Source organism: Caretta caretta, chromosome 5, assembly GCF_965140235.1.
Source record: "Caretta caretta isolate rCarCar2 chromosome 5, rCarCar1.hap1, whole genome shotgun sequence".
Classification (NCBI taxonomy): domain Eukaryota; kingdom Metazoa; phylum Chordata; order Testudines; family Cheloniidae; genus Caretta; species Caretta caretta.
In genome coordinates, this window is record NC_134210.1 from 124,497,484 (window position 1) to 124,558,431 (window position 60,948).

Below are 60,948 nucleotides of genomic sequence, written 5' to 3' on the forward strand. Positions count from 1 at the left end.
AATAACACTGCGTAGGGCCCTATAAATCCTAAGGACAGCCCTGAGCCTATTTTCTGATTAATACTTTTATTATTTAAGGCTAAGACTTTTTAAAAGAGCCAAAGGGTGTTAGGTAGCCAAATGCCAGTGAAGTTCAATGGGAGTTGCAGTATTGTCAATCCCAGCATCCAAAACCTGGGAGTCGGGGCACCAAAAATCATGAGACTTGTAAAATACGCTTTGGGTTCTTTTTCCACCCCTCATTTGTCTTCTGGCTTTTGAGCTTGAGGGTTCATGTTGTCAAGTTTTTTCCTGCAACCATAAGGGGTAGAAACTTAATTCTCCTGTTAAATGATAACTGAGATGCTTCTATAATCAAACCCAAAAGCCACAAACACTGGAGCATGTTGCGTAACTTTACTCATGAGAATAGTCCCACTGAAGTCAATATTACTTCACACCTGCATGAAGCTAAGCCTGTCAGTCAGTCTTTGCAGGATCTGGGACTTTATGTTCCATTTTATCACTGGACAGTATACGGTTTTTTTTTTTTAAACTGGAATTCTGCTGTAAATGCAACTTCCACAAAAAGATTCAGGGGTGGGGGACTTAAAAGCCTTTCCTGTGGTGTTTGAAGGTGTGTTCCAATCAATTATTTATTTATGTCCGTAAAGCAGTGGTCCCCAGACTTGTTCCGCTGCTTGCGCAGGGAAAGCCCCGGCGGGCCGGGCCGGTTTGTTTACCTGCCGCGTCCACACGTTCGGCCAATCGCGGCTCCCACTGGCTGCGGTTCGCTGCTCCAGGCGAATGGGAGCTGCTGGAAGCGGCGTGGGCCGAGGGACGTACTGGCCGCCGCTTCCAGCAGCTCCCATTGGCCTGGAGCAGCGAACCGTGGCCACTAGGAGCCACGATCGGCCAAACCTGCAGACGCGGCAGGTAAACAAACCAGCCTGGCGCACCAGAGGCTTTCCCTGCACAAGAGGTGGAACATGTTTGGGAACCACTACTGTAAAGGATGCTGAGATAGGAAAATGCAGCTTGAAACAGGCAGCCTCTGAAATCTTCCCAGGACACTCTTAGGTCATGAGTGACCCACCCACCTGCCATATCCCAGTTTAATTAGTCTATCTGCAAATAAGTTAGAGTCAGAGCCAGGATATTGCTGATGAAGTTGGAGACTCATAAAATGAGAGAAACCTTATTGAAAAGTAGCACTTCATAAGAGAATTAAAAACAGATTATCAACAAAGCACTTAATCCTGGTATAAATGCATGAGATTTAATCAGATTAAGATTTTTAATTCTGTTTTTAAAACCTAATTTAATTAAATACAAGAAATTACCATCATGCAGTAAATCTGCAAATATATAGTGGTAAATCTCACAGGGTTACTAAAACCCTTTTAAATTGCTGGGGAGGCAGATGCAGAAAATTCACAATTAAATACTGTTTATGGATTCTACTCAGATCAAAGTTAAATGTCTACAGATTTATATTTTATCATTAAGGTTGGTTGAAAATGTCCTCAAACTATTTTCCAACAAAACAATTTTTTTATGAAAAATATTGACTTCTTCTGTGGAAAATATTGACTTTTTAGTCAAAAAACCCGAACATCTTAAAGTATAATGTTTTGATTTAGCTATGTCACGGTGCTTTATAGGAGTTATAGCTCAGATTTCTCATATCCCCATTCTCTTCCCCAGCCAGACTACCTTTCCTATGATGCACTGCAGTCAGAGACTCCCATGAACCACTGTAGTAGCTCCATAAATGGGGAGAGTGTGATGCATCATGTAATCCAGCCAAAGAGCCCAGTCTGTAGGCGAGAATGTGGGCATGAGGTAGTCAAACTGCAGCTCCCATGAAGCACCTCAACAGTGATTTCGAACAGAATTATTATTTTTAAATTTAGCTGAAAGCTTTTGGACAAAATTTTCAGTTAAGGACCAAAATTTTTTGCCACAAATTTGACCTTTCCACGTAAAGTGTTCATGAAAAACAATTTTCTTCATTTTCCTCAAAACTTTCTGCAGAAACCCTCATCTTCCAATGAGCAATAGTTAACTGTCTACACAAGGCTATTCTATGTAAACATAAAAAACTGGCAATAACCTCGAGAACCACTCAAGAAAGTGATATACAATAGGGAAATGAAAAAAGGAACCAATGTCTCCCAGAGGTATTTATTGTTATTTCAGTTTGAGCCCACTGCAGTGTGCCATCTCCCTCCCTACCCCTGCCACATGCACATCTATCATCATCAACACTTCACAAACATCTACACACTTTCTTTTAAGCAAAAGGTACCTACGTGATGGAAGTGGAGCTGCTTTGTAACAATCTAAGAATACTGAAATGTGCCAGTTTTGTGAACACTATATGTAACCTGGTCAGTGAGGAGACATTGCATACTGAGTTATAAGACTTTCCTGTACAAATTCTTTGTCTAGCTTGTCATAAATATAAAGAGAAGGGTAACCACCTTTCTGTATACAGTGCTATAAAATCCCTCCTGACCAGAGGCAAGACCCTTTCACCTGTAAAGGGTTAAGAAGCTAAGATAACCTTGCTGGCACCTGACCCAAAATGACCAATGAGGGGACAAGATACTTTCAAATCTGGGTGGGAGCGGGGGGGAACAAAGGGTTCGGTCTGTCTGTGTGATGCTTTTGCCGGGAACAGATCAGAAATGGAAGCCTTCCAACTCCTGTTAAGTTAGTAAGTAATCTAGCTAGAAAATGCATTAGATTTTCTTTTCTTTAGTGGCTGGTAAAATAAACTGTGCTGGAGGTAATGTATATTCCTGTTATTGTGTCTTTTTGTAACTTAAGATTTTGCCTAGAGGAAGTCTCTATGTTTTGAATCTGATTACCCTGTAAGGTATTTACCATCCTGATTTTACAGAGGTGATTCTTTTACTTTTTCTTTAATTAAAATTCTTCTTTTAAGAACCTGATTGCTTTTTCATTGTTCTTAAGATCCAAGGGTTTGGGTCTGTGTTCACCTGTGCCAATTGGTGAGGATTCTTATCAAGCCTTCCCCAGGAAAGGGAGGGTAGGGCTTGGGGGGATATTTTGGGGGAAGACATCTCCAAGGGTTTTCTTTCCCTGTTCTTTGTTTAAGACACTTGGTGGTGGCAGCATACTATTCAAGGACAAGGCAAAGTTTGTAACCTTGGGGAAGCTTTTAACCCAAGCTGGTAAGAATAAGCTTAGGGGGTCTTTCATGCAGGTCCCCACATCTGTACACTAGAGTTCAGAGTGGGAAATGAACCTTGACAGCTTAGGTTAGGAACCTTGATAGCTTAAGAGGGGATTGTGGGGGAAACAAATGGGAAGAAGACAATGGCTCCAGATAAGGACACCTAAGCGTGTGTGTGCAGATGCGCGCACACACACACATGACAATGAGCAAGGCTATCAGCTTTGAGGAACTTACATCCTGTCTTTAACAGAACCTAAGCCTTGTTCTGCCAGTGCTGGGAACTAAAAGATTACAGGGCTATGAAGAGTTACTAAGTGACCGGTCTCATGGATGATCATGAGGACTAAGCGTCTCAGAAATGGATTATCCCCCAGAGGCTGGGAGAGAGAAATAGCTTGTGAGTTAAGGGATTGGACTATGCCAGCTGTGACAAAGCTCTGTCCTTGCCTCCGTGGGTCCTACATTTCCTGGCAGTTTTCGCTAGCCTCAGAGGCTCACTGTGACGCTCCACGTGACCCTTCTCTCTCTAGAGAGAGAAGGGTCACAGTCTACTGAGCCATTTTCATCATAAGCCAGCGAGGGAGGTGAGAAGTTACCCTTCCTTGCACAGTCTCTGTTGTCTCTCAGTGATTAATCAGGGGACAGTGGTGTGGGGGGGGGGGGGAGCCCGGGCCCACCCTCTACTCTGGGCTCCACCCCAGGGACCCTAATAGTATCAGCTATGGTAGCTGACCTTTTAGAAACATGACATGTACAATTCCCTGGGCTACTTCCCCCACAGCAGCCCTCACTTCCTCAAGCTCCACTTCACCCTTACCTCAGGGCCTCCTTCCTTGTGCCTGATATGGTGTGTACTGTCATTCTTTCCAACAGCACAACTTCCTCCCACAGCTCCTGACATGCACACCCACCTTACTCACTTGGAGGCTTTTAACTAGTTTCAGCCAGCCCCTGATTGGCTTCAGGTGTCCCAATCAACCTAGCATTCTCCCTGCCTTCTGGAAAGTTCTTAATTGGCCCCAGGTGTCTTAATTGACCTGGAGCAGCTGCCATTTCACTTATCCTGGTACCAGGGATTTGTTTAGCCTGGAGCTGATATATCTATCTCCCACTACTTTTTTATCGCCATCTGGCCTTGCCCCGTCACACAGCCAAATCCGAGAAACCTCAGAGGAAAGAGAGCCAGAGTTGCACAGCAAGTTAGACCTACCAGGATCCCCTTGAGGAACACTGTTAGATATCTATCTGGCAAGCTAGATGTGTACACGGTCTGTTTTTCTCTGAAATACTTTGCTTTTAGGACTTCCTTTGGTCTCTGATTACCATGGTCATTCTCCCACACTTGCAGATGCTGGACATAAGTCAGACGTGCTGAGATAATCAGAGTTGATGCACAGGTGACTGTAGTCCAAGGCCTGGTCTGGGTGTGGGAGAATCACATGGCTGAAGCCTGAGACCTGGAAGATGCCCTGGAAAAGACCAGGGGAGTCAGGAGTGCAGTTACCCAGATAACTGTGACAGCTTCCTCTGCAGATTGGATGCTATCCAGGGAAGAAAGTAATTACTCTTTCATGGCAGATTCGTATCTTATGCAATGGCTATTAGTTCTTCCAGCAAACTACCACAGCTAGCATAAATTCACCCCTTGTTAGACATTCTCAAGAGGCCCATGATTGCACAGACATGGAGAATGGGCCTTCTGATTCCATGAAAGGTGTCTTCTCCCAGTTCACAGTGGAAGCTCATTGGTGGGGCAGCTTATACAACATTCAAAAAGTTACACCAGCAATAAATCTAGTCACTTCTCTTCAGTTTAGTGAAATTCACCCTGGTACAGAGGATCAGCTCAAGGTTTATGCACCACTTAAGCTCTCAAAAATAAGACTTAAATTAGATTTCATCTCCAGGGTGAATTTCACCCACGGTGAGTAAACGCCAGTAAATTAGTTCTTAAAAATAAACGCCATTTTAAATATTCTATAATAGCAAAGACAGCCATTTCTTTCTGTAGCAAAACGAAAAACAGAACATTAAATTAGTGACCTTATTGTAAAAATCCACCCTGTATTTCTTCTCATTACCACCAACTTTCATCTCCTTTCTTTATATTATACTTCCCCAATGTATTTTTCTTCCCAGCTCCAGTTTTTTCATCTTGTATTTCCTTTCTTTGTTCTAGTTTTCTTCTTCTCCCTGTAATACTTAACAAGGCAGCAGAAGCATAGCATGTCCCTTTGAAACATATCAGTGCCTTCTTGAAGAAGCCCAGCTCATAATCAGTCTGTGTTTCCTTAAGATAAGTCCAGGAAATTACATGCCACTAAGGTTATCTTCATTAAGTGAATTATTTTGGCCATTTACTGTTTCTTGTGGCTTTTTCTTCAACTAGTAGCCCAATCCTGCTTTCAGTATTTGAGGCCTGATCCAAAGTCCACTGAAGTCAAGGGAAATGTTTCCGTTTACTTCAAATGGCTTTGGATCAGTTCTCTAAATCAATCGGAGAAGTACTGGGCAGAGTAAGGTTAATGGCAGAATAATAACAGGAAATTTATATAGAAGTCAATTTGACTCACCAAAAGCATTACAGCAGTGGTCAGTTTTTACATCACTGTTCATTGTGAGCAGGGCAGGGGACTAGTAAACAAGTGTAGAGAGAGTCACCTAGAAGTTATAGCAGCGTTTATGCTAATATAGAATCATACAGTTCTAAGACTGTAGAGTTAAAAGGACCTCGAAAGGTCATCTAGTCCAGTCCTCTGCATTGAGGCAGGACTACGGCATCCCTGGCAGGTGTTTCTCTCATCTGTTCTTAAAATCCTCCAATAGAGAGATTCCACAACCTCCCTTGAAGTCTATTCCAGTACTTAACTATCCTTATAGTTAGAAAGCTTTTCCTAACATTTAACCTAAATTTCCTAAATTTCCCTTGCTGCAGATTACTTCTTGTCTGACTTTTAATGGACATGGTGAACAATTGATCACCATCCTCTTTATAACAGCCCTTGACATATTAAAAGATTTACCAGGTGTGATAAATGAAAGGGGTGGGGGGGAGGCATGGCTCCCTTTTATGGACACCCAGCCAGCCAGTTAGCTATCAAATCCCTCTTAGTAGTTGTTGTCTACTTGTTTTATCTGTAAAGGATGAAAAAGTCTCCCTGCATAGGTAAAAGGAAGGGAGTGGGCACCTGACCAAAAGAGCCAATGGGAAGGCTAGAACTTTTTGAAATTGGGAAAAAAACGTCCCCTTTCTCTGTCTGTGTTGTTCTCCCGGAGAGAAGAGATAGAGCCACTATGCTGTAAGAAGTCTGGGGCCAGGTATGAAAAATCATCTGAATTATACCTAGAAACCACTCACTTGAAACCCCCAAATATGTAAGTAGATCAGGAAATGTCTAGGAAGACAGGATTAGGTTTATTTCTTTTTATTTCTTTATGGCTTGTGGACTCCTCTGTGCTAACCCCAAATGCTTTTGTTTTGCTTGTAACCTTTAAGATGGACCTCAAGAAGGTCAATCTTGATACTTAATTCTTGAGTATGTTTTTTTAAATCTAGCAATAGCCTGAGTTTTCAAATGTATTTTCTTTCTTTTTGTTTTTAATAAAATTTACCTTTTTTAAGAAGAACAGGATTGGATTGTGTGTCTTAAGAGGTTTGTGCACATGTTGTTTAATTAGCTTGTGGCAACAGCTGATTTCTCAGCTCTTCCGTGTGTGTGTGTGTGTGTGTGTGTGTGTGTGTGTGTGTGTGTGTGTGTGAATGGGCTTGAGGGTACCCCACAGGAGGGAATTCCCACGTGCACCTTCCTGGGTTCTCAAAGGGGTTTTTGCACGTGGGTGGTGGCAGAATCTACCCATTCAAGGTCAGAGAAAAGCTGTAACCTTGGGAGTTTAATACAAGCTTGGAGTGGCCAGTATTAATTTTTAAAATCCTTGCAGGTCCACACCTTCTGCGTTCGAAGTGCCAGACTGGGGAATCAACCTTGACACCAGATCCCTCCTCAGTCTTCTTTTCTCAAGACAGTTTTTTTTCTTTTAACTTTTCCTATATAGGTCGGTTTCTAAACCTTTTATCATTTTTGTTGCTCTTCTCTGGACTCTCTCCAATTTGCCCACATCATTCTTAAAATGTGGCACCCAAAACTGGACACAATACTCCAGCTGAGGACTCACCAGGGCTAAGTAAAGCAGGAAAATTACCCTCTGTGTTTTACATACAACTGAAGATTAGACTTTTTTCACAACTGCTTCACATTGTGGGCTCATATTCAATTTGTGATCCCAGATCTTCTTCTGCAGTACTGTTGCCTAGCTGTTATTTCCCATTTTCTATTTGTGCATTTGATTTTTCCTTCCTAAATGTAGTATTTTGTGTTTGTCTTTATTGAATTTCATCTAGTTGATGTCAGATTCATTCTCTAATTTTTTCAGATCATTTTGAATTCTAATTCTCTTCTCCTAAGTGCTCGCAGCCCTGCCCAGTTCAGTGTTGCAGTCTGTATTCTTACGTTCACCCCTTTTACAAGACTATGATAAATTTTGTACAAAGTATGCCTTGTGAGGTATCATTTGAAAACTCAATTTGCTGATCTTTATTGTCCTGGTAACATGTGTGTGGCAACACTGTATATAAAGTTATAAGATTCCACTGTATGATATTATTGAGACATATTCCAAAGTCTGCAAAAAAGTCACAAACCAGTTCCTCAGAAACAAAAGGCAAACCGATACCTCAGCTAGTTGTCAACAAGAACAAATGGACTATCACTTGGTCAAGTCGCTATTCATTGGTAGGAAAAAGGGTGTGAGTGAGAAATTTATATCTTGGTAAAGAAATAGATGGAGATTCCTATTCCCACAGACTTTTTCCCCTGAACCTCAGCTGGAAATGATTTTCAAAGAAAAAGAAAACTATAAGAAAGGGGAACGGATGCCCCAAACTACTCCTCCCTTTCTCTATGCCTGCAGCATCAACACCACCAAAAGGACACAAAACTAACACTGAACTGGGGGAGGGGTTCTGGCCAAAAAGAATCCAGCCAGTAAAACTGCTGAAGCATGTGGTGAAAGAAACCTTTGCTTTGAATTCATTTAGCTTGTTCAGATGTTAGTTGTGTTTTACCTTTTATTTTCTTGTAACCAATTCTGACTTTTATGCCTCATTAACTGCAATCACTTCAAATCTATCTTTCTGTAGTTAGTGAACTTGCTTTATTGTTTTATGTAAACCAGTGTGCTTGGACTGAAGTGTTTGGGAAACTGCATTTGCGATAACAGGATTTTTGCATATAATTTATAGATCTGATCTATAGATCTGATCAAAATATTTCAAGTAATCAAAAATTTGACCACTCAAAATTTAATGTTTTACTTTCCAAAAATAGGGAACATCTTTAAAATAAAGTTGAGAAATATTCCCCCTCCCACACCATCTAGCTCTTGTCATTTTAAATATTCCCAGTCACAGTATTGCACACAGCTCCTACTATAAATAAATGAAAAAAGTTGTCTTCAAACGAAAGGAAAAATTGCTTTGTTTTATATGTTAGTATAGAATTTGTCTTTTAACCTATCACTGTCTACGCAGGAACTTTGGTAGACTTAACTACACCCCTCTTGTGTGTGACCAACATAGTTAAACAGACCTGGTTTTCCAGTGAGGACCAGAACTAAGTTTCACAACACTTTACATGATTTTTGCAAGCCTTTGTTTTTCCCTTAAAAATATCAGAAAGAAAAAGTGACAATAAAAATCCTCTTGCCTTAAAAAAAATGAATTCCTTAAAATGCAGCAGTCAATATTTCTCCTGAAAAAAGTCAATATTGGAGCTGTTCCGGTAGGCTGTACTTGTCAGAGTTAGATTTCTCTATTTGGAAGTATCTGAAAGGGATACATTTTTCTTGCAATAGCTGGATACAGGCTGCCCACTCATACATACATCCACAGGTGACTTCATGCTTATAGATGTCAATCCAGATTTCAGTTTGCCGTGCAGACATTTCCTTATTCCAAACATTCCACTTAAAAAGCTAAAACTTCTTTTTCTTTTTCTTTTTTTGGTTTTTAGTTTATTATTCTCATAATTATGGGTCGATCTCACGCCCCCCCCCTCCGCCGCACCCCTGAGTTAATAAAACATACCCATCAACAAAAGGGAAAAGCCTGAATCTGCACAGTGAGAGATGGCTGGACCACACCACCAGAACACTATGTCTAAGAACAGCCTTGAAGAGAAAATGGAGTTGTCAAAAAAACCCACAAAAAATGATGGAACAGTTTTCTGCCAGAAAACCCGGATCTGACCAAATTTAAACGTTTCACAGGAACTATAGATTGTTGAAATGTGTGTGGGAAATAATTTAAGTGTTTCATTTCAATAAGGTCAAAATGTTGCATTTCAAATTTATCATTTAGACTTTTACATCATAGATGATTTGAAACAATGAGCTTGAAGTTAACATTTCAACATTATTAAAACGGAATGTTTCAATAAAGTCAAAGTGAAATAGTTTTGGAATATTTTGTTTTGTAAAAAGTTTGAGATTGATTTTTCATCCCAGTTCAGGATGAAACCAAATTTCAGGAAATTTCATGATTTCATAGGACAGAAATCCCATTTTTCAAAACCAGTTCTACTTATATTTATAACACTGTAGTCTCAAATTTCAAAAGTTCATACTGAACTGACCCCAACTGTCACAAATTTTGCTAGATAGCTCAATGGCTACCAATCACCTCAGAGAGTGTCTACACTGGGAAAAAGAGGAGTGATTGAAAATGTGGTACTTGAACATGAGAGGCTTTTCTTAGCACCTAGTACGAACCAAAATAAAAAGTGATGTTTAGAACTTCTTAGCTGGTGGTTAACCATAGGGTTTGCCTTCATTGCAGACATTGTCCCCATCTATACAAGGTATAAGTGATGTTCACTTAACATGTCAGCCATCATGTTTTTAACACACCACTCATTTTCTGAGTCTAGACAAGCACATGGAGAAGAGTGATTATTCTCCTGTAAAAGTGGCAATACATATGAATTTTTATTTGATGAGGTCAAGGGGGACAAACTAGACAGAGCTGGATGCACTGAGGCAAATTCAGTCTTGAAAGCAAGTGCACCTCTGCTGACCTAAGTGGAGTTGTGCATTTACACTAGGGGTTCTCAAACTTCATAGCACCGTGACCCCCTTTGGACAACAAAATTACTACACAACACCAGGAGGGGGAGGGCAAAGCTGGAGCCTGCCTGAGCCCCACTGCCCTGGATGGGAGGGCCCAAGCCCAAGCCCCACTGCTTTGGGCAGGAGGTAAGGGGGCAAAGTTGAAGCTCAAGAGCTTCAGCCTCAGGTAGCGGGCCTGTAACCTGAGCCCTGCCACCCAGGGCTGAAGCCATCGGGCTTTGGCTTTGGCCCCAGGCCTCAGCAAGTCTAAGCCAGCCCTGGTGACCCCATTATAATGGGGTTGCAACCCACTTCATAGATACTTAGGTCAGAAGGGACCATTATGATCATCTAGTCTGACCTCCTGCACAACGCAGGCCACAGAATGTCACCCACCCACTCCTACAAAAAAAACCCTCACACCTATATCTGTGCTATTGAAGTCCTCAAATTGTAGTTTAAAGACTTCAAGGAGCAGAGAATCCTCCAGCAAGTGACCCATGCCCCATGCTACAGAGGAAGGCAAAAAACCTCCAGGGCCTCTTCCAATCTGCCCTGGAGGAAAATTCCTTCCCGACCCCAAATATGGCAATCAGGTAAACCCTGAGCATATGGGCAAGATTCATCAGCCAGATACTATAGAAAATTCTTTCCTGGGTAACTCACATCTCACCCCATCTAATAGCCCATCACAGGCCATTGGGCCTATTTACCATGAATATTTAAATACCAAAACCATGTTATCCCATAATACCATCTCCTCCATAAACTTATCGAGTTTAATCTTAAAGATCCCCATCTTATCCAATTTAACTAATAATTCCCCATGTGGCACCGTATCAAACGCCTTACTAAAATCTAGGTAAATTAGATCCACTGCATTTCCTTTGTCTAAAAAATCTTTTACTTTCTCAAAGAAGGAGATCAGGTTGGTTTGGCACGATCTACCTTTTGTAAAACCAGGTTGTATTTTGTTCCATTTACCATTGACTTCAATGTCCTTAACTACCTTCTCCTTCAAAATTTTTTCCAAGACCTTGCATACTACAGATGTCAAATTAACAGGCCTATAATTACCCAGATCACTTTTTTCCCTTTCTCACTTTGGGGTCCCGACCCACAGTTTGATAACCGCTGATTTACACCTTATCTGAATTTGGTTTATTAAGATTCATGGTATGATAAGAGAAAGATTTCACTTATTTGTTTTATCATAGTGCGTAAGAGCCCTAGTCAAAAACCAGGTCTCCACTGTGCTAGACTCTCTTCAAACAAACAACACAGTCCCTGTCTCAAAGAGCTTACAATTTAAGCACTTAATCTCCTTCCACGGAAACTGAATATTACTCCCCCCCAAAGCCTTATTTGCAATGTACGTATTCAATTTTTTATAAACCCATTTCCACTCAGGCCACTCTCTTAAATCACTGTTTACTCTAAACATCACATAATGCTGAATAACTATCAGTTATGTAGAGTGAAATTCACCCCTCTGTAGAAAAGGGCCAGAATACAGTCATTGCAAACCTCGTTTTTAGGGTTTACATTGTACATAGGTCTTGTGTGTGTCCTCTCCATAGGCATGACTTTCACCCCTAAAACACAGTCTCTGTAACATCACAGGAAACCCAAAGAAATCAGCAGCATACAAGTGTAAATTGTAATTTTTCACCTTTTACATTCCTTGTCTCATGTATCATAGAAATTGTGTTTGTGGGGTTGGAATATCTATGTAATAATCAGTATTTGTCAATCACATATTTTGTCTTGGCAACAGTCTTCAGCCACATTTACAAATCATGGATGGCCCAGGATAGTCCTCTGCCATCAACATTATGGGGGTATGCATTGTTTGTGTAAATAATAAATAGTGTTATTAAAACACACTAAAATAATAAAGTATTTAGAGCCACACTGGGAACCAGTTACTTATATAGAACAACTCCTCACTCTGAGAAGTACCACTCATTATAAAGGGCTATGAAACTAGAATCAGGGTATCAGAATCTGCCCCTTAATCTCAGCAAATATGATGGTTTCCTCTTCTTAATGCTAAATATCTGGGATCCTACTGTTTTCATTCTTTGTTTTGTACATTAACCTGGAGTATGTCTAAACTACCCGCCAGATTGCTCTCCCATCAACTCCTGTACTCCAGCTCTGTGAGAAGTGCAGAAAGAGTTGACGGGGGAGCAGCAGCAGTCGACTCACCGTAGTGAAGACACCACGGTAGGTCGATCTAAGTACGTCGACTTCAGCTACGTTATCCACTTAGCTGAATTTGCGTAACTTAGATTGACTCCCCCCCCCCATTGTAGACCAGGACTAAGTTAGGAAAACCTTCAAATCTCTCAAGCAATTCATACACACCTGATGTCTAGAACATGTGCAGAATGCATAGATGTTTGCATGACTGCAGCCCCTTGGTTGCCCCTTAAAGGGGAAAGATGAAGTCACAGAAGATGAAGTTGAAGTGATATTATAGATATCATGAGTCATAATAAGATGTGCCATTAAAAAAAACACCAAAAACAACTTTGTTGATAAAATCTGTCAAGAAGCACAGTAAGTATAGTGACAGTAAATTAATACAACTTTGTAATATGTGTTATATTTTGATAACAGAAAGGTTGGCAAATCCATCATGTCTCAAGTTGCTGAAGTAGAAAAACTAGTTACCCTCACACCATTTATCATCACCTGCCTATCTGCTAACACCTTAAGCATCACACAAAACACTGCTCAGTGTGTAAATGTTCCTAATTTCACAGAAGGCAGCCAAGAACATTCTATTGCAAATATTTGGGAAGATAATGTAGCCATAGGTATTAGCAAACAGAAGTCTGAATATTCATCCTCTGACACCCCTCCCCACACACATTATTAAACTTGCACTATTTGGAGTGACAGTAGGTACTTCATCTATTCACGGCCACATAGTTGTACAGATTGAGAAAAAGTAGATCCATTCTTATTACTGTGAGTTTCTGCACCTTACAGAGAAAGGGGTTTATTCTGGAGTTATCTGATGGGCCAGCTTCTCAACAGACAAATCAGTGAAGACAATGAGAGCTCAAACTTCATGAATAATGAGCCAGTAGGCTAAATCTGGAGGTGATGTAAATGGTGAGAGTTACACGCAGCCAAATGAGTGCGAGAAGACACATTGTTTTACCATAGAATCATAGAATCATAGAATATAAGGGTTGGAAGGGACCCCAGAAGGTCATCTAGTCCAACCCCCTGCTCAAAGCAGGACCAATTCCCAGTTAAATCATCCCAGCCAGGGCTTTGTCGAGCCTGACCTTAAAAACCTCTAAGGAAGGAGATTCTACCACCTCCCTAGGTAACGCATTCCAGTGTTTCACCACCCTCATAGTGAAAAAGTTTTTCCTAATATCCAATCTAAACCTCCCCCACTGCAGCTTGAGACCATTACTCCTCGTTCTGTCATCTGATACCATTGAGAACAGTCTAGAGCCATCCTCTTTGGAACCCCCTTTCAGGTAGTTGAAAACAGCTATCAAATCCCCCCTCATTCTTCTCTTCTGCAGGCTAAACAATCCCAGCTCCCTCAGCCTCTCCTCATAACTCAGCTGTAATCCTGCCCTTCCTCCCTGCAGTATGTAAATTACATCAAGCCATATGCTTCTCCTTTAATGTACTACACTCATGTAATTCACACCATTATTTAAGGCCCCAGTTCAGAACACTTTACATGTGCTTAATTTTCAGTTAAAGTTAAAGACCATCCCAAATTCAGCGAAACATCTAATCCCATGCTTAATTTTAAACAGGTGCTTAAATCCCATTAAAGTCTCATGCCTAACTTTGAGGTCATGTTTATACTTACTGGGGATCGATGCTGCTGGGATCGATGCAGCTGGGGGGCGGGGGGGGGGAAGAGGGGCGATTTAGCGGGTCCAATGAAGACTTGCTAAATTGACCGCAGAGTGCTCTCCGGTCAACTCCGGTACACCAACAGAATGAAAAGATTAAGGTAAGTCGATGGGACATGCTCTCCTGTCAATGCAGCATGGTGTAGACACCACAGTAAGTTGACCTAAGCTATACCGACTTCAGCTACATTATTCACATAGCTGGAGTAGCGTCACTTAGGTCGATTTACCCCAGTAGTGTAGACAAGGCATTAATAACTTCTTTGCTGAATAGGGATGGCTTTAAGCACACCCCAACTTTACCTTTAAGGATTAGTCTAGCAGGAAAAATTGCCATAAATATTCAGTAACTTTGACTTATGGTTATATGCCCCCTTCATATTTACTTTGTGCAAGTGTCCTAAAGAATGAATGTTCTAAATCCTGGTGTACACTTTATAGTGCCATAGCTACATTGTTCAAGGGTGTGAAAAAGCCACATCTGCGAAAGCCAAAGCTATGCCAACCTAAGCCAGGTGATGGTGTGGCTAGATCAACAGAAAAAGGCTTCCATCGACCTTGCCACTGTCGCTGAGGGAGATGAAGGAAAAACCCTGTCACTGTGCTGCTGTAGCACCCATAATGTAGAGATGGCCTAAGAGGAATTTTGCAGATCCCTATAATAGACTCACTCCCTTTCACATTAAGCCAGTCTTTATAGTGTATCTAGGAAGAGGCTCTCAAGGTATTCATCTTCCAAGAATGCTAAATAATAAGCCCCATTATCATCCTCAGATACCTATAGAGGAATTATGGTGTCTGTGAGCTCTAATCTAGAATGAATATGATTATGGCATTCTGTACTCTTATCATTCTGAGAAGCAAAATAGAGTACCAGACAAAATGATTTCAACAACTGAATGCACTCAGCACCTCACAACAACTATCAGGATCAGACCTGTAATTAGTAGGCCTGAAAATGATGAGGTACGATGGCACAGAGATCACAAGTGTGACAATCTGGTCCTAGATCGATTATACATTTGTTCTTCTGCCCTTTGCAAGTACAGCTAGTCAGGAAATGGTTTTTCCATCCCACAAAAGTCTGAGATTTTGGAAATTTGTTGTGTGTCAGGACAAAGTAGAAATGTTGAGAATTTTTGCAAACCCAAATCCAAAAATAAGTAAATAAATGGTTCAGCTTAATCTAGACATTATCTTATAATCATTTTAAAATGTTTTGCTTCTACTTTGAAGATATAGAAATATTTTTGTATTATACTTAAATTTCTAAACATTTTGAACAAGAAAATTTGACTGGGAGATATGCCTACTACAAACAGTGAGCCTGAGAGATACAGTAGCCATGTGCCTAGATGGAAATACATCTTCACAGTCTAATCACGTTACAGACTGTGAGGGTAAGATTCTGAGCTGTGGCTCCCAAGGGCTGTCTATGACTTGTGGGGTAAGCCAGAATGCCCACAGATCATATAGTGCAGCCATGCCTAGGCACAACCCCTACACCTGCGCTTGAACTGGGCTACATAGAGGTGTCCATGATGGCCCAATACAATGCCTGCTCCAGGGGGATTCTCCTCCGGGTCCCTTCCAGCTCCTCTAAACCTTGAGAGTGAGGATAGGGAGTGGAATCTTAGGCCTGAGCTGCACATCAGAGCGACAAGGTGGTTCCAATATCTTTTACTGGATCAATTTCTGTTGGTGAAAGAGAAGTTTTCTAGCTACACAGAGCTCTTCTTCTCATCTGGAACAAAGTACTCAAGAGTGTCCTTCAGTCAAGCTAGCTACATCACTCAGGGCTGTGCAAAGCGTAATTACATTGTGCAGGGAGTCACATTGACCCAATCCCCACTGATGACAGAGGTAGGTTGACAGAAGAATTCTTCCTCAGTGTGCCTACTGCTGCTCATGGGGTGGATTTACTACAGCAACAGAAAAAAACCCATCCATCACTGTAACAAGTGTCTACACTACAGTGGCGTAGCTGCAGCTGTAGTGTAAACATATCTTTATATTGACTGTTCAATACTGCCGCACCTCTTAACATATATATGAGGTTTAAGCACAGTAGAAAAAACTTTGTAGATATTAACTGAAGAAAGTACATTTTCCAATGGATTTTTCAAATGAAACCAAGGCTCACTCAAATTTCATGCAAAGAATGAAGCAATTCCCTTCTAAGGAAGAAGCACAGGACTCCTACTCTATATGCATCACAGGTCATCCATTGCAGGCTCCTATTAGATTCTGGAAAAAATCATTGTTTAAATGGTTGTTTAAATCAAATGTAAACCCCGACAGACCAATATTCAACCTGAAAAAAGGGCTACTCAAAGATACACATGCTAATTACAATATATAAATCACTCTTTTCATATAATTAAGTGGTTGTAGAAAACAATCCCAAGCTGCCACATGAGTAGGTACATCATAAATCTGGATTATTAAAAAAGATTATAAATGCATAGATTTCCTAGGCATCTTGATTAACAGAGCTTTGTTAGCACCTCTATCCTTTCTCTGATATGATAAACTGCAAAATCATGACTGCAAAGATCTTGAAGCAGCATGTGTCACAGAAAGCAGTAGAATGCTAATTTAAGTGCCACAATTGGCAATTATATATTCAATATTTAGCAAACGGATGGGGTTGGTGAGAGATACAACTATATCGTATTCTTGAATACGGGGGTAAAAATGTAAAAGTGCTTATCAGTTTAGGATCTTTTAAAAGACTTTAGGCTCCAAAATAAGTGGTCTGATCTTCAAAAGTGCCAAGGACCCAACGGTTCCCATAAAACTCAATGGGAACTGCTGAAGGCTCGGTACTTTAGAAGTGTCAGGACACATATTCGGGTACCTAAATTGAATGCAGAGCTGGTAGAGATGCTTATAATTAAGGTTGCCCAACACTTCCCATTATACTAAGCCCCTGTTTTCAGCTGTTTTGTAACTGTGCCAAACTAACTGTTTGAGCTGAAGTTTTCCATGCTTGCTCTCTTCCTCAGGCTGAATTAATATGTTTCTGAGGCTGTCTACAGACAGTACAGACTTCTGCCGGCATAACTATGTCCGTCAGGGTGTCAAGAGGTGGGATTCCTGACTTGAGAAAACTATACCAGCAGAAGGCCCTAGTGTAGATGAAGTTATAGTAGTAAAACAGTGCTTTTGCTGGTACAGCTTGTTTTGCTTGATGGTAGTGGAATAAGTTGTACCAGTAAAAGCTCAAATCTGCAGTGAAAGTGTTCTTCAAGCAAACGACATATGCTGGGTAGTTGTCATTTGAGGCTACCATAACACAAAATATATGGCAGAATGCGGGTAAAACCATGGAGCAGGAGACATACAATTTCTGGGTCTCAATTCTCCTCCAAGGAGTTCAGTCACAAATTTAATTAACCATTAAAAAACAAACAAAAAAAACCCCAAGCATCAGGATGGAAGCATGTCCTCTGGAATGGTGGTTGAAGCATGAAGAGGCATATCTGGCACGTAAAATACCTTGTAATGCTGGCTACAAAAGTACCATGCGAACACCTGTTCTCACTTTCAGTTTCTGGAAGTGGGCATTCATGCTCCTCTCCTTCCGTCAGGAGGGCATATGGTAACATCCTTGTTTGTTTGTTCTTCTCATAAGTAACATCTCTGCTAGTTAACACCAAGGTCCATTGGGCCATCCTGGTATTTGATGCTTCTTTCCCCTGCAGTTTCCCTGTTAAAATATACTTCAGGGGAGAGTGAGGTGTGTGTATTATAATAGGGGCTGTGCCAGTAGTCAAAGCAAAAGCTTCAATGGCCCACACAGCAGCTACGCATTCTCTTTCACAGATCCCAAACGGCTGCTCCATAAGGGTTAATCTTCGAGACTCATATTCTACGGGTATTAACTTTCTGTCCGTTTCTTGTCGCAAAACTGCCACTAGACTTCGTTGGGTTGCTGCCAACTTAATCACAAACAGCTTGTTGATCTCTGGGAATTTCAATGCTGGAGCTTGCTTGTTTTAAATGACAGAAAGCTTTTTCTTGTTTGGGCCCCCACTCCCATTCTCCTTTCTTTTTTAGTAAACACCACAAGGGTCCAGTTATCGCAGCAAAATTCCAGATGCATTTCCTTAATTAAGCCCTCCTAACGTCACCCTCAATGCATGAGAATCCTCTGTCCTTGGTAAATTCATTAATGGTTTCACCTTTTGTTGATCTACCTGAATTCCTTGTTCCCCTAGGGTCACCCCCAAATAATTCACTCTCCTCTGCAGTAGTTGGGTTTTCTCTTTATTAGCCTTGAAACCCGTTTCCTGGATCAGTCTCAACACTTTTTTAGTCCGCTCAGTCACCTCCTCTTCAGCGTCCCCCCCACACTAATACGTCGTCTATATTGCCTCAACAAAAGGTACTCTGGGTCTCAATCCTTCTACCTGGCTTCCCCCTTTCATCATTTGCTGGCATGCTACACAGTGCTCCAGTGCATTCATAACTGTTAACGCCTCATTCTTCACTCCTTGGTTCACCAAATTAGTAGACATTGCTAATAAATTTCAGTCCAATCCTTCAAACACATCGTTCCAAAATCCCCTCTGATTCAAATCAACTGCCATCAAAGAATCAGCTGAGACATGTCTGGAGACCTCCGCCCTGGGATGAATCAATTGTATTTCTCCAGCCAATAATCCCAATATTATTATCCTTAACAGGTAACCTCTGGGTGAATCTCCAGGCTTCCTGTAATTTGCACTGGATAACACCTTCATGGGTCTTTGACTTCTCTCTTTTCCCAACAGCATAATAAATCATGGTATCAGCTGGTGTGCTTCTGGCTGCCTGTCCAAAGCATTTTTCACTCCATCTACTGCCTGTCTAATCTTGCCAGTGGTAGCTGCCCTGATTAACTGATAAGATTCACTTATATTTAAATTTTCTGTTCCTCCTAATTCTGCCCACTGTACCAGCCATGTAGCTAAATTGTTCATATTCACTGGGCCTAATGACTTTACCATCAACTGTAAGTCTGATGAACTCACAGGAATTATTTGGGTCTCCTCTGCCTGTATCTCCCCTGCTGCATCCTTAATGGTTGATCTCTGTTCTATCGCTGCTACAGACTTTTCTGGCTTTGGCTCTCCCGGCCAGTTTCTTATCTCTTCCCGCAACTTAGTATAAAGCCCCTCTCGAGGCTGGACAAATTCCCTTTTCTCTTGACCCCCTCGCAGATCCTCTCCATACCCAGGGCCGGCTCCAGGCACCAGTGTCCCAAGCAAGTGCTTGGGGCAGCAGTTCGAAAGGGGCAGCAGTTCCTCCGGCCACGGCGGCAATTCGACGGCAGCTTTTCTGTTCTGCCCGCCGCCGCAGCAAATTGGTGGCAGCTTCTTCCTTTTGCTGTCTGTGGCGGCAGTTTTTTTCATTGCTTGGGGCGGCAAAAATTGTGGAGCCAGCCTTGTGCATATCAGATATCATTGGAATCCAAATCCAAATCTCTCTCTTTTTGACACACAGCCAAACCTTGCAGCTACTCTATTTTCACTTGCTTTTTCAATGCTGCTAGAGTTTTCTGGCACCAACTGTCAGAAACGCTTGCAATCTCCTCTTCCTTTTCCTTAGTCAAATCTCGAATTAACTGTTTCATTCCTATCACTTGATGGTCTAATTTATCTTTGTCTGCTTTAATCTTTTCCCAGTCCATCATTCTTTTCTCCAATTCCCTATTTTGTTCACCCATTTGTTCTGAGTTTGCATTATCTGTGTCTGTCTCACTTCCCATTCCAGATTTTCCTAGCAAGTTTTAAAATTCTCTTGTAATGTTTGGTTTCAGAGTAGCAGCCGTGTTAGTCTGTATTCGCAAAAAGAAAAGGAGGACTTGTGGCACCTTAGAGACTAACACATTTATTTGAGCATAAGCTTTCGCGACCTACAGCTCACTTCATCGGATGCTGTAGCTCATGAAAGCTTATGCTCAAATAAATTTGTTAGTCTCTAAGGTGCCACAAGTCCTCCTTTTCTTCTTGTAATGTTTGTAACTCTGCACAGACTTCCCCCTTACATGCTATTGCCTTTTTTACAGTTTGCCACAACAGCCATACTATGGTCGTTTGCTCTTTACAGGCATTAGGCTTGTACAGCTGTACATATTTCTCAAACATGTTTTTTAAGGTGTCAAGTATTACTAAGTTTTATTAAGTATTCTTAAGTTTTTGGAGGGGGGTGAGGGGGTGAGAGAACCTGGATTTGTGCAGGAAATGGCCCACCTTGATTATCATGCACATTGTGTAGAGAGTTGTCACTTTGGATGGGCTATTACCAGCAGGAGAGTGAGTTTGTGTGTGGGGGGGTGGAGGGTGAGAAAACCTGGATTTGTGCTGGAAATGGCCCAACTTGATGATCACTTTAGATAAGCTATTACCAGCAGGACAGTGGGGTGGGAGGAGGTATTGTTTCATGATCTCTGTGTGTATATAAAGTCTGCTGCAGTTTCCACGGTATACATCCGATGAAGTGAGCTGTAGCTCACGAAAGCTCATGCTCAAATAAATTGGTTAGTTTCTAAGGTGCCACAAGTACTCCTTTTCTTTTTAAGTATTACATCAGGTTCCACTGCACCTTTCATCCAAGGGCATGTCCCCGATGTAATAATCTCCTTCTCTAACAGAGAAGGGGCTTTAACTTTAGTCCACTGGGGTGCCTCTTCCACCCCTTTACTTCTCTTCTTAAACAGTGTTTTAAACATTATTAAACTAACACCACGTGGTATCTTCCCATGCGTTGTTTTTTTCTTCACAAATAAGGAGTCACCTTTATTAGTCTTAAATAAGGACTCCCCCAACACTATAAGACCTCATCTTGAAATCTGGCACTCCTTAATATCTCTCCCCCATCCGCATTCTCCACCACTTGTTAGACACGCAATAGAGGTCTCCCTATGGGATAGGGAGCAAGCAGATACCGGAAAGAATGTTGGTACTCTAAATGCTCATTATTGATTACAAAACAAACGTTACTCACTCCATAAGCACACTCTACACATACTATACCAGAGTCCAAAGGTCAGAATGTTCCTGATGGCCAGTTGAGGTTCCTTCCATCAGGATAAGATCATAAGATGCGGGGAGATGGCAAAACCACATCTATATCCACATGGGACTCTGGAACAATAAACGACTCCAATTTGAAGAAATCATAGGCATCCATTTATAGTCCATTCCGTCGCATCATCAGTTCTTTGCCTTTGTTTACTAGGCCTTCTATCCACACAATTCCAAAGAGACAATCCTGGGTGGGCCACCATGATCCAAGGCATGCCATTTCCTCCAATTCTTATACAATTTTGTATCAGTCCAGCTGGTGTTATTTCCTTTTCTGATGATTTTCTGTATTTTTCTCAGAACATAAGATTGTTTTTGCACAAAGAGTTCTAGTAGTCCTGGACCTTAAGTCCTTGCTTCGGTTGTTAACTTGCAACACATGCATTCATGTCAAGCACGCATCATTCATACCAGACCTGAATGACCTATAACATATTACATAGATATATGAATCACAATGTGTGTGCGTGTGTATATATATATATCCCAACAGAAAAACATCCAAAAATATTTAATAAATTTCAATTGGTATTCTGTTTACCAGTGCACTTAAAACTGTGATTACTCACCATTAATTTTTTTAGTTAATAGCATGAGTTAACTGCAATTAATTGACAGACCTAAATCAATGGCTGGAAGACTAGTGTGATATTTATATCTCCTGCACTTGCAAAGTCACTAGGCTAATTTATTTGTATGTTGGCAGTTGCCTGCCTCCTAAAGAAGAGCGATGAGGCCATAGTAAGCAATCAGAGCTGTGAAGTACACAGAAATCAGTTAGCAGAAGTGGCAAGACTAGAGCTCATGGTCTCCAGGCTCCCATTTAATGTTCCGTCCCTTAAGCTACAAGGTGTTTGTGGGGGAGGATTCCTTCAACTAACCTAATGCATGAGATTTTTGCACAGATGTCTCACTCTATAGTCACCTTTTGTAATAAAATTTAAACAAGCAGCATCTGAGCTTCCCAAAGAGTCTGGGTGGGATACTGTGAAGCTTAGTCTTGTTATGCACAGCCAGTTGGAACTGGACACAGACTAAAGCACAGTTCCTGCAGGCACCTCATGCCCTGAGTGATCATTGAACCCCACTGTGTGTTGCCTACCAAAATCAGACTTCAAAACTTGTTTACCGTCCTCCACTCCCCATTCCCCAAAGCCACGTGACCCCTTCAATCAATTATAAATAGTCCTAATTGTTGGCGGTGGTCCAGCTCCCTCCTCCCTCTCAGTTCCCAGACACAGTTTATCAGAAAATAACAGTCCAGAGTCCAGTCTACAGGCAATTTGATGGGTTTATTGGGGCTAAACAAGCAAGCATATTCCGAAGCCTTTCACACCAGTTTGGCTTATCTCTATACGTTGATAGATTTTTCCTCTTCCCCTCCCCCAGCTATTGTTGTATACGCCGATAGAACCCTCTTCTCCTGACCCCTAGCGCCGCACACCAACAGAGCTCCCTCTTCTCCTCCCTCTTCTTGGCAAACTTAATTATACTCGAAGTGCCCCTCCCAATACCTGGTCATGTTCCGTTCGGGGGTTCTTGAGTCTGGGGTCGATAAGGCCCACCTCTTTTGTACCTGATGGAAGAGGTAAGGAGTGGGGTTGCTTTTCGCCATGGTCACTTTCTTGCAGAATTTGCTTCTCCGCCTTACACCCTCCCCTCCCCTCCAGCTGCTTGGTTACCATAGCAAGCCTTTGCTCAATTAGCCCCTTATCTTCAAGGCTACCACCTGGGGATGGAGTACAGGGGTGTGGATGCAGCCTTGTGGTTTCACTTACATTTTCTTACTTGCTTATTTAGCTTGTTTAAACTAACAGCAAGGCCAGAAGCAAGATTAGTATGGTTTAGTCTCTACCCTATTTACTTCACATTCTCCTAACACTAATAAGGTTACTTGTTACCACTAAAGAGCTCCTGAATATATTCTTCTGGGCAAGTTTGAGTCTCTTGCCCAGATGTTCATGTAAAAAATATGGTGGATTTGCTGTACGCAAGCCTGAACCTTCATGAAATTGTATAAACAATGAGGAATCCTTGTGGCTCCTTATACACTAACAAATGGATTTGGGCACAAGCTTTCATGGGCTAAAACCCACTTCATCAGATGCATGGAGTGGAAAATACAGAGGCAGGTATAAATACACAGCACATGAAAAGATAGGAGTTGCCTTACCGAGTCAGGGGTCAGTGCTAACGAGCCAATTCAATTAAGGTGGAAGTGGGCTATTCTCAACAGTTGACAAGAAGGGGTGAATACCAAGGGAGGAAAAATTACTTTTGTAGTGCTAATGAGTTGTGTATTTATATCTGCCTCTGTATTTTCCACTCCATGCATCTGATGAAGTGGGTTTTAGCCCACAAAAGCTTATGCCCAAATACATTTGTTAGTCTCTAAGATGCCACAAGGACTCCTCATTGTTTTTGCTGATACAGACTACATGGCTACCACTCTGAAACATGAAACTGTATGAGACACATGAGAAAAGGGCTGGATAATACTGATGATATTCTGTATAGAAGTAGACAGTTTCAAATCTACCTTGGAGAGAAATCTCTTACATGTTATCCTTTGACACTTGCTCAGCTCAGTTGATTTCAATACTTTTGTTAGTTTCACTAACTTAAAAAGAAAATGAAAGCCTGGGGGACAGCATGGCTCAGGGAATTCATAAAGGGATTATGGAGTCCTTTGTTTCTTAGTCACTAACTCGTAATATCTGAGCAAATAATCTTTAGAGAATAACTCACTCCGTAGATTTTGGGCTCCCCCGCCCCGGTGAATTTTGCATGAGCAGTTAATAGTTTTCTTACATATACTTGCTGTTCATTAGGATTTACTGAATACTTTCAGTAAATATTTCAAGGTCTGTGGGTAAGCAGATATCTGTGACTAGTCACCATACAAAACCGAAAATATATTGGTTGATTTGGATTGAGCATATAGGTCACATGTTGTTGTTTCTGTTCCTTCAATGGATAGACTCATTCTCCATCTTGAGGAGCTCAAAGTTTGCTTTCCCACCAGTAGAGCCTAACAGCATTTGCTTCAGGTTCATTGTTCCCATGAATAATCCTGACAGCAAATGCCTTTGCTTTCACAGTCATGGAAAGGCACAGATGGGGCATTACTATAACAGAAACATTCATTGTTACATTTTTGTTGAGCTATTCACACAGTGCCACTGCAGGACAGCAGTGAAATTTACAACCCAATGGCTGCACAGTGGTCTTTGGAATGAATCTGTGGTCTCAATACAGTTCCTAGCAAACAGGATCTCAGAGCACAAACCAAGTGTCACGTTAGGCACTGAAGATTTCTCACTCTGTCCCTGCCTGCTGCCACTTCTATCTCTGCTCTCAGTCATTTCCTTCTACTTCTCCTCTCTTTCTTTGTTCTCTGACCGCACTGCTATGCCTTTTCTTCCCACTTTTGCCCTTTTACATTCCATTATGCGGTCATAATGTGTGTTCATTTGTCAAGCAACCTTTCTTCCTGGCCTTCCTTAAAAACTCACCTCTTCAAGAGATTTTCCTACCTATTCCTATTCAATAGTCCACAAACCCTCCCGCTCTGGATCTCTTGCCCTGGGTGTAAATAAGATGAGGCTACAAACACTTAGGTGAGGAAGTCTCTCTTTCTGTGGACTAGACTGTGTCTCAGCCTACACAACTGTGCAGCTTGTGGGGTGGTTTTGGGCAGGGAGTCGAAGGAATCTTCACTCCGTTCCCTCGAACAGGCCAACGTACGCAGCTGACCCAGTGCACTGCTACTAATAAGGGCCAGTACCATTCTCTGGGACAAAGGAATACCTCTGAGAGCATGTCTACACAACAGTAGCAGTGAGGTCATGGAAGCACAGACTGTAAAAGCCCACCTGGGACCCTGGGTAATTACTTGAGTGGCTTGCCCATGCTACTGCAATATCACTGCTATTGTTATACTAGATCAAAACTACCTAGGGTAGGTCTAAATGTGCTGCAGTCACACCTTTGATTGCAGTAGCCACATAGCCTTAGACACAACTCCTTCCCCATGTAGCTTGTAGGGCAGTGCAGCTGCATACATATAAAATTAATTTTCCCACAGGGCTCATTGTTAAACCATACTTATAGCCCTATCTGTCTGATTGTTACACAGAATTATTACCGAGTATGGAGTCTGAACTAAACAAATTAATGACCTGTGGCTCTAAGAGTACCCCAATTTTAGAAGGCAAAGGGCTCCTTACTATGTAACAGAATCTCAGCGGACTTGACCAGTTTAAAAACACCTCACACACTGTGGTCATGATATTTATGTAATTATCATTTGAAAACCAACAACATGCTGGTCATCAGTATCACCATTTAATGTATGTAAACACGGCATGTGCAATTATGGACACTCTCTGATACTATGTTTTGGAGTCTGTAGACAAAGAAGGGAAAACAGTTTTCTTCTTAAACAAAGGAATGCATATTTTATTGTAGGACCAGCTCAATCACAGAGGACAATGAAAAGTACATTTACATACAAGGTAAACAAATGTGGGAAATGACCGCTTAACAATTACAACAGGGGATAGAGTCTACACACCCAGAAAGTCTCCCCGGCTCTTGAAACAGAGACAATTAACTTTGGTGTAATATAATGGGGGAAAGAGACATTTGAGTCATCCATCATCTGGATGAACAAAGAAGGCAGTGCTTTATATCTATTAAAGATGGGTCAGCCTGCTCAAACAGGATGGAGAATGCTGAAAACTTGTGGCAAGTAAGAAACTGTGTTAGGCAAAGTTATATCTTGCTAGAATTAAAGTTCTAGGCACTAGAAAGTGTGTTTCTGTTTTGTTTGTAACCATTTCATATCTTTCACTCTTGCTTGTCGTCACTTAAACTTATTCTTAGCTTTTTGGAGGCAGGGAAGTTGGTGCTATCTCTGTGAGTGTCCAGTAAGAGGGACACTCTGGAAGGGATGATGGGATCAAGGAGTACTGGGTTAGTGGAAGCTAAGGGTGAGACCTTTGGACTGTGGGCATGCTGCTTCGGTCAGGGCTCTGAGCCAAAAGTTGCACAGCCTAAGGGCATGCAGGGTTACTGGGCAGGTGGTGACAGAACCCCTTACTGGTCTGGGTGAACCCCCAAAGCATCAAATGGCCATTACATGTGAGAAGAACAAAAGAAAATGTATTTTATTACATACCTATATATTTTACTGTTGCTTAGCCATTGATGAGCTGATTCTTTTCACTTTTAAGTGACATTTTCCTTATCTTTCCATCCCCCCCCCCATTTTTTTTTTTTTTAAACACTCACAATTACTCTCTCTCACTCATCTCTGCTAACAGCTCTTTGGTGCTACTGCCATTGCGAGATGAATTTTTTTTTTTAAATGCAGCATAATGAGCTTCCCTCCATGCAAATAGTGTTATCTTTCCTCTAAATTGCTTTGCCATGTGCCGCCTCTGCTACTAAAATGGCACTTCAGTTTCTTTGTTGTTCAGTCATCATCCAACTCCAACGTAACGCCATGTTGCCCGAGAGACCAGTGATGGAGAGAGAAATGTGATCCAAGCCAATTAAGAGGAAAAAAAATAAAGCAATTCAGAAAGAGTAATATCAAGCGAGTATCATGTCCATTTCTCTTCTGCAACGTCCCCTCGTTCCCATATTGTAACATGTACATACAATTACAGCATCGTCTTGATGGCCTGCAATGTAGTGCCGGTATCAGCTATGTTATTGTTCAAACTTCATGTTGAAATTCACAAGACACTGTTAAACTTAAGTGAAAGCTCTTCTAGAAACTGCTGATCATGTAGGGGAAAAGTTGCTAACGTTGGGTTTTTTCCTTTTTCATAAAGAATAGAAAAACATGCTTTGATTGAAACTAAAAGCACCTGGATTTCAGCTGTCTCTAATCTCTACATCTGAATCCCAAACTTTGAGTTCAGAAAAAGTTTATGTAATAATTTCCCTTCTCACCCTGCCTTCCCCACTCAGCTGTACATACAGACTCAAACAATCTCTCTTTCCTTAATGTTAAGCACATGCTAAAATACATTCCTGAACTTGGACCTTAGTTCATTGTTTAAAATGAGCCAGATTGCTGTAAATTATATGTTTCAAATTAGATACCTGGATTTTTTACTGAAACATGTCTTCACAAAATGTTTACCAAAATGCATTATTCTTGTTGTACACCTTATAATTAGTCATTTTTATTACTTTAGAAGTCATTCAGTTATAACCTTTTGTGATAAATGAAGGGAGAGGGTAGCTCCCTTTTATGGACACCCAACCAGCCAGTTAGCTGTAAAATCCCTCTTGGTAACTGTTCGCTTGCTTTACCTATAAAGGGTTAAAAGTCCCCCGGCTAAAGAAAAGGAAGTGGGCACCTGACCAAAAGAGCCAAAGGGGAGGTAGAACTTTTTAAAACTGGGAAAGAAACTTTCCCTCTGTCTGTTGTTCTCTCTGGGCTGCAGGGACACGGAGCAGCAATGCTATAAGCAGGAATGCTGTGTAAGGTTTGAACCAGGTATGAAAAAAAATTATCTTCCATACCTAGAAGGAATTATTGGGACAGGGAATGTTTAGACAGACATGATCAGGTTTATTTCTTTATTTTGGCTTGTGGCTCTCCTCTGTGCTAACCCCAGATGCTTTTGTTTACTTGTAATCTTTAAGCTGAACTCCCAAAGAAAGCTATTTTGGGTGCTTAATTTTTGGAATTGCTCTTTTAAAATCTAGCAAAAGCCTAAGTTTCAGATGTATTTTCTTCCTTTTTGTATTTAATAAAATTTACCTTTTTTAAGAACAGGATTGGATTTTTGGTGTCCTAAGAGGTTTGTGCATATGTTGTTTAATTAACTGGTGGCAACCGCTAATTTCCTTTGTTTTCTTTCTCAGCTCTTCCCCAGAGGGGGGTGAAAGGGATTGAGGGTACCCCACAGGGAGAAATTCCCAAGTGCACCTTCCTGGGTTCAAAGGTAGGTTTTTTCCCGCATTTCGGTGGTGGCAGCATTTACCAAGCCAAGGTGAGAAAAGCTGTAACCTTGGAAGTGTAATACAAGTCTGGAGTGGCAAGTATTAATTTTAAAATCCTTGCGGGCCCCCACCTTCTGCACTTGAAGTGCCAGAGTGGGGATTCAGCCTTGACACCATTGCAATCAAGAATCTTGTTGGACAGCCTGACTTCACGTTCCCCATGACAATTAGTAATCTCGGTTTATAAAATCCACCATCTACTAAAGGTTTTTTCACCCAAGGTGGCTGCAAAAACATCTTTCTAAAATGACAAATATGTAGGAGTAAGCAGATGAATTTATACATAGAAAGGCTTGATTTTTTAAAATAGGATGCATAAAACTTTTCTTAAACAATATAAAAGTTTCAGTTAAGGTTTGATCTATACAATTTAATACCAACATCCCCCGCACACTTGCATTCAATATATTACATTACAGCAAGATGAATCATGGCTGATGGTTTGAAAAAATGTAACAAAGTGTACTGCTTAATGCAGAGGACTGTGACCTTTTCTAGAGTGAAAGCTTTATTGTTCATATGCTAGCACTGCAGGTGGCAATCACAACACATTCAAAGAATAATCTATGAAGGCACACAAGTAGGAAGCTCCAATGTACATATGCTTATGTACCCTGGCTGAGGATTTGGCTCTACATTCAAATGCATGCATAAGAAAGAAGGGGTGGGCGTGCTAGGTAAAATAAGATACTAACAGTCTCATTAATGTTTCTTCTGAAATTGTTTTGGTGAATTTGCTTTCTCCATGCTTTTGGAATGAGTTTTACAACAGGGGGTTTAGAAGAGTTGATTGTATGGAATGCTATATTGGAAATAGTTTGAATTACTCTTTTTGCAAAATAACAAAGCCCATTCAATGCTTGAGTTACAACAAGAATGTCAGCTCCTACCATAAGAGCTTATGAAAAAACACAATTTACAAAGCCAATGTGAATGCAGAATTTATCATTGTGTATTATTAACCCATTGTTCTAAGTCACTGAGATTTATGCATGAAAAGCACTCTGAATCTGCTAGACATTATTGTACAAAGAAATTCATTCATTACTACTACATTCTGCCATCTTCTTCTGAACAATGAAATTACGATCTATCTTTCAGTATTTTTATTATCCTAGCACCTAAAGGCCCCCACTGAGATCAGTCCCCCATTCTGCTGGGTACATATATATAGGGCTGGTCCATACTTAAGTGAGATTGACTTAACTACGTTGCTAAGGGGTGTGAAAAGTTTCACGCCGAGTGCCATGGTTAGGTTGACCTAACCCGCAGTGTACACAGAGCTAGGTCAATGGAAGAATTCTTCCGTTGACCTAGCTACCACCTCTTGGAGAGCTGGATTATGTACAGCAAGGGAAAACTGCTTCAGTCAATGTAGGAAACGTCTGCACTATGGCTCCACAGCGGCCATGGCATAGCTATGCCACGGTAATGTGGACATACCACAGTAAGAGCTCTGCCCGCCAAGAAAGGGGTGAGGATGATCATCCTTGTCTTCTCCAGTTTTACAGTTGGGGAACTGATGCACAGTCAGAAAGATTAAGTAACTTGTGCAAGATCACATCAGGAGTCTGTCAGAACAAGGAACTGAACCCTCATCTCCTTTGCCCAAATACAGAGCCTTAATCCCAAGGCCATCACTCTACTTCACATAGTCTCTTGCTTAGTTATGTTCCTCCTTATGATGTTCTCCATGCTTTAATTCTGAAAGTCTCAATTCTGTGTAACTCTTTGCAAGAGGAAAACGTGTTAATTCTCATGTTAACTAGCTGCCACTCCAAATCACTCAGAATCTAATGTAATGGTACAGTGGACCTAAACATGGTGTCTAAAAGCCCAAACCCTTCAGTGATCTATAGGAGACACACAACTTATTGAAAAGAAGGGAGTATTTTGTATTTAATGTGTTCTTTTAATATGAATGATAGCAAGTCTTATTAAAGCCCATAGTGCAAAGACGCATCAGACAGTAAGGATTTAAATGGATGAGCCCTGTACACTGCATGCAGCCTTTAAAACAGTGACATTTCTTCCCTAGTAAATTCACATGCTTTAACCTTCTGTGGTGCTTGTAACTTATTGATTCAGGACTTGTGATTTTCAAAGCACGCAGGCATACAGCATTCTAACCTTGGTTTCCCATACTCTCTGGGCACATCTCTAGCCAAAACTTTGGGGGGGGGGAGGAGGGAAATGCACTTCAAGACCTTGATATGCTATCTCTAGACATTCAAATCACTTCAGCTAAATCCTTACAAACTGGCACATGCTCATCACTTCTTCAATGCACTCAATAAAGAGAGCTAGTGTGATTTGTTATATCTATAATCCTCCTTTCCCCACCAACCTCTGCTGTCAGACTCAACCGCGAGGGTGTTTTCACTCAAGTTTTCAAATTACACACAGCCCTGTTAGATGAACCTCTTCCTTCTGCACTTATGGTGAGATAACTAAGGCTAAATCATAACCATTCCTCCCTTCGCAGCGTGGGCTTTCAAGGGCCCTGTAGCACCTGTGAAGGGTCAGAGAACAACATGGAGAATAGAGGTAGTTCCTTATAAACATTGGGTGTACAGCAACTGTACACACTCCCAAACTCACTTGCTTCCTAAGTGCAGAAATGAGAACTCCGTCCAACCTGCCAGAGATCTTGGTACTGAATCTGGGTAAAACATTGTGGACAAAATATTTTGCTGAAATATGCAGATTCAGGTCAGTTGAAATATTTCAGGAATGCGTGTCAATTTTATCAAATAGTTTTGGTCAAGCTAAAAATGAATCAGAAAAAAATGAAATGGTCAATTTTAGAGAGAGAAGATGGGTGAGGTAATATCTTATTGGACCAGCTTCTGTTGGTGAAAGATGCAAGCTTTCGAGCTTACACAGAGCTCTTCCTCAGGTCTTAGAAAGAAACAAAGCTCTGTGTTCTGTTCATTCCCTCTGGGGCACCTGGCACTGGCCGCTGCTGGAAGACAGGATACTGGGCTAGATGGACCTTTGGTCTGACCAATCGGGCCATTTTTATGTTCTTATGTGTGAGCACGAAAGCTTGTCTCTCATCAACAGAAGTTGGTGGTCCAATAAAAATACTACCCCACCCACCTTGTATCTCTAATATCCTGGAACTGACACAGCTACAACATTGTTTACATGTTCAATTTTAATATTTTCAAACCAAAAAGTTTTAAAGTGACTTCTCATTTCAGAATTTCCTTCATTTTTATTATACAAATAAAAAGTAAAAACCCGCAATCAGAATGAAATGTTTAGTTTGATCCCAAACAATTTATTTTCCTGACTTTTTGGAACTTGCAATGATTCAAAAAAGAAATCACTCATTAGCCTAACTGTACTTGACACTACCCATTTAAGGAATGTGCACAGATCCCTTTGCCCCCTGGATGCACTGAGCCCAGCCAGCCTTAAAACTGATCCCTTCCCTGCAGAGCCCTGAGATTTCAGCAGGGTTGAAGAGGAATGTGGTTTTCAAATTCTGCAGTTCCCCAAAACACTGCCACCAGAAGAGGGAGTAATAGGAAAATTCTGCAAGGGGAAAACTTTGTGATTTCTTTCCTTCCTGTGGCTTTTTCCAACAGAGGGGTGTATTCTAGTCCCTGAGGAAGAAACCTACCATTCCCAGTGAAACCATGACTGGGCTCCTACAAAGCAGCCATTTTAGACTGAATTCTACTCCAAATAGTGTATATTATAGGTATGTCTTGCTCCTGTGGTCTAGAAATTGACCATGATGAGCAAAAAAACCCCAAACTACTGCAGATTTCAGATTTCCCCATTATTTTAAAGTGTATTGGTCCATCCTATGGATGGATTCCTCACTCCCACGCTCACCCCAACACCAACACATGCACTCAGCTCAGAAACATTTTGTTTCAAGTTGTCTTGAAAGTTTTCATTTGGATTTTGGGAATTTTGACAAGAAGGGGGTGAATACCAAGGGAGGAAAAAAATCACTTTTGCAGTGCTAATGAGCTATGTATTTATACTTGCCTCTGTATTTTCCACTCCATGCATCTGAGGAAGTGGGTTTTAGCCCATGAAAGCTTATGCCCAAATAAGCAAAGGAGGATTAGATTCACAAAGCAGGGGGAGGGAGAGGACCCCCTTTATTACCACTGCTCTAAGGGTATGTTCCTCTCCTGGGATGTGAGATACCCAGGTTTAGGGACCCAGTCTCTTTGGTGGTCACTAAGAATGCCTACTTGATCAGGCCTAATGAAAGTGGGGTGATGCCTAGTTTGAGGTCCAGTTGGGGTTTAGGCACCTAGACTGAGGCAGCTTGTGCAGAAGCAAAGGGCAATTATTTAGGTTGCTAGGGACTTTTGGCTCCTACAGGATTAGGTGGCAGCTGAGAAGCGTTTTGAGGTTTGAAGATCTAAATTCTGGAGTTAAGCATCTACCTACCACTTTAGGTGCCTAAATCCCTTTGTGGCTCTAGCCCAAACTTTTGAACCTCTTGCACCAATTACTAGAAGTCCATTTCACCCTATAACTGTGAAACTGATCCATTATTGACTGGCTATGTGGCTTTGGCCAAATCACTTATCCCAGGGATGCTGTGTGAATTAATTAGCTATTATTTGAACATAGGAAATGCTATACATACTAACAAATAAAATAATGTCAAAGATAGATAAAATGCCAAGTTTCCACAATTCTGATGTCTCACCTTTAGTCAGAAAGTTAGTCACTTTCTAGTTAGAAAGCGTGATGGGACATAGGTGGCTTCCACTACCTACAGGTTTATCATTGCTTGTTTGGTCTACTGCAACAGTGGGCTTTGTTTTTCCACCACTCTGTTCTGTGGGGAAAGAATAAATGCAGACCTATTATACTGGTTTGCTTACACTGGAAACAATAGGTACTGAGCACTCTACATATTGCTACTACATAGCTTTTGCCACCACTGAGCGTAAGTGGCCTTTCAGTACAGACGGAAGGGTCGGTAGTGCTTTCATTTAAGGAAATGTAAACGATAATGGTACTAATACACAGATTGGCATTAGACACTCATGCATTACTATGCATGTACACTCCCCACCCCTGTGCTATTTTGCTGGACAGTTGCCAAGCAACCGTAGCATTGGAGTGCATATCTCAATCCTGGGGGCATGAAGGCTTAAATGCTACAATGATGGGCACAATATAGGAATCTTGATACACAGATAGAAGCGATATCCATACTAGTGGCTGCAAATATTGATTTCCAGTAATCTCATTATTGCTGAAAAACAATTTCCAAGTTTTATTTCAGATTTGAAATCCCCAGTCTGCACTGATTTCTAAAATTAAAGACATTTCCCTAAATTCTGGCTAACTGCAACTGTATATTTAATCTCGGCTTCTCCAAAATGAACTAAAAGTTAACACCTAATTTCCAATGTGGCAAGTCTAAAATGATACTGCTTCATGATCAGCTACATCCAATCACTTATGTTTATTAAAATAGAAGACAAACACTAAGACCACATTAAACTAACCAATCTTGCTCAGCCCAGTAGCTCGTGTTTCAGAGGAAGCCTTCCCACAATACACCAATCCCATTATTATTAGACACCATGTAAAAATGTTACCTGTGAGACAGTTCTCCAACAGTCTCTCTCTTCCTCATGCCTCACTCTCCCCTTCATTTCCTTACCACAAGCCCCTACTAGAAAGCCGTTGGCATAAGTGGTTAAGGAAATATAATGTGATATTTGGAATGTAATTTGCAAGAGGAACACCTAAGATATTTCCAGATGAATATTAGTTATGATTTGAAATGGAGCATCTGGCTCAACCTGAGAAATCTTCACAAACTTGTGTACCTCTTCTGAAGGATTTGAATAAAGTTTTAGGTGATGAAAGTTAAAAAAAAGCACATTTTCAACTATGGCAGATGCAGATGTACTGTGTGCTGTGGGAGAGAAAGTCATGCTTTCCAAATATCCAGTTCGAAGTTCAGTATTTAAGAATTTGTATATCTAAACATCTATCGCTTCTCTGGGACTTGAATTAAGTAGCTTATTCAAAAGGACTTTGGGAGACACACAGATCCATGACTGTTCCATTGAATACATACATCCCTTAAGCTTATAAATTAAAGGCAGCCTTCCCCGAATAGGGAAAGCCAGCCCATCTTTACAGACCATGTACACAAAAGCACATAAGCTCACAGTTAAGTGTTTTTCTGAGTCAGGGTCTACAATCTCAAGTGCAGGTCATACTAAATAAGAAGTTCTCTTATAAATGAATCTGTGGTTATTCTAAACATAATGGACCAGGTTCTTAGCTATTGTAAATTGGTCTGAGTTGCACCAGCTGAAGATCTGCTCTGATACTTTGGTTTTCACAGACATTCTAGGAGAAGAATAATATTTCTGGTGGAACATATTTCTATTCTACAGAAATATTCTGGGTATTATTATAATTTCATTAAGCCCAGCTATCAATAACTATATAAGCCAGCTAATGTGCATTTACCCTAATGTCAGAACAGCATAAATACTCGTGATTTTCAACAAACAATTCTATTAAGGATACTTCACCATGGTTTATTAAGTCGGTTGCTTCCCTCTTCTGTGATAATTTTAAATACTATTTTAAAAGAACTTATTTTTATATTCTACAATGATGACTGAAATTACATTTTCTTCATGCTGAAAGCATTTAAAGATGATCATTAGATACAAAATTGCTTTATTCTGCTTCATTATACAAATGAACTTAGTGCTTTTAGCAAACTTTCATGCAGTTTATGAACAAAATAATTACACAAAATATTCTTCACTTGACAAACTCCAAAAAGTCTTTGGTGTTTTCTGTTACCCAAGGCACCATGGGAAGCAAGTGTGTAATAACTACTGAGTTAATAGCTAATGTGACAGATTCCGTTAAGTTATCGTCTTTCTGCCCTCCCTTGGAGCTTTGCCCCAGTTAGCAATGTAGCCCAAAGCTTATTAGCGGGATTTTAAAAATGTGGGCTGTGTTGGGCTGACTTTGTTCCCATTGAAGTCAGTGGTGAAAGTTCCACTGAATTTAATGGAAAAAGCACTGGGTTAATGATGAGCCCTTCTGGAAATCCCATCCTATAGGTTTAGGGCTCTAGACTGCCCGACACTATTGTCCTGATCCCACTCTCACAGAAGTAAGTTTTTAAATTCCCAATGATTTTAAGGGTGCAGGACATTTTCTTAGTACCATCAACTCCCACTGTAAAGGGTGGAAGTGGAGGGCATTCAGCACCTCACAAAACTAAACCCTCAGGACACAAACAGTTATGAAAATAGTCCAATTTGTATTAATAGCATTAGCATATACAAAGTCTGTACTAAGCTTACAAGTCACCACTGCTTTGAGATACATGGGTTTGGGGAAGGGCACGCTGGAATAAGTATTGCCACAGCTATTCAGCTGCAGTAAACTGTCAGCAAGAATGTAGTAGGAGGTATCTGCAAATTTATTTGGGCTGTACAGGATCCATTCCAAAGGGCTTGGGAATCAGTGCTGATAGTAAACATGTATAAATGAGACAGAACAAAGTCTCCAGCTTTTAGAGATACCTGCAGCGTCTCAATAGTTATTTGGATTCTGCCATTTGTCTAGAAGAATGAAGTAACGGTTACAGTCAGCTGCTTATTGGAAATAGGATTGGTCATCAAATGGGAGTACTCCCAAACATGTTAAAGCTAGGGAGTATCATCATTTTTAAAGCACTTTGTCCTACCTATTGATGATAGTGGAATTATACTCCAGTTTATCAGATCTGCCATAGTGTGCATAAACTTGGATATTCATATAAACCACACACTTTAAAAAAGGCACCATGATTGCTAAGTAATGAGAATGCTGAGAATGAGATCACTTTGATGGTTCCTGGGGATAGGCTCAAGAGGTCCAGTATTTAACACACATTATTATGAAAAACAGCCTCTTGATGCCTTTCTCCAATTCTCACTTCATTATGTCACTGGTTTTAGAAGTTATTCCTTATATTAATTAAACTGGAAGATTTGACCCTCCTACACTGGAACAATTACATCATCATAACCATCATGTTAACTCAAATTCTGCAGTTACAATACCCACATAAAGTATGGCTCCAATTGCCAAATTGAGCCTAGATATTTCCCTCTGACTGTGCATAGCCCCTCTCAATAGAGCTCTGTGCGCCCTGGCATAAGTATCCAATACCTAGGATGCCTAGGACTAAGGATCACATGCCTTTCCCAACCCTTCCAATATCATAAAAACACGTAATACCAGCCGCACATACACTTTAAAACTAACAAAAAAAAACCCCCACCTAAAAACGATGGTTCAGCCACATAGTCTAGGTAACATTAGCCATATGTTGTAACTTCGGAAGCTAGGTAAAATTTTCAAGAGACTTTCAACAGAAATTCAATGAGACTTAGGCTCTGATGTCACTTGAAAAAATTATCCAGGACGATAACACCCGAGACCTCTCTCAATCAGCAGTTAGTTGCCATGATCAGTGCATCTGTGCTATTGGGGTTTGCTGTAATATGGAAGCAAGTTTTGATACTATAGACAAGGCCTTAAGGGTCAAATTTTCAAGTGCTCAGTACCTACAAATAGGGGCAGATTTTCAAAAAGAGTGGCCAGATTGATTGATTTTTTTAAAAACTCAGCATGTCGGGTGTAGAGTTCCTTGAGAATCTGGCCAACCCAGCGTAAGAACTTGGAAAGGATCAGAAAGACTGCCTATACCAAACAGAGCCCACAGCGGGATTCAAAGCATTTACCTTCTTCACTGTATTTTTTATATTTAATGTAGTTTGAAGAACTAAAGGGGTGAAGAGATGAAGAACTTCATAGAAGGCGGCATGTAATCTTCCCCCCCCACCCCCCCCAGGATCCAACGATAATGCTCTACAGATGGTAAAAGTCACTCTAAGAGAGGAAGACACGTCTTAAAAATTACATTTTATAATGCAGCATTTCTCTCATTCATTAAACTTTTGAGCTTGATTATAGTCATACAAAAACTTTTACATATAAGCTCCCATGCTTAAAGTCCTCTGAGCTCTATAAAACAACCCCTCACTTCTCCTGCAAATGAATGAAAAGAGTTATTGGTATTATAGAATCACACAAAAGCCCAATTGTCTTAGGTGCTTTGAAAATGCATAGACAGAGTCCCTGTGACAAAGAACTTCCAGAATACAGACAAGTTTGACAACGGCTGGGGGAACTAAAACACAGACTCTGGCCAAAAGTGACTAATTATTTTGGGTGCATCAGGGCTGGAGTGTTCAGCATGAGACACCTGACAAATGGAGAATGATTTTCAGAAAGTACTCAGCTCCCAACCTCTGAAAGTCAGGTCCTTTTAAAATGTTTCAGTTGGGACACTCCAATACTGAAGACCCCGAAATTAATAGTCACTTTTGAATATATTAGCCAAATGTTAATTGACTTAACCAAGGTCTCACAGAAAGTGTATGGTTTATCTAAGCGTTGGACCCAGAATTCCATCCTTTTTCTTCTTGGAAGCAAAACTACAGGCAGAATGCTTGAAAACACTTCACAGTAGATTTTATTGCACTGAATAGAGAAATAGGGACAGCACTCTGTATTGTCATGATGTAATCTGGTGCGGAGAGAAGTTTTCCTTTTCATTCTGTTCATTTATAACTTAGCACAACAATTTGAAAAAGCAGGCTAAACTCACGGTTTTCCTGTGCTGGTCCTAACTAGAGCTGCCTGAAAAATGCCAATTTCTCATAAGGAAATTAAATAAAAATGGAAGTTTCCAGCAAAAAAATATTCTGATGAAAAAGTTAACCCCCCCAACTTTTTTCTACTCCACATGTTCCATTTTTTCCATTGAAAACCTGGAAAATTGAATGAAAAAAAGCCAACCATCTCTCCTGTACAGAATATACAGACTCAAGATAAGATCCAGATCTATCCCCTTCCTAGGTCTTAGCTTTATTCATCACTTAAGAACAGCAAAACATAAGCTTGCGCCTAAACTTTCCCAAGCGTGTCTGCTGCTAGTTGGTTTCCCCAAATGACCACTGCTGTCCAGCTTCTAGATCCTTCTGCCCCAGAGGACGTGCTAACCATGGTATCTGGTGTGGCACCTATCAAGATCCACCCACCAAGATGCATTAGCAATGTTTGCTCTGCTTTTTTATGCAGGTTTCTAGCACCTGATCATCGAGCTACACCATGGAAGAGCCCTGCTCATTTCTCTGCAGTCACACAAAATTTGTCCCCAGGTAACAATCAGGCACATGAGCTTAACACACCAAGAGGAGACAGAGGAGGCATGTATGTATTTTAAATATCGGAGAATCTATCAGAAAACAAAGTAACATTTCATGAAAAAAAAAAAAACCCAACATGACTCTATTGGCATTTCAAAAAGTGCCGGTCACAATTCAGGGCAACTGCACTTGTATTTCCCCTCTATGATCCAACAAGGGCACTCAGTGTAGGCTTCTGGCTCCCCAGTCAGTGCCTCCCTTGGGTCGCGAGTCACGTGCCTCTCCCTTCTGATCAGTGTATTTCCAGACTGTGCAGTCAACTGGGGATTCTGTGATCTCCCTAGCAACAGACAGGCGGACTAAGCAACATTAATTTGCAGTGCACCGTGTAATTGCCATTGGTATAAGTTACCACTCAGCAATTTCTCAGTAAGCTTATTTTATGAAGGTAAAAAGCATTACAGAGAAAACGTTTAAAATAAAAGATCCTACACACATGCTAATAAGCTTAACAGAGAACACCCCAACTCCAACATGGGCTATGGCCGGTGAGCAGTCCCTCCAAACCACACCCATAGACTTTAAGGCCAGAAGGGACCATCATGATAATCTAGTTTGACCTCCTGCAGATTGCAGGCCACAGAACCTCAATCACCCACTCCTGCAATAGACCCCTAACCTCTGGCTGAGTTACTGAAGTCCTCAAAGCATGATTTTAAAAGGCTTCAAGTTACAGAGAATCCACCATTTATTTTGCTTTAAACCTGCAAGTGACCTGTACCCCATGCCACGGAGGAAGGCAAAACTCCCCCAGGATTTCTGCCAGTTTGACCTGCAGGAAAATTTCTTCCTGACCCCAAACATGACTGTCAGTAGGACCCTGAGCATTTCAGCAAGACACAACTGCCAGACTTGTGGGAAAGGATTCTCTGTAGTAACTCAGAGCCCACCCCATCTAGTCCCATCGCCGGCTACTAGCAGTCGCAGACCAGCTACATGCTATTTTAGGCAGTATCATCATACCAGCCCCTCCATAAACATATTAAGCTCATTCTTGAAGCGAATTAGGTTTTTTATCCCCACTGTTCCAGAACGTAACTCCTCTGATGGTTAGAAAACTTCATCTAGTTTCAACCCTAAACTTCTTGATGGCCAGTTTACATCCATTTGTTGTTGTGTCCACACTGGTGCTTAACTTAAATAACTCCACTCCGTCCCTGGTATTTATCCCTCTGATGTATTTAGAGAGCAATCTTATCTCCTCTCATACTTCTTTTGGTTATGCTAAACAACCCAAGCTCCTTGAGCCTCCTCTCATAAAGGTAGAAGTGGACAAAGCACTAGTCATTTTTCTGTTTGGAATGATATTGTCTGTATGTTGTTGGAAGTGCATATCAAGAAGAGTAGATAAGATACCCTAGGTCTTAACTCTATTCCAACAGATAAAACTAATTTCCAATCAATTTGGCCTAAAATGTGAATCATGATGGCAAAGGTGAAGTTATAGAAGAAAGTGTTATCTGCATCCTGTTCTCATATGTCAATATCTGGTCTTGTTTTAAGCTGCTAATGCTTCTGAAAACTATTGGTTCTCTGTCCGGCTTCTCAGGATTACCACCCACAGGAAACCTCCTTAATAATAGGTTAGAAGGATCAGATAATCCATCTAATCAACCTGTGCCCTCCATATACTTCGTGTCTGACTTGAGAATTAAAATTTGATATGCAAGATAAAAAGACAGAACCAGAGCATGATTTCAAGTGTCTGGTAGAAGACAAGTAGCACTGCATAAAAGTGACAACAATAAAAGTCAAGTACATAGCACATCACCATCTGTAGAGACTCAGGATGAGAATGCTGTAGAGTGATGCTGCTATTTAACGTAGATTCCAGCATACCATTTATAATATTTATGACTGCTGCTTCCCTTCTGTTCAAGATCTTGAAAGATGTTAATTTACAGTTCCATGAAACTGTGTGTCATGTTTTCTTTTCTTGACATACACACAAAAGCATGGCTTGAGAGGACAGCGATTATTACACCACCACAAATGTCGGGTTTAGAGGCCTACAATTCGTGGCCTACGTCTCACCGCCTACATACTGTCTTTCAGTCTGCTGTGGCATGTTCCTGCAACCAAAGCAGAACCAATAGCTATCTGACACTGCAATGAAGGATCCGGATTCCCTACCCCTTCCCCTCCCCCTGCACATTTATAGTTTGCCAACTGCACAGAAGCTACAGCACAACTTTACAGCCATCCATCTCGAAATCTGAGAACTAGTGTACAGTTCAACTATAAACCAAATAATTCAGGATAAAGGATTCCCCAGAACAATGCCCAATTTTTTATTGGTAGAATCTGACGGTAAGCTTTTTTTAAAAAAATAAAAACTAAAAATAAAAGCCTTCTAGGACTTAGTTTGTAGATTTGTCTATTTTAAATCGTCTCCTATGTCCATACTTAGGCACCCCAATAAATTGACCTGATTTTCAAATGCATTTGAGCACCCACCAATTCCCAATGCCATGATTGGCAATTGCTGGGTGCCTCAGACTTTTTAAAAGTCAGGTCACTTATTTTACATAACATAAGGATTTAGGAGATTAATTTTAGTCACCCACCACAAAAAAGTGTTAAAAACATTTCAGATTGATTTTTGTACCCCTAATAAATATCAAAGTTTTAAATGTTAAAATCTGTCATGGAATACCGCAAAATTTTGTTTAATATGAAGCAAGTCTCTAGAGTAAGATGATTCAAAAGCTAATTTTATTGTGGGCAGTATCCTTGTCTATTTAAGACAGCTGATATAAATTGCCTTAATTTAAAAACCACCAAAAAAATCTATTAGACTTTTTTCTTGTTAAATTAAAGCATATCAAGACAACTTGATTAATACCATACTACATTAATTCATTTGAAAACTGTTCTGTGTATTTAAAGAGCTAGCTCAGCACCCTTTCTGCACTCAGAAAATAGGAAACAGACTAACACAGTAACACATTTACATGTAAATATGGCACCTTTAAAAAAAAAGACGGGGCAGTCTCTGCACTGAGTGGATAATAAAGATATTATGGTAATTTTCGTAACAGAAGTTGTTTTGCGGGTGTCTTCAGCCAAAGCTTTCTTTTCACCCATAGCTGTAGAGTGTGCTATGTACTGATAATGGTCAAGCACCACCCCAGAAGTTGATGCAGTTCAGTTGTGTTGCATTATATGTCTATACAGACTTATGTACATGGACAGTTTCATTTAGTTTTTGCACAATCAGGTCCATAGGTTGTAGAGTTCTTTGAGATAAAAGATAGTCCAGTAGTTAGGGCATTAATCTAGGAGAAAGATGACATGGGTTCAAGTCCCTGCTCTGCTACAGACTTGACCAAGATCAACCAGACTCTGTGTCTCAATTCCCCATCTGTGAAGTGGGGATAATACTGCCCTAGTTCAGAAGGGTGAGGGGAGGCACTCAATGAGGCTATAAAATTACTTAAAATAGATTTAAATCCCCATATATGAATATCAAATGCTGTTTTACCACACTTAACAGAGTGACTTCTGAAGACATGTCAAAAGTCATTGCTCTCTGGAAACCTGGGAAAGATCCACATAATGTTACAAGATATTGACTGATATCTCTTGTGTGTGCCATTCAAGGTGCTGGAGCATCTCACTCTTAAGGGCATCTCCCCAGAAGTGGAGTCAATACTCAGCATCAAGCAGGCAGACTTTCGCAGAGGTTGCAGCACCTACAATCAAGTGCTAACTTTGACAACATTAAGTGAAAACCGTTTTCTGAAAAACGTGAAGATGGGAGCTGTCATAAATATAAAGAGAAGGGTAACCACCTTTCTGTATACAGTGCTATAAAATCCCTCCTGGCCAGAGGCAAGACCCTTTCACCTGTAAAGGGTTAAGAAACTAAGGTAACCTCACTGGCACCTGACCCAAAATGACCAATGAGGGGACAAGATACTTTCAAATCTTGAGGCGGGGGAAACAAAGGGTTCGGTCTGTATGTGTGATGCTTTTGCCAGGAACAGATCAGAAATGCAAGCCTTCCAACTCCTGTTAAGTTAGTAAGTAATCTAGCTAGAACATGCGTTAGATTTTCTTTTTAGTGGCTGGTAAAATGAGCTGTGCTGGAGGGAATGTATATTCCTGTTTTTGTGTCTTTTTGTAACTTAAGGTTTTGCCTAGAGGGATTCTCTATGTTTTGAATCTGATTACCCTGTAAGGTATTTACCATCCTGATTTTACAGAGGTGATTCTTTTACTTTTTCTTTAATTAAAATTCTTCTTTTAAGAACCTGATTGATTTTTCATTGTTCTTAAGATTCAAGGGTTTGGGTCTGTGTTCACCTATGCAAATTGGTGAGGATTTTTATCAAGCCTTCCCCAGGAAAGGGGGTGTAGGGCTTGGGGGGATATTTTTGGGGGAAGATGTCTCCAAGTGGCCTCTTTCCCTGTTCTTTGTTTAACACGGTTGGTGGTGGCAGCATACTATTCAAGGACAAGGCAAAGTTTGTACCTTGAGGAAGTTTTTAATCTAAGCTGGTAAGAATAAGCTTAGGGGGTCTTTCAAGCAGGTCCCCACATCTGTACCCTAGAGTTCAGAGGGGGGAAGGAACCTTGAGAGGAGCCATATTTCTAGACCTGATGGCAGAATAGGACACAATCTGGCACATGGGTCTCAGTCAGATGGTCAGAGCACTCCCAGCGTAAGTGGTCATAATTGACCTCTCCTCCTCCACAGATGTTTGAGAGCACATGGAAGACTGTGTTAGTGCGTGGAAACGACAAACCAACAGTCTACTCCAACGCTCTGTACTGGTACTGACTCTTTTCACGGTACACAAACAACCTTCCCCTTACCAGTCCCATCAGTTCACATACACAGGTCACATCCGCTTAGGTGTCCAAGCACAGTCATTCCCAGAACTTGAAGACACGCTAAACACTTACTTGATTAAGACTGCCAAATACTGTAGTCAGTGGCACTTACAACCAAGTGTGACCAAGACAGTTTCTAATCTGTTCCATCTTTACATTGCTGGAGCAGTCCGAGAACTGTGTATCTTTCTCAATAGACATCACTTGAAACATAAATCCCACCCAGCCTATGTTGGCGAACCCTAGATAGATCTCTCACATATCTTAACCACCAGAGGAAAACAGAAAAGGAGGACTTGTGGCACCTTAGAGACTAACCAATTTATTTGAGCATAAGCTTTCATGAGCTACAGCTCACTTCATCGGAAAACTGCGTCTAAGGTGAGACCACGTAACAAGCTTCTAAGCAAACTGGCCATCACTTCATGCGGATCAAATGCTCAAACTCTCTGATCATCCAGTTGAGCTCTCCATAACTCTACAGAAGACTGCTGTGCACCAGCCTGGCTCCACTCATCTTATGTCAAGTTCGTTGGTCCACAAATGATATTCAACCATCTGCATCATAACTGGGACAATTTGACCCACCCCAATACTGTGGCTCCCCGTGTCAAACAACAGCATTCCTCCACACGTTTCAGAGTAGCAGCCGTGTTAGTCTGTATTCGCAAAAAGAAAAGGAGGACTTGTGGCACCTTAGAGACTAACAAATTTATTTGAGCATAAGCTTTCGTGAGCTACAGCTCACTTCATCGGATGCAACTCCATCGTGAGGAATCCACAGCCAGAATGGTTGAGAAGATCAGGGTAAACCCAAGCCTTCCACTGTATACAAACTTCTTTGACCACCCAAGAGTGCACTTATCATCGAGGCACCTATTGTAGGCCCACTTGACCTGCCAGATTTCTCTGTGATGTCAATGGGTAATGAAGAATGGTCTGCAGCTGATGCCCAAAATCAGTCTCTTATAACTGACCTGACTATGTGTGTGTTTGGCTTTGATTTGATACACTGCTCATGGGCTGTTCTGAACTAATTCCTAACAGGCCAGGGTCATTGTACAACCAGCCTTCACACCTGGATCCAACCTGAAGATCGCAGATGTGGTCGTTGCCAAAGAGACGATGTTTCACATCACCGACGACTACACTCCGACCAGATTTGATGGGGAGCTGAGAGTTCTGTACCTTGCTGATGAGGCTTCAGCAAAGTGGCTTGGCAAGCTCCACATCCAATAAGAAACAAAGCAGATCTGATGGATAACTTTATACTACATGTTGTGTTCTAGAGCATGAACCTGAATTTCTAAATTCAAGTTCAGGATAACACTGTTTTGTTTTTTTAAAGTGCCTAGCCTTGCTAATTGACAGTAATTACCACAGTATTATCTGAGCTGTCACAGTTTAAAAGCTCCCTGCCACCAAAAAGGAAAAGCGTTAAAAATATATTTACAGCAGCCATCATTGGAAGAGAAACAGCTAGTGTCAACCAAAGACTTTCCCGTTCTTATTACTAAGCGTTGCCAAGGTCATGCTTGACTGAAGACAACATAAACTACAGTTTTCATTAAAAAAGTTGGCAGAAAGGTGGATATTCATTTAATTATGAATCTCAAACTAGAGCCCCAACCTTGCAGTGTGATATATGTGCAGGTGGAATGAATTAACCCATTTACATGAGCCATTGTGATTTTGCCCATTATCTAAGAGAGATAATGTAGGTGTACCCTCTTTATGTATCCTAGATACTTAAATGGCCTCTATTACTATAGTATCCAAGTACCTCCATCTATCATGCGTTTATCCTCACAATACCCCTGTGTGGTACGGCAGTGCTATTCTTGCCATACTACAGATGGGGAAACAGGGCACAGAGAGATTAAGTGTCATGTCCAAGGTCTCACAAGAAGTCTGTGGCAGAGCAGGGAATCAACTTCCCAAAGTCCTGGGCTAACACTGCGACCGTGCAGACTTCAAAGACCTGGGTTCAACTACCTACTCCACCACAGACTATGTGCGAGAGCAGAGACAAGTCTTATTGAGCCAAGGCACAGTGAAGCCATCTTTAAAAAAAACTGGGATAATAGCACTTCCCTTCCTCACAGGGACATTGTGAGGATAACTACATTAAAGACGGTGATGTGCTTTCAGCTCTACTGATGAAAACCACTACCTAAGAGCTAGGTATTATTTAATTTCCTAAATGAGCCAAGAAGGTGCGGACAGAAAAGATAGTGTAGTTAATACAAAATAACAGTCAATTAGTATTTTCATTGCTTAGACAGGAAAAAGTTTCTTTAATTGATTTTAAATGGTGTTATTGTGACTACTTTATTATTATTTTATGAAGTTATTTTGTTGAATCTTTCTCCTGCATGTATTACATTGAATAGATAATATTCTGAAAGAATGGCTGGCCACACAAAAGTAACTGTTAGTGGACTGCAATGGTGTACCACATTTATTGCAAGGAGGCCCCTCTAACTCTGTTTGAGACTCCTCCTAGCGCACAGGTGGGCAAACTACAGCCCGCGGGACCCTCCTGCCCAGCCCCTGAGCTCCTGGCCCGGGAGGCCAGCCCCTGGCCCCTCCCCCGCTGTTCCCCTTCCCCTGCAGCCTCAGCTCACTGCACCGCCAGCGCAAGGCTCTGGGCGGCGAGGTCTTGCCGGGCAGCACAGCTGCAGAGTTGCGGCCTGACCCGGTGCTCTGTGGTGCGCGGCGGTGTGGCTGGCTCCAGCCTGGTGCTCTGGGCGGGGAGCGTGGTAAGGGGGCAGGGAGCGGGTGGGAGGTTGGATAGAGGGCAGGGGAGTTCGGGGTATGGGGTCGGGTGGTCAGAGGGCAGGGAACAGGGGGGAGTCAGGGGCAGAGGTCCAGGGGCGGTCAGGGGATAGGGAGGGGTGGATGGGGCAGGGGTCCCGGGGGGGCCATCAGGGGGTGAGAAGTGGAGCGGGGGAGTCAGATAGGGGGCAGGGGCTGGGCAATGCCTGGCTGTTTGGGGAGACACAGCCTTATCCAGCCCTCCATACAATTTCAGAAACCCAATGTGGCCCTCAGGCCAAAAAGTTTGTAACTGATGTGCAATGGTTGCTAACAAAGAAAAGGGTTAGAAAATGAAAGAGGCTGCGACTGAAATGGAAGCCATAAGGCTGACGTGTATTTAGGCCATGGGACATTGACATAAGAATCTAAGATGTGTAAAGAGGGATTTAAAAAAAAAAAAGAAAGGTGTTATTGTACCTTAGCAAGGAGGTAAAATATCAGCAATAGTGTGAACAATAAATTGCACTATACCATGCTTTGTAAAAAACCAACACCTAACACTGACAGGACAACCAGATTATTTTTTGCACTCATAAAAAGAGAGAATGGGTGAAATCCTGGCCTTAGTGAAGTCTATGGGAGATTTGCCATCGACTTAGATTTCACTTAAGAGTGTGTAAGAGCTAGTTTTCCCCAGTGATGATCACCATATGATGGACTGCTGTACACATGCAGAGATCCACTGACGCCAGTGGGATTCTGTAAAGGCACATATGTTTATCCACCTGAAGCTCACTGGAGAACGGAGACCTTATTCAATATTTAAATATACTGGATAAAGCACTTATTTGTGAAAGAAAACAAGTCCTCACTCCACGTTTGTTAGCAACAAGTCAGAGACAGTTTATTACGAGCAATTGCAAGGGAAGACTGTGGTTGGACGGAGGTCCCCTGACCTTAGGCAGATCTTCCCCCTACAAGCAGTGTAAGACAAGTATTTATACTTTCCCGTTACATACATCAACGGCTATCCTTTGTTTATGCAAATTCCCTCCAGATGCTACCTTATCTCAAGGTTTCTGTTTAAGTCAGCACTCCATCTTTACAAACTAAAAGCAAGGCGAAAACGGCATCTTACAACTCTCGCGTTATTAGGGTAAAGGTTAGGGTTTCCTTTCACTCTATCCTTAAATTGACTAAGGATCCCCAGATCCTCCTTTTTCTGCTTCCACATATCGTACAAGTCCTGACATATTTGCTGCCTTTTCCTTTATATCATGCACTGAACACCTTAAGTAAGTGTAAAAATGTGAGCGTCTCTCAGAGAAGGAAGTTCAGCAGTACAACGGATACATTTCCAACAACAGAGCTAATATTGTCACAAACAGAAGGCATATCAGACTAGCCCATAAGGCTTGCTTTCTAACCAGGAAGTGCAAAATTTTCTTTTGCACCAATATAAAACATGATAGGTGCCATCAAGAAAATTGTAATATTTCTCCACCTCTTTCCCAAAGCAAGATATTTTAACTGTACTTCAACAGATTAATAAATTGTTCCTCCAACTGCTGAAGCACGAGATGCTCGCAACGGGAAACTGAACGGGTCTACCATGCTAGAAATAATGCAGCACACAGTCGATGCTGAATGTAGCCTATTAAGTCTCTTCTGACTTGCTTGTACATTAGCACAGATCATACAAAATTCAAGTGTGCATCTTTAGAAGTACAGGTGATCTAAACACTTGATCCTAGGATTGTTCCCTCTCACTTCCACTGCACTAGTACACTAGTCTCACTAGCACTTCCATTAGTACAACCTTCGTGGACAAAGCCTAAGCATTTTTTCTGTCTAAGAGGAACCATAAGGTTTAAAATATTTCAATGTACTAATAATGGCTATTTTTGCAATATGTGGTCAGAAGTCTGTAAACTCCCCTCCTCCCCCCACAAAAAAAAACAACAACCCTATTTCTTCTCATACCAAACCTGAAGACCAAATTCTGCCTTTCTACTTCACGTGAAATAGAATTTGATCTGTGTGTATTAGGTGTAGTTCTCTTCATCAAACTCTCAAGCATTTGCTTAATTTTAAATAAGGAGCGAGCCAACTTCCACTGGCTCCACCTGGATTTGAACGCGCTTAACTTTAAGCACATGCTTTGAAGTCAAAGCAACATGGCCACGTGATTAAGTTAAACGTGTTTAAGCGCTTGGCTGGATTGGGGTCTATGCTACTCCACACGCACACAGACGGCAGAATTGGTCTCTAAATTATTTTCAAGGAAGTAGCTTGATTTGAAAAGGGGAAAAGAAAATAATGAGATAATTGTCACTGTAAGGCTACGTCTAAGGTGCACACCTCCCAAGACGGCAGTGTGTAGGGTACATGTAGCTACATGCCTCAGTGAAAAGCAAGCTGCCTCCACACTGTGGTGTGTAGCTATGCATATCAGTGAAAGGTTCTGGCAGGGGGGAGGCAATGGCACCCAGCACTGTAGATGAGAAAGGCCCTGTTTGAGCAAGTAGAGAGCCATATAGGGTACATACCATAGGGGCTCAGGTGTGTCTTTACTCTACTTGCCTAAGCAATTCTGCATCACCTACGCGGCTATTTACACACATGCTAGGGGTCCATGCCACATATATACTCTGCACACTGACATAAGAAGTGTACAGTGTAGACCTACCTTGAGATTCACAACTAGAGAGAGGAAATTTGGGAACGTAGAGGACACTCCATACTCCTAGATGCAATCAATCAAAAATGAAAAACCAAAGCCACCATTGATTTTTCTCAGCCCCAGTTGGTCTCTCCCGAGAAGTTCTAGAGTGTCATTTTTAATACAAGACAGAGCAGCTGAAATATATTAAAACAACTTATTCAGTCCCTTATCCCACAGTGGAACAAGGCCTGGAATGTTCAATTGCACTGGAAGAGAAAATATTCTACCTATTGAGAACTAGGATTCAGCAGACAGTCTTCAGGTAGAAGGGCTAATTTAGTATTTAAGACCATGAAATACTGTAGGAAACTGCCAAAATGCCTCTGTAGATCATGTTACAGTAGTTGCACTTAGCTGATAAGAATATGAGCTTAAAATTGAACACAATCCCACTGTTTTCAATCTTACTCTTTTCCCTTGGGTCTTGACAGGCGATGGAAACAAAATCTTTCTCGGCTAGAATCCAAAGCCCTCTGAAGTCTATAACAGGAGCCTTTCATCAACTTCAATGGAGTTTGGATAGACCTGTTTTCCACATGTTCACCTTGAAACATTACTTTTGAAGATAAAATAATTAGATTAGGTTTCATTTTAAAGCCTGCTATAGACCTTCAAGAAGAAAACTGTCCACTTTATACCATTTGGTTTTAAGGAATTCATATAGCCCAGGAGCCTTGGATTTTTGATATCAATATTACCCTGTAAAATAGCTCATTTTATATTAGGACTGCAGAAATCAGTCACGGAGGACTACTGTTACTGCAGGGGTGTCTCTGCACTCCATAAACTTGGTTAAACCAGACAACCCTCCCACCTCCCCCCACCCACAACACACACAGAAAAATGGCAACTGAAGAAACCCAGTTGCACTTAAGAGATTGCAAGCTTCCAGCCAGAATGATTTGGAGTCACTTTAGAATTACCCAGGGTATGTAATCACACACATTTCTCTTGTTAAAATGATGTCAACAGGCAGCTATCTGGTAAATAAGGATCATCATTACATTACATTTTCTGAGATTTACTGAAAGAAGTAATGAATTAAATAAGGAAGAGAGAAGTGAAGGTTTTCTGACAAAACGAGTCTTAAAACTGCAGGCACTTCAAAAGCTTCCTAAGTGTAAGTCCTACAGCTTAGGGTTGCCAACTTTCTAATTGCACAAAACTGAACACCCCTGCCCTGCCTCCTGCACCACCCTTTCCCTGAGGCCCCACCGCTTCTGTGTGGCCCCACCCCACTCACTCTATCCCCCCTCCCTCTATTGCTCGCTCTCCCCAGTCCTCACTCACTTTCACTGGTCTGGGGCAAGGGTTTGGGGTGTGGGCTCTGGGGTGGGGCCAGAAATGAGGGGTACAGGGCGCGGGAGGGGGTGAGGGCTCCAGCTGGGGGTTGAGGTGTGGGAGGGGCTGAGGGCTTTGGCTGGGGATGTGGGCTCTTGGGTGGGTCAGGGATGAGAGGTTTGGGGTGCAGGAGGGGGCTCTGGGCTGGGGCCAAGGGGTTTGGAGTGTAGGAGCGGGCACAGGCAGGGTGTTGGGGTGCAAGAGAGGGTGTGGTCTCTGGGAGGGAGCTTGTAGCTGGGACAGGGTTTGGGGTGTGGGATCTGGGAGGGAGTTAGGGCGTGGAAGGGGGTTCCGACCTGGGGCAGGGTGTTGGGGTGAGCTCCAGCCGGGCAGCGCTTAGCACAGGCAGCTCCTGGTCAGCGACACAGCGGGGCGAAGGCAAGCTCCCTGCCTGTCCTGGTTCCGCACGGCTCCCGGAAGAGGCTGGCATGTCCGGCTCCTAGGCTGACGGGTGGTCAGGCGACTCTGCGTGGTGCACCCTGCCTGCCCCCACAGCTCCCATTGGACACAGTTCCCGGCCAATGGGAGCTGTGGGGGCAGTGCTCGGGGAAGGGGAGGGCAGCACCCTGAGTTTCCCTGATCGCACTTCCCCTCCTAGAGGCTGCAGAGATATGCCGGCCGCTTCCAGGAGACATGTGCAGCCAGGGAGATTTCTTAAATCCTGCTGTGCCACTGACTGGACTTTTAACAGCCCAGTCTGTGGTGCTGACCGGAGTCGCCAGGGTCCATTTTCGACTAGGTGTTCCGGTAAAAAAACAGACGCCTGACAACCCCGCTATAGAGCCTGAAATGCCAAAGGAAACTGAGCTCTGTGAGTATAGGACTAGGGTTGCCAACTTTCTACTCATACAAAACCAGACACCCTTGCCCCGCCCCCTTCCCCTCCCCTCCTTTGAGCCCCCCCCCCACTGCACCAGCCCCCCAACTCTGTCGCTCACTATCCCCACACTCACTTGCTCATTTTCACCAGGCTGGCTCAGGGGGTTGGGTGTGGGAGGGGGTGAGGGCTCCAGATGTGGGTGCAGGCTCTGGGGAGGGGCCAGGGATGGGGAGTGGAGAGGGCTCCAGGCAGAGGCATGGGTGTGGGAGGGGGTATGGGCTCTTGGCTGGGGTTGTGGATTCCAGGATGGGGCCAGAAATAAGGGGTTCAGGATGAGGGAGGGAACTCTGGGATGGGGTGAGGCCTCTGGTATGAGGCTGGGGATGAGGGATTTGGGGTGCAGGAGGGGGCTTCAGGTCAGGGGGGGTGTGAGGGCTCTGGCTGGGAGTGCAGACTCTGGGGTGGGGCTGGGGATAAGGGGTTTGCGGTGTAGGAGGGTGCTCTGGGCTGGGACCAAGGGGTTTGGAGGGCGGGAGGAGGATCAGGGCTGGAGTAGGGGGTTGGGGCATGGGAGGGGGTCAGGAGTGCAGGCTTTGGGCGGCACTTACCTCAAGCGGCTCCTGGAAGCAGGGGCATGTCCCCCTTCCGGCTCCTATGCAGAGGCGTGGCCAGGTGGCTCTCCGTGCTGCCCCATCAGTAGGCGCTACCCCCAGAACTCCCATTGGCCATGGTTCCTGACCAATAGAAGCTGCAGAGATCCCTACACTTAGAAGCCAAAGGTGGTACATGCTGCTTCTTTGGGAGCCACGGCAGTCACGGAGCCTGCCTTAGCTCCACTGTGCCATGGACCAGGGCTTTTAACAGCCCAGTCAGTGATGCTGACCAGAGCCACCAGGGTCCCTTTTTGACCAGGCATTCCAGCTGAAAAAACAGACACCTGGCAACCCTCTATTTGACTCACCATATGGGGCACACCCCGGGGGCTGTACCAGGCATAGCAGATTCCCATTTCAGCACCCCCCTCAACAGCAACTCTAGACTTGTATTGGTCTGCTTCTTGTGACACAGCCCTCAGGCTAGGTTACGTACATTCCCACCCCTTCCAGGGTAAACCAATAGTCCTACAACTGACAGTTCTTCAGCTTCATATTGGACCCTCAGTCCAAGTCCAGACTCACTAGTTCTTACCCATGGTATTGGTGTATGGATGTGGAGGCAGGTTTCTACTCCACCTCCTTGGGTGGGCTGGTAGGGAAACCCAGGCCCTCCTTCTCCACGGGGTTCCAGTCAAGGACCCTTTAATAGTTAAGCCTGACTTTGCAGACCCCTTGCTGCCTCCCTGAACCACTTCCTACCTTGCCCTGTCTGGGGCTTTGTCTCAGCCTCTTCCCAGGCTATCACCTCTACTCTTCCCCAGGCTCACTACAGTGTTCCTCAGCACTTTATGCCACCCAGCTGGTTCTGCTGAAAGAAAGTTTTCTCCACTTCCTTTCCAGGGCTGTCCCCAAGTCAGAAGTCTCCTTGCAGCCCCTCCACCACCACCGACAATTCTAGGAGGACTCGCTTCCTGCATCCCCACCCCAGCTGCCTGGGGTTCCCTGTTGCAGTCCTACCTTCCTTCAGAGGGGTTCTGTCTGCCAGCAGTCCCACTCAGCCGCCTGACTCCAGCCAGGCTTCTCTCACTAAGCCAGTGCCAGAGACTTATTCTGCTTCCTGGTCAGGCCCTACCTCAGCCTTTTCAACTCTTCCCTGAGACCTACTGCAGCTGTAGCAGGGCAAAGCTTATTGAACCCACAGCCTCATTAACCCCTTCAAGTCCTGGGTGGGATTGGTTCCAATTGAGAGAAAGGGAAAGATCTGGCCATAAAAAGCTTCATTTTCCTAAGTTGCCTACTCACAATTGCTCTAGTGACACTTGAAGGTCACCAGAAATATACATGAACTTGAATGGGAGGCAATGTGCTCCCAGAGAGGCTTGGGAGGGACAGAGTTCATTTCCCAACAACCAGGATGCAGCTTAGGGGCCCTCAGGGCTCCTGGATCCCCTCCAATGAACGCTTTACTGCAAGAACCACCACAGGAAGCTCAGAAAAGCTAAGTGGGCTCCAGTGAGGCCCTGCCTACCCAGTACCTTAGAATCATAGAATATCAGGGTTGGAAGGGACCTCAGGAGGTCATCTAGTCCAACCCCCTGCTCAATGTAGGACCAATCCCCAATTTTTGCCCCAGATCCCTAAATGGTCCCTTCAAGGATTGAACTCACAACCCTGGGTTTAGCAGGCCAATGCTCAAACCGCTGAGCTATCCCTCCCCCCTTAATAAAGCTGCATCACTAAGATTGGTTAGATGATAGTGTCTCCAACCAGGACCACACAAGCAGCTCCCTAGACACTAGAGACAGACCCGCAGAAATGTTTGGACTACTTAACTCACTGTTCCAATCCAGGAGTGAGGCTTGGAGGATGGGTGAAGTGGTGTGGCCCAGGGAGTATTGCCTACGGGGCACTCTCACTGGTGGGAAGGAAGGGAGCTAGATGGACTAGCAGAGATTATATTACATGTACAGGGAACCTAATGTACTGTGTAATGTACAGTACTTTTAAAGAACATTTCAAGTCCAAATCGCATTTCAAATTGCCTTTAGATTTTAGGGCCCAGAGTTTGTACAAGAGAAAAGTGATCAAATGCTGCACTGGCAGTAGTTCTGTTCTCTTGCTCATATACACATTGATTGTGTTCTCTCAATTCCATAGACTTAACCCAATATCTGCCTTTCCTGCCCCCCTCCCCGCCCAATAACATATCCCCATCTGAAGATGCGATTAAATAAGAGATTCCTCTGGAATTGTTGGGGGAAAAAGGTTGGAATTTGCAACACGAAATGGGATGCTATCAGATTTAATCTCAAAGTCAGACAAGAAGCCACTTGACATTCATGGAATACCACTGACAGGATTTCACAGTAGTAAGTGAAGAATCTTTGCTTGTCTCTGATTCATGATAAATATAAGATTTAAGTATTCCTTATTCAGTACTAGATGTCAAAGCTGGCCGCCTGTTGGAATTCCTCCAAGTAAATTCTCAGCTTTTAGCCCTTTTCAACATCTAGTCAAGTTGAAGAATACATTGAATGGTTTCAGAGTAACAGCCGTGTTAGTCTGTATTCGCAAAAAGAAAAGGAGTACTTGTGGCACCTTAGAGACTAACCAATTTAGTTGAGCATAAGATGCATCCGATGAAGTGAGCTGTAGCTCACGAAAGCTTATGCTCAGATAAATTGGTTAGTCTCTAAGGTGCCACAAGTCCTCCTTTTCTTTCTGCGAATACATTGAATGGAAGCATTATGTGTTCCCTAGCACTGAAAAGGAGGTTCTATTGTGCTGACAGATATACACATCAACATACCCCTATGAATTCAACAGTCAGGCTGTAAATATTTTACATGATCCTCTATTTTCAAATTACAATATTACAGAAAGTCACATTGCTGCAGCTTAGTTCATGTCTTTCTCTGTGGCTATCCTGTGCTGTTATAAAGGAATGATACATAGGGGTGCTGATTTCAACAGAGCACTTGTTTCATGTACCGTGTGCTGGGTGAATACATGAAAGGGCTCCATGCATGTAAAACTAAACTGGCTTTTTATTAAGAAAATTGTTTAGAGATGCTGCCACTGTAGCTGGCATTCAGCCATATGCACACAGACTGACTTCCTGGCCCTTCCTCTAAACTCTTCCCTCCTGAAACCTGTGCTCCTCCCTCCAAGTTCCAGGTAGGTTGCTGCACAACTGATGTTCTGTTTCCTGATGTTTTCTGCCACCCATCACATAATGTATGTCAGTATTACAAAATATTAGGTCTTGTCACAGGACAGTATTGACAGATTTCAGGGACTACTGATACACACAAAACACTGGTCAAGCTGTATTTCATAAAAAACAAATGAAACTTAATCCTACTAACAATGGGCACAAATTAATAGAAAAGCACACAAATGGAGAGATCTGGGAAGATAACCTGAATCCACTGACAAATGAAAAGATTATTTTACTTCTTACTTGGCATTTACCAATACCTACAATCTCTGCACCTAATTGGCTTTCCAATTCCATGGCCAACTTGTTTTCAAAACACTGGACAACGGGTCTATGCAGTGAGCTACAGGCATATTTCAGTCTCATTCTAGCTAGCAAGAACTGTGTTCTGCTTTTCACAATTATTAAAAAAATAGTTTTGTGGTTTATGGTGAGACTTAGAAATACCAAACATCCCCAGAGAGCAAAAAGAAGAGTGTAAAATAAGAAGTATACCAAATGGTTCCTAGGGTCTTTTTTTATTAATTACGCCACACATAAGCAGCTATGTTGAAAGGTCATTTTAATTTTAGAAATATAGTAAGAGATGGATAGATTAAATAGTTCTCTTTAATTACAAAACCCCCAGGAAATGAAAGAAAACTTGTCCAGCAAGCTCATTAAAAAATAAAGTTGAAACACATCATTAGCAGCAAACATTTTTGCATGTCAGCAATATGTCAATTAAAAAAAGTTAATTATTAAATGAAATGGATGATTTAGTTGGGGATTGGTCCTGCTTTGAGCAGGGGGTTGGACTAGATGACCTCCTGAGGTCCCTTCCAACCCTGATATTCTATGATTCTTTGAAATATGAACATTTCAGAAGGATGCAGAAGTTATGGCTGATTCAACCCAAACAAATAAATTTGGGAATGTTTGAAAGGTTTTGTTTTGATTAAAAATATTGCAACAAAATGCTTAGATATCACTGAAATCAAAGTTTTTCAAAACTGTGAAAAGTTTTTATATTTTGTCAAAGTAGCAGAATTTCTCATGGAACGGAAATGAGAAGGTTACTCATCTTGTGCAGTAACTGAGGTTCTTCGAGATGGTTGTCCCTATGGGTGCTCCGCTTTTGGTGTCTTGACACCCTGCGCTTGTAATTGGAGATCTGTGGTAGCAGTGCCCAGTTGGGCAGCACACGCACCATAGCCGTCTCATGCAGCTCTGAGCAGTTACATAGTGGTGCGTAGCCAACCGTCACCCTGTTCCTTCTCTACCTCAGAGAACTGGCCTGAAACGCCGAAGTAGAAGAGAGGAGGGAGGGTAGTGGAACACCCATAGGGACAATCATCTTGAAGAACCTCAATTACTGCACAAGGTGAGTAACCTTCTCTTCTTCTTTGAGGAACGTCCCTGTGGGTGCTCCACTTTAGGTGACTGTTCAGCAGTGCACCTCAGTGGGAGGGAGGGGCTTTGGAGTTGCCGTATCAATGGTGGGTAGCACTGAGAGTCCAAACTGAGCATCTGATGCTGATTGTTACTCAGTGGTGTAGTGTTTTGTGAATGTATGGGGTGATGCCCAAGTTGCTGTTTTGCAAATGTCCTTCAATAGCGTCCCTATTGTGAAGGCTACCGATGTTGTAAGTGCTCTAGTCAAATATGTACAGATGCCCATAGGGACCAGTAGATGAAAGTTTTCATAACAGAAATGGATGCATCCTGATATGAATCTGAGTAGTCTCTGCTTTAAGATGGTTTCTCCCTTTGATCGTTCCGTTATCAAAACAAATAGTCTTGGAGATTTTCTAAATGGATTTGTTCTATCAATGTAGAAAGCAAGAGCTCTGCGAATGTCTAGTGTGTGGAGTGATGCTTCCCTTCAGTCTGCAGCAGTTTTGGAAAAAATACAGGTAAGTTGAGTAAGGTGAAATGGGGAGATGACTTTGGGTAAGAATTTGGGATATGGTCTTCTTTGAAGAAAGTTGTTTATGGAGTGTGTGCCAGTAATCCCCCTAGTCCTCCCACATGCCTGGCAGATGTAATGGCAACAAGGAAATCCACCCTTATGGATAAATGTAGCAATGAGCAGCTCACCAGGGGGGTTCAACTAGTTTACCCATGAGTGAGTGTAAGACGAGATTGAGGTCCCACACTGGCAGGGAGGGGGGTTGTCATTGTGGGATGGGTATTCTCAAGGCCCTTAAGAACGCGTTTAGTTGTCAGGTGGGCAAATATTGATGTCACCTCAACCTTGCTGTGGAAAGAAGTGATAGCTGCTAAGTGTATCCTGACGGGCTTGCAGAAAACCCAGACTGTTTATGTTCTAGTATGTAGTCCAGGACACTTGGTAGAGGGGAGGATGTTGGAAAGATGTTTTTATCTTGGCACCAATTACTGAATCACTTCCATATGTTTATCTGGGCCATGTAGGCGCTGTGACAAAGCTCTGTCCTTGTCTCCGTGGGTCCTGTGTTTCCTGGCGGATTTTGCTAGCCTCAGAGGATCTCTGTGACTCTCCATGTAGCCCTTCTCTCTCCAGCGGCAAGGGTCTCAGCCTACTGAGCCATTTTCATCATAAGCCAGCAAGGGAGATGAGGAAAAACTATCCTCCCTTGCACAGTCTCTGTTGTCTCCCAGTCTCAGTGATTAATTAGGGGGAGCAAAAGGGGAAGCCTGGGCCCACCCTCTACTCTGGGCCCCAGCCCAGGGACCCTAATAGTAGCAGCTACGGTAGCTGACTTTTTGGAAATAGTATGCGTACAATTACCTGGGCCACTTCCCCACAGCAGCCCCCAGTTCCTCAATATCTACTTCACGATTACCTCAGGGCCTCCTTCCTTGCGCCTGAAATGGTGTGTACTGCTCAATTCCTCCAACAACGCAGCTTCCTCCTACAGCTCCTGACGTGCACACCCACCTGACTCACTGGGAGGCTTTTAACTAGTTTCAGCCAGCCCCTGATTGGCTTCAGGTGTCCCAATCAACCTAGCATCCTCCCTGCCTTCTGGAAAGACCTTAATTGGCCCCAGGTGTCTTAACTGACCTGGAACAGCTGCCATTTGCTTATTCTGGTAACAGGGATTTGTTTAGCCTGTGGCTAATATATCTGTCTCCCATTTCTTTACTATAGCCATCTCGCCTTGCCCTGTCATAGCGCTATTAGGATCATTAAGAAGTTTTTAAGGTCAGGCTTGACAAAGCCCTGGCTGGGATGATTTAATTGGGGATTGGTCCTGCTTTTGAGCAGGGGGTTGGACTAGATGACCTCCTGAGGTCCCTTCCAACCCTGATATTTATGATTCTATGATTCTATGATTCATCTTAGATTTGTCTCTCTTGATAATTATGTATGACCTGTTTTAAGAGTGGGGTCGGTGGAAATGCATACATCAGTGGCACAACCCATTTGATAAGGAGAGTGTTCCCCAGAGAGAGGTGTCCCAGTCCTGCTTTGAAGCAATATTGTCAGTATTTGGTGTTTAGTGATGTTGCAAATAAGTCTATGGTAGGGACTCCCCAAAGTCTGAATATCGCATGTAGGATTCCAGGATCCATTTCCCATTTGTGAGTCTGTGCAAAGTCTCTGCTTAGGGTGTCTGCTATTGTGTTTTGACATGCCGGAAGGTAGGATGCTAATATGTGAATGTTGCTGATGAACCAGTTCCAGAGCCATGTCACTTTTGTGCCTAGGGACAGACTGTGCACCCCCTTGGCGGTTTATGTAGAACATGCATACTACATTGTCCGTAAGGATCCTGATGTTTTTGTTTTGATAAGAGGTAGAAAGTGGTTGCATGCATTGCGGACTGCCCTGAGTTTATACAGGTTTATATGTCATATGGTCTCCAATCGGGACCATTGGCCCTGGACAGTATTGTTTAGTAGATGTGCTCCCCATCCTATCAGGGAGGCGTCCATGGTGATTGTCATCATTGGAGTTCTTTGTAGAAATGGGACTCCTGTGCACACGTTCATCAGTTGTGTCCACCAATTGAGTAAGTCCTTTACCAGCATCGTGAGATATCTGTTTAGGCTGTGCCTGCATGGGATGTACATTGTTCGAAGCCAGGATTGTAGAGCTCTCATGTGAAGTCTGGCGTGCTCGACAACAAATGTTGTTGCTGCCATATGTCCCAGAAGTTGGAGACATGTTCTGGCAGATATTCGTGGACTGTCCTTTACCATTGTAATTAAGTTGACGAGTGTGGTAAAGTGTTGTTGAGATAGTGTTGCAGTTGCTGTTATGCAGTCAAGATGAGCTCTGATAAATTCCAGTGTCTGGACGGGAGTCAATGCGGACTTTTGACTGTTTAGCTGCAGACCTAAGTTTGTAAAGAGGGTTATTGTGCAGTGCATGGCGCTCAGTGCTTCGAGTTGGGCTGGCGCTCTTATGAGGCAGGCATCTAGATATGGAAATATCACAACTCCATGGCTGCGGAGACGTGCCCCCACCACTAATACTTTTGAGAACACCCTTGGGGTGGTTGAGAGACCGAAGGCTAATACTTTGCATTGGACCTGTGGTTTCCGTAGGGTGAACCTCATGAATTTCCTGTGTGAGGGATGGATAGTGATGTGAAAGTATGCGTCCTAAAGGTCAAGGGCCAAGAGCCAGTCCCCTCTCTGTAATGCTGGAATCATAGTTCTTAATCTCACCATTTTGAAATGTTGAGTTCTTGCAAATGTGTCTAGTTTTCTTAGATCCAAAATGGGTCACCACCTTCCAGTGAATGGAACCCTTTCCCCTTGTATTGTGTTGGTACAGATTCTACAGCTCCTAGCTGAACAAGGTGTTTTATTTCTTGTTGCAACAGGTGCTTATGAGAGGAGTCCCTTAAGAGGGAGAGGGAAGGAGGGTAGGTGGGTGGGAAGGAGATAAAGGGAATGGAGTAATCATTTTGGATTATTTCCAGAATCCGTTTGTGTGTGGTGATGTTCTTCCAGACCTAGTAAAATGGTAGCAGTTGATCTCCGAATGGTGCAGAGATAAGTTCTGTTTCCAGCATTAGAGAAAGTGTTGGTCTCGAGTCCTCGACCACACCTTCAAAACTGTTGTCTCAAGGTGGATTGTTGAGACATCGAGGGTTGGTTTGGGGTCTGCTGATGCCTGGATTGTTTCTGTTTGTGGTGTTGGTCATACTGTCTGTATGGTTGTGTATAGAAGGGTGAGCAGAATCTCTGTGTGTAATGCCTGCCTTGCTTCTTTTTATTTGCAGGTGCATAAATGCCCAGTGATTTTAGGCTGGCTCTGGAGTCCTGGAGAGAATGAAGGGACTCGTCAGTCTTGCCCCCGAATACTTTAGAGCCTTCAAAGGGCAAGTCCTCCACTGTTGACTGAACTTTCCTGGGGAACCTAGAGAGGCATAGCCAAGATGTATGACCACAGATGTTGCAATCAATGTTGAAGCCGTGCCCGCTGAGTCAAGTGAAGTCCTGGTGATGAGGTGGCCTTCCATAATGTTGGCTTTAAACTGTTCTTTTTTGTCATGTGGGAAGTGGTCAATAAAGTTTGACATTTTTGAAAATACCATGTGGGTGTATTTAGGTAATAGAGCTTCGTAGTTTGCTATGCGAAACTGTAGTGCGGCAGATGAATATGCCTTGCAGCCAAAGAGGTCAAACCTCTTCCAGTCCTTGTTGTAAGGAGTTGTTCTGGCCTGGTGTTGTTTACCCCTAACATTCACAGCCTCCACTTCTGACAATTTGGGTGTGGGGTGGGTGAATAGGAACTCTGAGCCTTTGGATGACATGTAGTAATTTTTATCAGATCTTCTGCAAAATGGTGGTACTGTGGCAGGTGTATGCCAGGTGGTTTTGGCAGGGTCCATAATGGCGTTGTTAATTGGCAGAGCCATCTTGGAAGAAGTCGAAGTTTGGAATATGTCTAACAACTTGTGCTGTGACTCTGGCATCTCCTCCAGAGATATGTCCAGGGTTGGAGTGCCGCCAGTACAGAGGATCGGCGATTCGGGGGTTGAAGATACTAGCAGATCTGCGTGCCGTAAGAACTGATGTAGTACC

The 60,948-nt window shown here is 42.5% G+C and overlaps 1 long non-coding RNA gene across 3 annotated transcripts; it reads left to right on the plus strand.

The window, feature by feature from the left end:
* Positions 1-27,722: 27,722 nt before the first annotated feature.
* LOC142072052 (uncharacterized) lies at positions 27,723-60,422 on the plus strand. Of its 3 annotated transcripts, XR_012668324.1 has the most exons (6): positions 27,723-27,837; positions 28,209-28,288; positions 38,514-38,593; positions 42,245-42,427; positions 56,760-56,837; positions 60,144-60,422. It is a non-coding gene; the product is annotated as an uncharacterized LOC142072052 (long non-coding RNA). The 3 variants fall into 3 exon arrangements; XR_012668323.1 differs by lacking the exons at positions 56,760-56,837; positions 60,144-60,422 and having other exon boundaries at positions 42,245-42,896; XR_012668325.1 differs by lacking the exons at positions 38,514-38,593; positions 56,760-56,837; positions 60,144-60,422 and having other exon boundaries at positions 42,245-42,896.
* Positions 60,423-60,948: the final 526 nt, after the last annotated feature.